Genomic DNA, 70,342 nt, shown 5'->3' with positions numbered 1-70,342 from the left:
AGCCATGAGAGTGTATCCAGTTCACTGTGTTAATGAACTACATCCATCACGTGTTCTAGTTTTAACTTCTTAGTATAAAACAATTCCTGGGGAATAATGCAGTGAATGGATTTAAGTTCTGCATCCTTGCAAAAACATTTTGACCTTGCATTAAAGTTTTACAGCAAGTCCAGTATTATCACAGACCATCACAGGGGCACCATTGTGATCACACTTACTAATTTTGACTAGTCAACATCAAATTTTTTGAGACTTTTCTAAACATGCAAAAATAAGTCATCTTCAGATGCTGAGTAAGTCATAAAGTACCATGTCCAAAAGTTCTTCAGTGATGTCAAAATTCTCAACACTGCAGATAAATATAATTAACTGGCTCATATTATTTATGTATGTGCTGTCATCAACTGCAACAGAAAATGTCACAAATGATTTATTTCACTTTTTCTCACAACTTATCCTGTAAGTTCTCAGCCATATCTTTTACTCCCTGAGCAACAGTGTCTCCATGTAGAGCGTACCTTTGCAAACGCTTGTTTCTGTTCAGGTCACATGATTTCAGCTGCACTGGATAGACAATCTTTTATAAACTCACCATCTGTGAAAGGTTTTGATGCCTGGGCAATTTTTTCACTTATGTAAGTGTACTTCATAGCAGCATCACTTATTTTATTTGTATTTGATGATAAAATGCTGTAGAAAGTTTAGCCTTTTTTTTGAGTTCATGAAGTTTTTCATCATGCATCTTTTCTGCATACCAGTCAAAATTCTTACCATGGTTTGTTTCATAATGGGTGTCTTAAGTTGTATTCTTTTGACACAAGGTTTGGTTGCATATTAAACACACAGGGCTATTCTTTACTTCCAAAAAAAAATAGGCTCCTTCCCACTTTTCTTGAAAGATGCAATGCCCTGGATCTGTCTTTCATTTTCCCACTTTTGATAGAGATACAAAAAGAGAGTTCATTTTTCTTTTCTCTGAGAGAAGCAGCAGCACAAACCTGCTGATAAATGGTAACTGACGCCGTTTTGAGGAGTAACAGGGAGGAGGAGGGACTATAGTAAACTGGAGAGCGTTCCAAAGGGAGCAGCCCTTAGTCAGGCAGGGCAGACTGTTGGTATTTGATAACACAGGTTATTGTCACCAATCTTCCCAATTTTTGAAGCCAGATATTGCATTTTATCTGGAGAAGGCAATGGCACCCCACTCCAGTACTCTTGCCTGGAAAATCCCATGAACGGAGGAGCCTGGTAGGCTGCAGTCCATGGGGTCGCTAAGAGTTGGACACAACCGAGCGACTTCACTTTCACTTTTCACTTTCATGCATTGGAGAAGGAAATAGCAACCCACTCCAGTGTTCTTGCCTGGAGAATCCCAGGGACGGGGGAGCCTGGTGGGCTGCCGTCTATGGGGTCGCACAGGGTCAGACACAACTGAAGGGACTTAGCAGCAGCAGTGCATTTTAATCACAAAATGAGCTGGCTCATTTAGCTATTGTAAATTAAAACAAAAAATGTTAGACGCTGTGCAGGGCGAACAAAATAAACCTAAGGGTCACAAACACCCTCTGGGCACCAGTCTGGGGCCTCTGTAGCTCCACTCACCTCCTAGCATGCGGCCCACCACTTCCAGGGTAGTCAGGGCTTCCAACCCACACTGGCCCAGGGCAGCTTCATCCTGAGGGGAAATCTGCCAGAAGCACACCCTTAGCCTCAGGAGTGAGGCCCTCCAGGGAGCTACATGGGACGAGGAAAGAAAGGCAGAGCCAAGAGTATTCTCTTGGGAAGCCACAGGATTGGCAAAAGGCGGATGGCTCAGTGATACTCTGTTATCTTTGCCTAGATCTGGACAACAGTTTCCAGGCCCGGTCACTTTAAGAGTGTGCAGCTCCCGGCCACAGACAAGCAGCTGCATCTTGGCGACTGGAGGACAGAGAATAATGAGGTCAGGAGCTGGGCGAGGTAGGGGGAGGAGTATGGGAATCCAGGACAGTTCGTGGCTCTTAAGGGTGTTTGTGGACCAGACAGCATCCTAGAGAGTCACAGAAGGGGCACGTGCCGGGCAAGCCAGGCCTCCTGGGACCCAGGGTAAGGCACTGCTTTCCCGTTCCTCGGAGCCCTGAAGACTTCAGTCTCTCAGGTTTCATGTTTCAGTTCTACCTAGATCTTACCTGGGACACTGTCTCGCAAGGCCGCTGTAAGTGTGGAAACGGAATCCAACGGCTGCAAAGCCGGAGCACGAACACACCCGCCCCTAGGGGCGCATTGCATCACTGCCTCACGCCTTCCACTGAGGCCACACCCCCATCCTCTTCACCACGCCCCCTGCGGCCCACGCAGGCGCAGGCATCGTCCTGGGCGCCCCACAGCTTTTGGAGGGCGTGCCCAAGATGGCGTCCTCAGTTCTCGGTCCGGCCTTGAGGAGCTGGAAAAGTGGCACCCTGCCGGGCTGTGGAACGTCGCAGATGATGGGATCTTAACCACTGGACCACCAGGGAAGTCCCCAAGTTAATGTATTTATAAAATATTCGGAACAGTCTTTGGCACAGAATAAATAGCCTCTTGAATTAGACCTGTAATTCAAACGTTTGTCTCAGAATTCTTCAAATGCATCTCCTTACTCGAGTCCCACAGGTCAGAGGAGCAGACACATCAGAGCCCAACCCTTTTTCCAACCTAGTTTGTAGCCCACTAGTCTCCCAGACTCCCGGCAAATTGAACCCAGTGCTTTTCTACCGCCAGGCCCCTGCCGCCTTACTTCCTACTTGGAATGCTCTCCTTTCACCTGTTGAGTTTCTTCCCATCCTTGGAGGCCAGTGGCTGAGAGAAAGGTGGTTGTTTCTTTGCTTCAGACAGACCCAAGGCCTGCCTAATCATGCTGTCGTGGTGTGATCTGTGGTTGAGGGCCAGTTTGTGGCGCTCCTGCTGCCCCCAGCAGCCTCCCACAGCAGCTCTAGATGAGAGGGAGAGGCATTCGGCCAGTGGGTGGGTCAGACTTCTTGGTCTCTGCCTTTTCAGGGATAGGGGATTAGGAACCTAGAAGGCTAGACTGCTCTCTGGAGGAGACCCCTGGAGAGGCCTGCCTGACCTTACCCCTGGCCCACAGCAGGACGTGGAGGGCTTCCCCTCAGCCCCGCTCGGTTTGATGCCCATCACCCACATCAGTGAGGTAATGGGGACCATGTTGGCCAAGGGCGGCTCCCTCCTGGCCCCTAGGGAAGGGCTTCTGAAGTTTGGCCAGGCAGCCAGCATGTCCCCTATATTACAGACAAGCTCAAAGGGCCTCTGAGCTGGGGAGGGATGCTGGAATTGTGACTGAGGGAGCACAGTGACGATCCTCGGAACCAGGCTCTGCCCTGAAAGGGGTGGGGGTGGGAACCCACCGAGGGATCAGCAGGGGAAGACAGGCTCTGAGTACCTTCAGGGAGGGGTATTTATAGAGACCCACCAGGAGTAGCCAGGCAGTGTGTGGGAAAGGTGCTGGTGTCCACTTCCTTCCCACTTCACTAGTGGGGCCACTGGCTCTTCTGCTTGGTGGGAGCATGTATCCTAACCCAGCTCCCACAGGAGGCAACTTAAACTCTGGAAGTGGGTGTGGTACTTAAGACGGGGTGGGCTTTCCTCCTAGGCCAACTACCCCTACAGTCTCCTGAAGGAATGGCTGAGCCCCTGCCCTGTGCCCCGCCAGGTGGTGCTGGGCCTTGCAGAGCTGGCCCAGAGATGGGCCTGAAGGACAGTGCCCTTGTAGGGCTCTAGGGTGGTAGACCAGCTGTGGTGCCCCCACCAGTCTCTTCCACTTCAGAGCCCTCTCTTCACCCAGACGTGGCAGCTTTGGGTTCTCACAGACCTGAGTTCAAATCCCACCAGTTTCCCTGGTGCCTCAGTGGTAAATGTGCCACTGCGGGAGATGCTGGAGACATGGGTTCGGGAAGATCCCCTGGGTCAGGAAGATCCCCTGGAGAAGAGCATGGCAACCCACTCCAGTATTCTTGCCTGGAGAATTCCCTGGACAAAGGAGCTTGGCGGCCTACAGTCCATAGGGTCACAGAGGGTCGGACGTGACTGACCGTGCATACACACATGCAGATTAAGCAATGTTAGCCCTGAATTTCTCAACAACTCTGCAAAGCAGGTATCACTGACTGCATTTTGGAAATGGGGAAACTGACTCTCACAGGCTAGGTTGGACTCGCAGACGTAGTAGGTTCTTTTTGCCATGTGCTGGCTGCCCTCTGGCGTTAACTCTGGTGCCTCTGTGCCTTTGGTCATGCGTGCGCAGAAGCCTGTCAGCCCCCACCAGGCTGATAGTGTCCAAGCACAGCAGGTCCCACAGCTGCCTTTTGCCCTTGCGCCTGCCAAGCTTCAGATAGATGGGCACCTTGGTGGACATGGCGATCTCACCACCCAGGCCTGGACAGTCTGCTCATTGAGACCATGGCCTCCTCTGTCTCCTCTCACCACCCTCAAGAAACACCATCTCCAAAGAGGGATTCTGTCACCAGAACTTGCCAAGGGGATGAGGCACTGCAGGTGATGGCAAAGCAGCCACTGTTCTCATTCAGGAGGCCCAAGCCAAGGCCCCTTATTAAGGAACTCTTTTAACCAAGGCTGGCTGGCCCGCACCCTTCTCTTTCTTAGTTCTGCCCCGCCCATCCCTCCCCCAACCCCACCCCAGGCTTGCAGCTTGTGTCTCCCTCAGGCTTGTCCAGGTATGGGAGCCCGGCTTCCTGGGAGAAACTGTCTCATCATGTGACTGGAGTTTGGGCTGAGAAGACCTACAGGGGCCTGGTGTTCAAACTGGGCTTCGAGAGCCCGGTGTCTCAGGCCAACTTGGCATACCTCCCCTCCTGCTTCCAGCTGTTCTCTATGGGATGCGTGTTGTTAAAGGGAGAGATTATTGCAGTGATGGGCAGGGGCTCCCTCAGGAATTGCAGGGTTTGACTGGAGCCCAGGCAGCCCTGTTCCAAGGTACAGACTGTCAGCATCAGGTCTAGCAAAATGGGTTGTGATCCTCTTGACCTCTTGGAAGGTGGGAATGAGGGAAGCTGGCCAGTGTTAGGGGAGGGGCAGAGGGAAACTCTGAGGCTGAGAGGAGGCACCCAATGTCAGCTTGTGTGGGGGCTTGCCTAGGATCACAGCTGCCCCTGTTGGGTCCTGAGCTGGGGTCTCCTAGGGTCCTGCCTCCAGTCTCAGATGCCGGGAGAGTGCAGGCTCAGGGCCACTCAGGCTCCTCTTGCGTTTTCGGCACTGAGGCCTACTTGTTGGCCTCTCTTCCTGCTCCCCAGGGCCACTCCACGACCTGCCCACTTCGGCCAGGCCTACCTTGTCCACCCAGCCCTTCCTGGCCCTCAGAGGCAGAGAGGAGGGCAGTGGTGAGTTGATCCCGGGAGCCCTGGGTGGATAAGGCCAGGTGGGGAGCACACCCTGGCTGTCCTCTCCTTCCCGTGTCCGCCCACCACATGTGGCCCGGGGGAGGGGGCTGCAACCTGTAGAGCTCTTGAGCTCCAGCCACCTTCCGTGTTTGGTCATCTCAGCCAGGCCCCTTCAGAGGGTGAGGGGCCGAGTGGGGCTGGAGGGCTCCTGGGAGAGGCCCTGGGTGCCCCACCCCAACACCTCTCTCCTTGGGGACCACGATGCCTGATGAGGCAGGAAGGGCCTGGAGTGGGGAGCCGGAAGGAAGCAGGGACGCTGCAGGGACTCGAACCCCAGCCCAGCAGTGCCAGGCGTGCCACCACCAGCGCCTTTTGCTTTTTCCTGCTCATTTTCTCACAGACTCAAAGGTGAAAAGCAAAACCTGGATGCGGCCATGAGCCGCATCCAGGAAAAGAAACACCTGCGGCGGCTCCGTGACCCCCTGACCCCCCAGGCTCACTCCTCCCCGGGCACCCGTTTCACAGGCAGAGCCAGGGGACACGTGTCCCCTTGGCTTCACAGAGATGTGTCTCCTGTTGTGCTGCGCTGCACAGCATCCGGGAGCACATGACATCCAACGGGCAGACCCACCCATGAGTCACAGTCCTGATGTTTCTAGGACAGGGCCAGTGGTGACAGGATGTGTATGGGTACAGAAACCTCCGAGACCCTGAGACACTTGAGAAGTCACCTCTGCATAGTAAGGCTGGGATGAGTGAGGAGAAAGAATTTTACTTTTGTTTTCTAGCTTTTCCATGGCTTGATTTTTTAACTCTATGCAGATTACTTTTATAATATAAGACAAAAATCTTTCATCTTTCTAAATCTTTCATCACAATAGGAAATCTAAGAGCCAGGGGAAACTTTGAGCACTCTGGCCTAGCACCAATGCCAACGGTCCTGCAGGTCTGCTGTGCCCCAGCTGCCTGGGGTCAGAGACATGCCCACCTGCCTTGCCTGCTGTCCTCCGTCTCAGCCATCGTCAGCTGTGGAATCCCTCCTGGGAACTGCCTTGACTGGAAGACGAAGTCGGAAGCACAGGGTCCCCACCAGTCTCTCCTCTCACCGACTCAGCAGGGCCTGCGTTCCAGGGCCCAGAGGTACAAAGGGCTCACTGTGGACCCTGGGCAGTACCTCCCCCAGCTCTCCCTCTCAGCCCCTTGCCCGCAGCACCCACTGCTCCCAGGCCAGGCTCTGCCTCCCCGGGGCCCACGACCGGTCCAGTGGGTGCACCCCTCCCAGGTCCGTAATCTTCAGCTAGAAGTTCTGCCCCGGCCTCTCACAGGGAGAGGGCTCCTGGCTCCCTGCTGTCAGCCCTGAGGAACTCAGAAGCCCCTTCCTTTGCAAAGTCCAGATGAAAGGCTGAGAGGCTCAGAGAGGACCTAGACCTGCTCAGGGCCACAAACATCAGGCTGAGAGGTGTGAGCAGAGCTGACCCCGTTCACACACACACACCCCACACCCCAAGGCCTGGGGCCCACCAGGTGAGCTCAGAGCCAAGCCTGTGGCCCAAGCCTCCATCCCCTCACCCACATTCCTCGTGTCCCTGTGCCTCTCTCTAGCCCATCTCCCCTCACAGCCTTCCTTCAACTCACCCCCCCCAAACATGCAACAAAAGGCAGCACTTACTTATTGAAGCAGGAGAGAGAGACGTGCATGGCCATCTAAGTCCCAACCTGATGATGAAGCAACAAAGCTCTGACCTTAAAAGGCCCCAGAAATGGGGGTAGTAACACACTCTGCAAGATGAGCAAAGAGTTAATTTGACACGTTAGTGAAAAGGCCCTCACTGTTGGTACTTCGGGAAACCCAGAGGGTGATCTACACAGGGAAACATGCCACCGGCTAAAGGCGTGAACACTGAAGTGGCGTCAAGAAACCACCACACACATAGTGTGAGCAGATGTAAGCGCGTCACTGGCCACTGAGCCATCTGGGGGGCACAGGGCAGTGAGCAAGGAGGACTAGGCGACTGCTGCTTCCCTTTGGGGTTCCAGGGGGGAATGCAAGGCCATGAGGGATTTGCCCAAAGGCGTTTGTGACAGTCATCTGTCATCACAAAATGCTGGACCCCAGCTGCTGTAGCCCACAAGGCAGCAGTGATAGTCTCCCACCTGGAATGCCCAGGGGCCTCAATCAGAACAGGTGCATGGTTTCAGAGGGTAACTGTGCCCACAACATAACCTGAAGTGGAAAGAGCAAAATAGCTACCAATTTAACAATGTAAAATGAACACACATACATAGGCAGAAAGACGTAAAAATAGTTTCAAATTTCAGTTGAAAATGACTTTCCACGGGTACTTCAGTCAAATGCCAATGAGACATGGCTAGGCCGGGGGTGGGGTGGGGTGAAGGTCTGCCCTGTCTACATCAGACAAAGCGAATTCCAAGCAGGCAGCAGTCAAACAGGCGGATCTTGGTCCAGTGCTGCTGCAGCAGAACACAGAGAACAGAGCTGCTGAGCCATCTTGGGGGAAGTGGGGAGAACCAGAAGAGGTGCTGAGAATGCAACCACACTCCTCACATGCAAAACGACACAGTGGATCTGAACCAGATCAAAAAACACACAAAGGGACTAATCCAGAACCTGGAACGTATCAGAGAATACCTTGAGTGCTGTGGAACATTTATAAAAATAATACTTTAAGCAATGAACAAGGGGAACCATAGATTCAAAAAAGCAGTAGTGTTTAGAACTACTTCTCATCAGTTCTTCAAGTAACCATTCAGTAAACCACAGCCTGATTACCATAGTTTAAAAAAAAATGTGTACCATGAAGGCAGGGCCAGTCGTCATGTTTACCTGTGTTCCTGGGGACCAGCTCAGGGTCTGGACATGGAGATGAGCGTTAGAAGTCAAAAGTTGAAGGAGGCGACAGCAGTTCACTGCTTCTCTTTGCTGAATTCCCTCTCCATGGGTCTGCCAGGCCCCAGCCACCAACTGGCATGGGTACATCCTCCTGGGTGGCATCAGTAGCCTCTCTCAGACAGGTCCCACACCTCAGTAGTGGAGGCCCCTGTCCATGGTCACAGGTATGACAGAACCGCGGGGCTGGAGCAGGACCTCAGGCCACAGCCACCCTGTGCCATTCTCCACCTCTTTCCGTTGTTAAAAGTGTGCGAGTCTGAACATGAGTGAATGAGGTATGGAAGACTCTAGAAAGAGAGTAACAGAACAAAGTCCAAGGAAAGCCGGAGAGAAGAATGAAATAAAAGCAGAAGCTTATGAATTACAAAATGAAAGCAGTAGAACTACCTATTTTATCTAAAGCTACTTCTTTGAAAAGGTCAGTAAAACAGAGTTCTTAAAAGACTATTCAAGAAAAAGAAAAAACAGCAATAAGAACATAGTGAACGACTTCCCTGGTGGTCCAGTGGTTCGGAGTCCACCTGCAGGGGACACAGGTGTGATCCCTGGTCCAGGAAGATTCCACATGCCACAGGACAACTAAGCCTGTGCTCCACAACTACGGAGCTCACCTGCCCTACAGCTGGTGCTCCACAGCAGGAGAAACCACTGGCAGTGAGAATTCTGCGCGGGGCAACTAGAGACAGCCGTGCTCAACAACAAAGACTCAGCACAGTCAACAATAAATTGGTTTAAAACAACAAAGAGAAGAAAACTACTCCTAAGGATATTAAAATGTAAATAAAATGAAATGTAAAAGGATATTGTACACTAATACAGATGAACAACATAATTTTCTTAGAAAATAAATCTTAAAAGTGTATGATCAGATAGAAATATTGACTAGTCCAGGACTCAGTTTTCAAAGAACCACTCAACCTCCAAAAAGTAGCAGCAGAACACCCCACGCTGTGCGATCTGGGAACTTTCCATCGTTACATGTTTCTGTCATAACGGATGGGAAGGGTGGCGCTGCCACTCACCTCCCAGTGCACCCCTCACTTCAGCTTCACACTGTTGGGACAGTGATGCATGTTTTTACCCCCATTCTCAGGAAACTGGCTTTAAGAATTTAAGGAATTTGGCCAAAGGCATGTGCCCATAAGTAGCAAAGCAGGGAACAGGGACCAGCTGTCAGAGCTGAGCTCAAACCAATAGCCTGCAGTTATGTCTGCCCTTCCTGAGATCCCCACACCTGCCTGCCTGGCAAGGCCCCAAGTCAAAGTTGACCCTATGGTTCATTTCTGTCGACAAAATAGAGCTCCAGGCCTGGAAAAGTTTGTTTCAGAAGTCATAGGTGGGCTTACTGTCCCATTAATTCTTAAATCCTTATCTATCACTGATTTAAAAAATAAAATAGAAGCTTCCTCATTATCTACTGCTACTGCTAAGTCACTTCAGTCGTGTCCGACTGTGTGTGATCCCATAGACGGCAGCCCACCAGGCTCCCCCGTCCCTGGGATTCTGCAGGCAAGAACACTGGAGTGGGTTGCCATTTCCTTCTCCAATGCATGAAAGTGAGAAGTGAAAGTGAAGTCACTCAGTCGTGTCTGACTCTCAGCGACCCCATGCACTGCAGCCTACCAGGCTCCTCCATCCATGGGATGTTCCAGGCAAGAGGACTGAAGTGGGGTGCCATTGCCTTCTCATTATCTACTAACAAACGATCCCAGTGCATCTAGCAGTGAGCCCGCTGACATCACTATGGAGGGATAGCGCTCCTCATTCACTTACTTCTCATTTAAGGTTCACACTTTTTTCCCCAAACACTTGTGGTTTCACAGAAGACACTTTCCCAAACCTTAATTCACACATCTTTTTGCCACATCTGAATACAGCAGTCCTATTCCCCCCCCAATCAACTAACTTTTAAAATATTTATTAAGTTATTTCAAAAGACAGTATCAAGAAAGTAGAGTTGCAACCCATAGAATGGGAGAAAACATGAGGAAATCATATCAGATAAGGGTATAGTGTCCAGAATATATAAAGAACTCACAGCTCAATGATGAGAAGACAAATACCCAATTAAAAAGATGGCAAAGGATCAGTATAGACACTTCCTTAAAGAAGATACACATGACTAACGAACACGTTAAAAATGTGCTTGACATTATCAGTCATCACAGAAAGGCAAATCAAAATTATGAGATGCCACCATCATTTTCACTCAGATGGCTACAACCAAAAAGGTAAGAACAAGTGTTGGCAAGAATGTGAGAAAACTGGAACCCTCATAATTACTGATGGGAACATAAAACAGCATAGCTCCACTGAGAAACACTTTGGTTAAAGTTAAACATAGAGTTGTTGTATGAACCAGCAGTTCCACGCCTAGGTATATACCAGAGAACTTAAAAACTTGTGTTTTCACAAGAACTTGTACACAAATGTTCACAGAAGCATTACTTCTAATTGCAAAAATAGTGGGACAATTTAAATATCCAACTGATGAATGGATAAACAAATATGGTATATCCATACCATGAAATATTACTCAGTCACAAAAAGAAATACTGCCTGCCACAACATGGATGAACCTTGAAAACACCATGCTAAATAAGACAGACACAAAAGGACAAACATATGATTCCACTTATACAAGGTATCAAGAAAAGGCAAATTCACAGAGCCAGAGAGTATAAAGGAACCAGGGATGGGGAGGGGCAGGGATGGAAGATGGGAAACTGCAGGGGTAGAGAGCTTCTGTTTGAGATAATGAAAAGTTCTGGAAATGGATAATGGAAATGGAACATTAGTGTATGTGAACTAATGTGAACACACAAAACATTCACAACATACTGAACATACTAAAACCCACTTAATCATACACTTTGAAAGCATGAATTTTATGGTACTGTGAATATTTCAGTTAAAAAAGGAAAAATAAATCTAGCTAAAAAGAAACTTTGTATTACCACAAGTGGAAAACAAGGAATTTCAAAGCACATGTTAAAAAAAAATACATAAATATTGAAATTTGAAATGTATATCAGCAGATCACCCCAACTCATCCTGAGGACCACCAGCAGAACAATCACTCCCTTGGGCAACCTGGTGTGGGCTGCCTGCGCGGCCCCCTCCATTTGCTAATGGGTGGCTCAGAAGGGAACAGGATCACAATGTAATTACAGCCAATGCAAACAAGACAGGAGAGAAGCATGAAAAAGGAATAAATCATACGGATGATATGATTAAAGATGACATTAGTTACTTGGAAACCACTTTGAACAGTGCTCACTCCATGGCAGGCCAGCACCAAGCTCAAAGCTTACATTGCTCCATTAGTCCTCATCCCACTTCACAGATAATACGATTACCCTCCTCTCCCTGTACAGATGGGAAAACCGAGGCAGAGAGATGGTCACACAGAAATGAGGCAGGCCCAGCATGAAAGTAGGGTCACCTGACTCGAAAGTCCACACTTTGAGCCAAGATGCTATACTGCGTCTCAACTGGCTCTAGTAATGAAATTCAATGTGTTTATAAAATACATAAAACCAGTCTTACCATATGCTACCATAGTCAGAAATTTTAATAGAAAAATGTATCCAACCACAATACAGAATGCTTCTAGGAACATACTTCATAAACGTGCTTAATTTGAATGAAGTCTAAAATTCCCAAGAGCTGTGAAAATCATCCTATCCTGAATTAACAGAGAGGCTAGTTCCTAAACGGGAAGTTTCAGTATCATGTATATAAATGCAATTCAACTCCAATAAAATCCAAATACTTGAAAAAAGAATGGCGGGGGCCTGTATTACTTATATTAAAGCAGATATTATAAAGCTAAATACTTAAAACATTGGGTTGGCACAAGGAAAGACATCAGTGGAGCAGACTGAAGAGTTCATGAACAGATTCAGAGTATTTAGCCCATAATTAACAAATCAGTAGAGACAGCAATTATTTAGTGAAGGTGTGGGAAAATTTGTTAGCCATTTCAAAAGATCTAAATTAGATTCTTACCTCATACTGTACACCAAAACTTCTAGATGGAGTAAAACGTTAAATGTCAAAAATGAAACCACACAAGAACCAGAAAAAGGACTTCCCTGGCAGGTCAGTGGTTACAACCCTGCGTTTCCAAGGTCTGGATTTGAACTAAGATCCCACAGGCTGCACAGCGACACCGAAGTACATAACCCTAATGATAAAATCAGATTTGGTTACAAAATTTAAAACCAACAGCAAGATCCAAGATGTAAACTTAAAAAGCAAATTACAAACTTGAAAAACATTTTGTAGTTATCTACAGTATGTGTCCTCAACGTAAAAAAGGATTCTCAGGAAGTGATGAAAATAAAAGTGAAGCACAAAGCAGATGCAGAGATCAACACACACACACAGATAGTGTATATTCAGCCCTAGAGTCAAAATGTGCAAATTAACACACCAAGACACTGCTTAAACTGCCGATCAGTTTGGCTTAAACTGCCAAGGGCAGGGCCTGGCTGAAGTGTGCTGGCCTTTCAAGAAGGCACTCAGAAAGGTGAGACCAAAGCCTTCACACTGGCCATGCCCACTGAGCCAGTAATGTCACCAGTAAGAAATTCCCTGAAGGAAACAATCAGATTTCTGCACAATGACATCTTCCAAGACAAAGAAAAGCATCCTGGTGTATTTCAACAGTAAATGAGAAAAAATCATAATCAGAAAACACAATTGTGTTTGGTTGAAAAACAAACCCATACACATTACCTCTGAAGAGACGCAGGCCACCGCTGATGCACAGGTCAAACAGTAAAATAACTGAAGGGAAGGCCTGGCTGTCTCACCTCCAGTCACCTTCAGTTCACCCCTAGTATAGACACCGCGAGTCTGGTACAGGAGGGGTGGGCCAACCCTGAGGAAGGGCTGGGCTGGGGAGGATGGTCAGTGAGGGGACAAACAGGCCACTGAAGCAGACCCCAAATCAACTGCCGTGTGCCAGACAGGACAATGTGGATGTGGATGGTGGCCTTAAGACACTAAAGCAATGGTAAATTCTAGTTTGCACCACTCTGATAAGGCAGGAAAGCATGCAAGACATTTTTTAAACAGTCTGTCAGGCATGGACAGGAGAAAAAGGCAGTTCAGGGTCAGGCGCTGCTTTCCAGGACAGGATTCTCCTTAGACATTCTGGGTACACAGATCATCCTAGCTGACAGGAGTCAGCCACACAGGGACAGAGGTTCAGAATGCAAACCCTCCAGCTGAACTCCCTTCCTAGGAGGTCACCTCCTAGAATATGCCCAATTCATTCTTCACGCTGGGTCTGCAGAAAGCTATTGGCATTGTTGGCAATATGTTTTGGAGCATTTCATCTGTAAAGTCCACTGAACAGGACATTGTCAGTTCAATAGTGACAAGTAACCATTAGGCTCAGTAGGAAAACATGAAGTGCTGTGATGGGGGCGGTCCTGAGGGTGGGTGCTGGGGGCTCTCTGGAAGCAGGTCAGGACGCCCAGACACACAGTAAGAAAATGGCTAAAATAGTCATACAAATGTGCAAGAGTAACCATTACAGAGTCATGAAAATATTAGTTACTGACAGATTAAGATGAGTCTAATGGGCCACAACTTTCCACATCCTATGGACCCAAATCAAAATGACGGGAGTAAACGGGAGGACACGCCTTATCCTTGCACAGGGAGGCAACAGCATGAAGACATCATACGGAAGGAAAAGTAGACATGCACGAACCCCAGGAAAATCTGGGAGTGAGAGGAGGCAGGCCTATCCTTACCACATAGTGGGGCATAGAGCCACAGTGTGGAGAACTGGAGCTGCAACAGGCACAGACAAATGGTGAACAGGCACATAAACCAGTAAGGTGCAGGGATGATAGGCAGATTGCCAGTTACTCATTATGACAAGATTAAGTCCAGATGGAGCTAAGATTCAAATAGAAATAAAACCGTAAAAGAACTGGGTAAAACACAAGGTTTACCAAAAAAAAATCTTGAGCTGGATTAGTCTTTCTGAAAGAAAGACAAGAAAGAAAGTGAAGTCACTCAGTTGTGTCCAAGTCTTTGCGACCCCATGGACTGTAGCCTACCAGGATCCTCCATCCATGGGATTTTTCAGGCAAGAGTACTGGAGTGGGCTGCCATTTCCTCTCATAAAATCCAGTAGTCATAAAAGAAAACACTCATAAAAAAGCTTAAACATATTTAAAACTCTTGAACACCAAAAAATCTAGAAGCATAAAATTTAAAGGTAAATGACAAACAGTATTTGCAGCACAAACGACAAAGGGTTATTAACTAATATGTTAAGAGCTCTTCTTTACCAGCTGAGCCACAAGGGGAGCCCTAAGAGCTCTTAAAAATCCCTAAGTGCACACGCCAACAGAAATGCAAATCAAAACTGCAATGACATATCTGTTTTTACTTTTCACATAGACAAATAAGTTCAAGAACAGTGTCGGTAAAGATGTAGGGAATGGTCAACCAGAACAGCCTTCCTGGAGTGTAAGCTGATGGCTCCCTCATTTTGGAAAGGAACGAACTACGGGCCAGAATTTCCCTCAAAAGAAACGTACGGCACAGATGTAGCTGCCGTGTACGTTGAAACACACAGAAACGGATACTTAGTATAGATTTACATACAGTAAAAGTTGCTGGAAACAACCTTAGTTGCTCCTCAAAAGGGGAATAGATAATTCAAACATGGACCTGCACAGATACTACACCAAGGCAGACAAGAATACAGGTACACGGTGAGCTCAATGCACCGTTATCTGAACCACCCAGTGTAACATAGGGCCTCAAAGCAAAATATATACACGAGCTCTCCAGAAAGCTCCAGCAACTAACTGGCCACAATAGCAGTCTCTACGGGAAGGGAGGCCAGGGGTTAGAGGGAAAAACATCATGGTCACTTATGGGTTTGGATTTTAACATGTGCAGGTTTTACTCTGAACATTTTTTACACCTTTACGTTGAATTAGAGGAGTCTTTGCCCTTAGGGTCAGCTCAGGGCAGAGGTAGGGCCTGGATCTGACACCAAGACGACGGGTCACACAGCTGTCACATTGACAGAAGAGTAAGGGGGACACTGCAGCCATCACCCCAGAAGCTGCGGGGAGAGAACAAGGCTGGGGGAACTGACCCTACGAGGAGAGAGACAGAGGGATTCACACCTGTGTTCCTGCCACTGGGTGGCCTCTCAGAGGAGAGCGAGCACATACTAAACCAGAAAGCAGCCAAGGCAGTGCTGAGAAGACAGGGGGCAGATTGTGCCTCACCTGCACACACCTCTTTCCCCTGAGGACAGAAATGCTGCAGACAGCCGCCAGTCAGGTTTCAACAGACCAAACACGTAAGGTAATTTTGCAAATGTCACAACTGCTTTTCTAGAAGAGTTTGTTTTTCAACCTGCTTAGGGGAAGAACACTGGAAAAGATTGAGGTTTGTTAGGCCTGTCCTTGTTTTGTGCTAAAAAGTCAGACACCATCTTCAGTTAAAATCTGGTTATGAACAAGCAGTTTCAACTGAATTTCACAGCACATTAGGAGAAGACCAGCATTATTCTACTTGGGCAGCAGAAACTCTCAACCCACCTCATAAGACTGTGAGCCCCAGACCTGGACAGCACCAGGGCAGGAGAGCTGGCTACAGGGCGTGTGGAGCAGGTGTGCCTGGAGCTCACGCTTCCTGCAGGCATCATGAGCTGAGGGCTGGCATAGCACATGCGCAAGGAGGTATCTACAAGATGCTCACTGCAGCACTATCTGTATGGCCAGAAAACCGTGGCAATCACCTTAGAAACTCAACAACAGGAAAACGGTTAAAATGACTATGCCAACACGCACAAGAGTAAATAAACATTATAGAATCATGAAAATAATAAAGATGTTTGCATGTTTGCAACTGAGCAGATAATAACAGGATAAAACTGTTGTATGTCCATGGAGGGGAAATGTCTGAAGGACAATAAATGAAGTTTCTATTAATAACTATTCTTGGGAGAAGAACTACAGAGAAACATCTATGTTCTATGTTTTTCTACATACTGTTTAAAATTTAAATGCAAAACTAGTGACTTATAGAGGGATTAATATAAATTCTGCCACAAACGTACATTCCACAGTCCCATCTATTACCACAGTACACAGTATAGTAACATTAGCCATGAACTTACCTAAATCTTCCAAGTTTTGGTCCCTTCGAGAGTTGCTGCAATGCAAAGACAAGTGCAGAACAAAGCCACAGGGGGACATGGATGGAGAGTGTTTGGCTGGGTATTCTCAGTAGCCTTATGACATGAATAATTTAAAAAATTGTACCTCAAGAAGATTACAAATGATTATATGCCTTGGATTCTGGCACCTCCATCAGCTTCAGGTCCACAAATGTAAACCCACAGATGGCAAGAGTCCATTGTACCCATTAAAGTCTCAGTGGGTCACTGTGAATCCATGACAGATCAGAGACAGTAACTGGCAGGAATCTTAGAGCTTGCTTTCCAGACTGTCAGAGAGGATATGCACATATACACTCATACCCTGGCAAGCAAATTTGTACACCCACTCTGGAGAACCGGGCAGAACTGAGTATACAATGTCTGACATTTTGGTACCTACTCCGAGAAACATTCATGTGTATGCACACAGGGTGTGTATGACAACGATCACACAGCATCCAAAGGGACTGGAAATAGTGTAAATATCCACCAGCAGCAGCAGGTCTAAATAACTCATGGAACATCTAAGTAAAGGACTAGTACCCAGCCGCTTAATACAAGGCTGGCAGTTCAACACGTACTCACGGGAATCTCCCTACTGCCAAATGAAAAAAGCAAGTCAGTAATGATATATGGTATAAAACAGTATTTTCCCACTTACACAGATTTTTTAATATTAAATGTGGATTAAAATGTATAGAAAAAGGTCTAGCAGGAAACAGCACTCAAGGTGGGGTTGGTTGGGGTCCGGGAGTGGTGTGACAACCTAGTCAGTCAAGCTTTAATTCTGTATAAGAGAGCATCCACCTACCACTTATCCAATTACACTGACCAGAATAAAAAACAATGGGAAAAATGGAATCATTAACTATGTCCATATAGTCACATTAGAGACTCCAAAATTACACACAAGGTAAAGGATGAATCTTAATACCATTAAATGAGAAAAACTGCAGAAGCTTATACTTTTTCTATAAAGTTAAAAACTACTAAAATGAAAATTATAGTTCATTTAGGTAAGTTTTTTTCTTTTTCCAAAGTTATATGAGAAAAGAAGAAGTAAAAGAGAAACTTAGCATTCAGGATCATAACTACTTTGGCTTAGAGGGAGGCAGGAAGGGAAACGAGTAGAACCCCATAGGTGGCCAAAGTCACTGTCTAAATGTCCTAGTTATATACTAGAAGATTCAAAACTGTTTGCCACAGCATTAAAACATCACGGAACCAAATATAAGACAGCCATGTTTTACGTCTCGAACCAAAGATTAACCCAGTTCTGTGTGCTCAAGTTCCAACAAAGAGAAGGAATATTCTTGCCTTAAGGAGTAGCATATCTTCCACTTACTAGATTTTATAATGAACACTTAGTCATTAAAATCCAAAGCATTTGATTAGAAACAGCAAAAACTAAAGACTAAAAATGTGAGAAGTAGATTCAGGCAGATAATTACAAGCAGCTAATACGGACAGACCTGCAACAAAAGCACGATGACAGTATTTACTTGGAGTCTGATAATTCAACTTTGTCAGTGTAATCAGTTTAGATACACCAAGTAGGCTGGATACATAACTCCTTAAATGGAGAAGAGCATTTACTGTAAGGTGAGAGTACACACGTTTAGCTACTAAAGAAAAAGTAATCAGAAGTAAACGTATTAGTTGTTACTATTAGTCTTGTTACATCAATCTTTAAAATGTCTTTGTATAATACTTTCTAAGCACAACAGTAAAAGGAAAAAATGAGAGTAAGTTTGATAATCACTGGCAAAAGCTTCCCTTCCCAACTATATAAGGAATTCATGATCTTTATAAAATATAGAAATTTTATATGGTAAATGGTCAAAGAAAAAATACAAATGGTAAATCAAGTGGTAAAACAGACTAAACAGTAGTTACAGAAATACAGGCTGACCACGTAAGTACTTTTTAAATAAAGTAACAATAAATACTTTATAACATTCAACGTGGCAACGGTTTCTTGGACATGACACCAAAAGCTGAGGAAACAAAAGTAAAAACAGATAAATTGAATTACATCAAAATTAGAAACTTCTGTGCATCAAAAGACACAATCAACAGTGAAAAGGCAACCTATGGAAGGGAAAAACATATTTGTAAACCATGTATCTGATAAGGGGTTAATATCCAGAATATATAAATAACTCCCATAAATCAACAACAAAAAACAAATAAACCATTTTTTTAACTGGGCAAAGGTGAAAAATTTCTCCAAAGATACAGAATTGGGCAGACAGCATATGAAAAGATACAACACCACTATTAGGGAAGTGTAAATCAAAATCACAATGAAATATCACTTCACACCCATTAAGATGGCTACACTAAAAAAATAAGTGTTGGTGAGGCTATGAAACTTTGTAAATTGTCCATAGGAGTATAAAATGGTGCAGCTGCTACAGAAGATAGTATGAAAGTTCTCCCCAGATTTAACATAATGATATCCTATGAGGCAACAATACCCCTTCTGGGTATATATCCAAAAGAATTGAAAGCAGTGTCTCAAAAAGGCATTTGTACACCCATGTTCATAACAGAATTATTCACAACTTAAAAGTAGAAGCAACCCAGTGTTCAAGGATGAGATGTTCAATAGATATGTCCAATTGATAAACAAGTTGTGATGTATACATACAATGCAATATTCTTCTAAAAAGGAAAAAAATCTTGACACATGGTACAATATGGATGAACCTAGGGGACATGATGCTACATAAAATAAGCCAATCACAAAACACTAATATTATATGATTCCACTTAATACGAGGTACCCAGAGTTCTCAAACTCATAGAAACAGAGAAGCAGAATGGTGGCTGCCCAGGGTTAGGGAGAAGAGGATGAGTTTAATGGGTAGAGTGTTCCAATTTTGCCAAATGAGAAAATTCTGGAGATTATCCAAACGCTACTGAACTGTACAGTAGAATGGTTAAGATGGTGATGCATGTTATGCATATTTTACCACTCGTTTCTTTAGAAAGTAGCAATAAATAAAACAGAAAAACCTGATGCTAGCAGTTATGAAAGGAAATAGATATTCTCACAAAAGGAAGTGTAAGGTATCTAGAAAGTATCTGAGAGTCTGCTCAGTGACCAGGCTGTGCCACCCTAGAGAACAGATATGGATATATATATATATTTCTACCAATACATATTTACATATTTTCACAAAACTTGAGATGCTCATACTACCACAAATGAAAACAGTTAAAACACTGTTTACAACTTAAGAAACCGGCTCAACAACGTCTTACAGCATATGCACAATAGGATAAAGTAATGCAACTGTTCATTCATGGTATTTTCTTGAGGTCATGAACCCCCTTCAGCAAGCTTATGGTTTCCGCGGAAAAACAGTTTCAGAGCACTTACAGGCTTCTACAAGAGTCCTCCACAGGATTTCTGTGGGAGAATTAATATCCCTGAGAAAAAGCACTTCCAACACATTTGTGGACTCTGCTGATACACGGAAATCTGCATGGAAACAAACTTAAGGTGGAAAACCAGAACAGCCCAGAACATGTACACAGATTACACTACAAGAAAGGCCCAGAGAAGGTGAGTAACTAGTGGGAACCAGAAGGAAGAGGCTGGACCTAGGCTGGCCACGAAGGAGGCGAAGGAATCACCATCACCACTCAATGAGGAGCAGCCACGTGCCAAATACAGACATCCATTCATTCTCCCACCTCACACAGGAGGAAAACCAGCCCCGAGAGGCTCAGAAACTGCTCCCAGTCAGGAGTAGATCTGCACATCTGTCTGCACCAGAACCGCCCCCAGTTGGGCTCAGTTAACACAACGGCCACCTGCCCGCAAGTCTTCAGTGAACCGTCCAGTTGTGACAAGTCTCCCAGCTGAAAGCACTCTCTGCCACTCCATCATCCAGCCACAGGGAAGGAGCAAGCCCAGGGGCTCTGAGGGGGCACCAGGCCTCCCCTTATACACACACACACAACCGCCAGCCTCATCTGCTAATAAATTCCAGTTGGAGTGAATGTTTACACGTAAAAAAATGAAATCATACCATTGTCACAAAATAACAGAGAGTAACATGCTTTGGGATTGGGAGAGATCTACACTAACACAAGTACAGAAACCACAGGAAGAATGACGGACTCAGAAAAACTGTGAGTTTTGTATGACTGAAAAACAAATGAAAAGGCAATCTACAAACTGGAAAAATATTTGCATCAAACAGAATGAAGCATTAGTAATACATAAGTGCTTTTACAAAATAGAAAAACGAGCCATTTCGAAGTACAAAGTCACACATGGATGCACACACAACACTGCAGATGTCGAAACACACAGATGTTCAGTGCACTAGCAGGGCTCACACACACAAAAAGCTGCCTGGACCCAAAAGGGGAGCAAAGGTTTTTAGTGTGAAACTACCTCATTTGAGAAAAAGTAGGGACAACAAGGTTTACCTTAAGATTGAGGACACTATTTACAAACCCCTCCCAGGAGGGCAATTTAGCAACATGAACTTAGACGTAAGAAGTCTGACAAAGGCAATTCATGTGTTGAAATAAATTCATGTATCCCCAAGAAATACTATCAGATATGATAAAGTCTGAGCTAGAAGGAGGGTTATCACAGCATTACTTACTAAGAAAAAGTGGAAAATAACTTACATGTTGTCTAAATGAAGATATTTTAAATTAAGTCACACAATGAACATTATGTCACCACAAAGATGCCTAAGTGAAAAGAGCTGCACAACAGCATCTACAGTGTAATTCCAATTTTGTGTAAAAAGGTATTTATCCTATGCATAGGAAAAACAACAAACCTCTAGGAGCAAAGAGGCCAGTAACAATTATCAATAAGATTACTGAGGAGTTTGTTTTTATCAATTTTCTTATTTGTAAACTTTACAATAAACCCATTTTACAACATGAGAACTAGCAGTTATTTAAAATAAAAGAAAGGGATGTTGGTGCAATGCTGAGGGGCCCTGGAAAGTAGAGCCTTCAGCAGAAGGCGTCCTACTTGGGAGACCAGAGGGTGGGAGTGGCTGCCTTCACCCAGAGGAAGGTCAAGGCCACCCTCCCTAAACACAGTTTTTTTATTTTTGGTTATTTTGCTGTCTTTCTCCTGTCATTTCCAGACTGCATCTGTATATTTTTCCATGTTAAACATTTTTTAATTTTTATTTTTACTTTATTTTCTTTACAATACTGTATTGGTTTTGCCATACATTGACATGAATCCACCATGGGTGTACATGAGTTCCCAATCCTGAACCCCCCTCCCACCTCCCATAAACATTTAAAACTTACCACAAATATCCAAAGCCTGTCTTGCCATTTCATGTAATATCAGCACTGCACAATAGCAAGTACTGCCCAAGGCCAGAGGTTAACATTTCCTTCAGAAACTTAAGTACACAAAGAGGTTAGCCCTGGCCACGGCCACAACCAGTAAGACAAACCAAGGGCAGCCAACAGAGTGAAGTGGGGGTGAGGAACCCCTTCTGTTAACACAGACCATTTACAAAGTTCTCAGAGTGTCCAGTCTGGGCCCACAAAGGAGCCTCAACCAACCCTTCCTCTTTGGCTATTTCTTTTTGAAAGAACTTCCAAATTCACCTCTTGCTATTTTTATACCCCATTACATTTAGCTGCACCAGATCTCCATTTTCCACCTAAATGCTACAAGCCCACTCCCTGAATTTCATTGTACCATCCACTGCCTCTGAGAGTTCAGATGGAAGGCTGAATTCAGATCTATGTATGAGGACGCAAACCGATCAGCAGTGATCACCATCAACGATACCTTTGACCTATCCCACCTGACCTGTGAAAAGAGGGTAAAGAACAGGCAGGGCCCTGGGACAAGGCAGAAGCCAGGAGGGTGTGGGTACAGCCTCCAGCTGCCTGCTCTGCTCCTGTACCATCAGGCCCACTTCACAGTCCCTTTTCAACGACATTTACACCCCTGTGGAGAAACCCTGCATCAGCCCACCAGTCGCTAGGTAACAGTACCCAGAGACACTCACAGCAGCTACCCTTGAGTTTGGTAATCACTGTATAAAAACAAAAGGAAAAATAAGTTCCGAAAAAAGGCAAGGCAAGCAGAAAAGAACTGAGCAAAAACAAGAAGGGCAAGGTAGGAAAGGAAGCCTAGATTGTTCTGGGGAAATCAAGAACAGGGTGCCGAGCAGGGGAAAGATCCTTGAACCTGCACAGCTGTGAGCCTCAGGACAGGTGGGCACCTAATTCCAGTTTCTGCAGGAGCCACACCCAGCTGCTCTCCCAGCCCCTCACTGTGGTCACAGAACAGCCTGTCCCTGTCCCCTTCCCACTCCCTTGGACATAAAAGCTTTCTCAGCAGAGGCGGGTGGTGGTTTCTATTTCAAGTTCATCTCCTGTAAAGCAAAACCTTAGGGTCCCAATGAACACAGACCAGCAGCACAAAAACGAGCTCCCAGCATCACTGCTGGGCTCTCCCCGCCCAGGACACAGGGGCAGCTTAGACACAACACAGCACTTATGCAATTAGTAAAATGAGAAGTATGTGCTTAAACCCAAATCCTAGACACATTCCAGCCTCCCAAAGACCACAAGTATGTCAAACGTATATTACATGTTCTTTCCATTTGTTAGGCTGCTTACAGTCATCAAGAGAGATCCCCTTTTTGACAAACCATTTGGAAATATAATTGGGTAAAATTCCAAGAAGTTAGGAAATAGTCTCCCCACCCTGACAATGACCTTCGTTGGCTTGTGGTTTGTCATCACATTTTGCACAACCATCACACACTCCCAGTCAGCAGAGTCCATCCCCAACTGCCACTGGGGACACAGGCCATTCAGGACCTACCAGTTCTGTTGAGGTTACCACACCGAGCTCAACGACCTCAGTCTGGAGTTACATTAGTCAATCTAAGCCTAAATCTACAGTATGAAGGTACATTTCGCTTCATGATATACAGACAAAATCAGAGTTGAAAAAATATAGCAATACAAGCAATTCTAATGAGTTTAGAACGCAAACCTTTATTCGTGCTGTAAAGGGGAAGAAAAGTGTTAGTAGTTACATACGTGACGCAACAAGGACTGGTTCTTACCATACAGAGCAACATAAAAGATTCCTTTCCACCTGTTTTTACAGTTTCAATTTCACAACAGCTTACCGGAACATATTTCCCCATACACGCATGACTAATGCTCTTTAAATTCCAATGACAGTAACAGTATCACATGCCCAAGTTACAGGTTAAGAACGGAACTATCAACATACTTGTAAACATTAAAAAGAACCCAGAAAAATTCCATGTCGTAAGTATTGAGGGTTTAAAATTCTCAAAACGAAATTCAATGGGAAAAATGGACAGGATAAAGTCACTGGTATTACTTTATCACAAAGGACTGATACTTCCCTAAATTTTTACAAACACCATAATCCAGGAAATAACTCCCCACCCCCAGTTTTACTCTTTATTTCCCTACCTGATTTTGGTTAAGTTTCCCCTCTAGTACTCCTTCACTTAACACAAACATTCAAACTGAAGATGGTGTGAACTATTAACTGGAACCTTAGCAAGGGTACACAGATTGTTTGCTACCAAGTATTACAGTAATTAGTGATCATGATTTAAGTTCTCCTTGTTACATGAGGATGAAAAGAAAAAGCTTTGGCTATTACTAATTACTCATCACAAAGAAAAGATGTTTCTAGAGCCAAGAAGTAACATACAAAATTCCTTTAGAAATCATTGTGTTTTCACTTTGCTCAAACTTTCATCTGCAAAATACCAAGTGAACAAAAATGTTACAAACTCAGAAGAGGGCATCTAAGTGCGTACCAAAATCTCAAAATACTTTAAAAGCCCACAATTTGGGTATTTTCTGAAACTAGTCCCTGAACATTGCACACCTTCAGATAAACCACTTAAGAAATTTGCAATGGAGTGAAAGATGTTAATCTGCTGATGCAAGTCCCTGACACCCATCTTTCAAGAGACTGAGACCCAGGTTTCAGTTACCTTTTCAGCCTTCCCCTTCTTATAGCAAAGCAAAACAATTTTGCTTTTGGCCTTCCCCACCCTTAGCAGTTTGAAGCACTGTAGAAACTTCAAGTAACAATTTAACTATCATTAACAATGTACTATTGACTAGCATTCTCTTTGCCTTTGAGCTCTATCCCCTCGAGTTCTGCCTACTGGTCTTTTCTCCAGACAATTCCCTTCCACCCACTTTCCCTACCCCTCCCACCCTCCGCCAGCCACACCTAATCACAGCCTTCTCTTCAGCTCACCCTCCCCAGCGCGCCAGGCTGTTTCCCACCCCTCAACCCCTCACCTCAGGGCCCTCCCCTTTGAACACGAAGATTCCTCTGAAATCTAATCAACTAAGATAAGTTAAGAATATAGAGCAAGATGAACAGATTACTATCGGTACCCTGACTATTCCCTTCTGGTAACAAGTGACCAAACTAAACCTGCCATTTTTATCACAATCTGGATATGACCATCTCGCGCCCTCCCACCTAGCACAGCACAATGACACCCCACCCCCACCCCCACCCCGCCAGTTGGCTTGATTTAAGTCAGCTGGCTTCATTTAGGTATTTGCCTAATGCATTTCAATCTGGAACGCTTTCCCACACACATTATATATCACACTAAGAACTCCTCCGACAAACGCACAGGCAGGCAGGTGGGTAGGTGAGGGTCACTGGGATCCATGTGCAAGCTCCATCTACAAGGCATCATCTGAGTTGTGGCATCAGCGTTAAAATGTTCTACAGCTTAAGAGTCTTCTGGAAACAAGGTTCGTGGCACACTAGTATGACAGGAGACTCAATTTAGAAGATGGCAGCATCTGAAACCTCCAACCCAGGAAACGTGCCTGCTGACATTCACGTGCCCAGAGATCGTTGCTCCCGGATCAAACACTCAAAGCAACACATCTGCTGATGGCCCCGGATCCATCTGCTTTGGCCTTTTAAAGACTGCCCCTCATAAGCTCATGAAAACCTTAAAGGATGGCCTCCTGAATACAGGGCTTCCTGAGCAAGGCCTGGAAACATGCCACTGGAGAACTTCCTCCTCCTAAGCCTCTGGAAATTCACTCTGCAGACAGCAATTTAGACGGGCTCTTTCCTCCAGGGTCTCCCCTCCTGCACCGCTACGACTCACACTGGCCAGGGGCTCCATTTCTCCTGGTGCCATCAGATCGCCATGATGAACACTACAGTAACAAACCACCGTCCATGAGGCATTTTCGTAGCTTTTAGATGGTACCGTCGCTGCGGGCCCACCCAAGGGTGCACATTCAATCCCCACCCTCTCCACTGGCAAGCAACACCACCCCGCCCACCCAGAGTCTCAGCAGGGGCTGCCTCTCCTCTTCACGGTTACCAAGATACCGACTCCAACGGCAACAACTTTCCCGGCTTACCAGAGTACCAGAAGCAATGTTTTAAGTGAATGGGTAACCTCGAGAGAGTGAAGGGGAGGAGGGGGGGGCAGAATGAGCTCACAGAACAGGTTAGCGCGGAACCTAGAGGAAAAGTCCAAAGGGGAGCACTGCCACCTGGAAAATAAAGTGAGGGTCAATTTTGTTCGCCTATAGCCCCCGCCTGCCAGACATACCAGTAACCGCTTGGACCGGCACCTTACCTCCTCACTCACTCCCTAGGACCACCCTCACACCCAGGCCTGGGTTTCACCAGGCTGGGCCTGGCTGGACCCTGTCCCGGGCCGAGCCAGACTTACATACCGCCCTGGGCCAAAGCTGTCAGCCCCGCGAAGCTAAGTGCAGCTTCCACCACACGAGGCCTCATCCCCAGGCGGGCTCACAACCCTTTGTCTGGAAAAAAAGGGACTGCTGGTATTGACAAGTTCAAGTCCTCCCCTCCCTGCCCACCTGCCACCCTGCACCCCACTGCCTGCCTTCCAGCTCCTTTTCAAAGCATCGACTGACCAACTCCGCCTCCAGCAAGGGAGGCAAGACCCTCCACCTTCACCTCTCCGTCTCTGCTTTCCTCCTCCTACACAAACCCGGGCACTGGGGGCCCGCTCAGCCTACGCAGGAGCGGCGCCCACCCAAAATTCAAGTTCCCCTTCTCCAGCAGACAGCTGCGACCGCCAGGCCTGGGGTGTCATCTTCCCCTTGGGTTACTGCGGGCCCATTCAACACAGCTCTCCCCAGCACAACTTCCCCAAGATCTAGTCCCCCCGTTAACCTTCCTTCTCTTGGCACCCCAAGTTCCCCAGCCTCATCTAACGCTGCCATATTTCTCATCTATCTCCTAAGACCCTAAACTGGCCAACTCCGCCCTCCACAACTAAGCCCAAGCCCCTGGCCCTCCCTGTCGCTAACTCCTGCTGGACAGGCCACAACTTTTGCTTTTATAGCCCTGGGCCGCATCACTGGGGCACTGCTTAACGGGACGATTCCTCCACTGCCACTGGAAAAAAAGTCCCTCCCCAACCCTGGCCAAGGAGACGACTCCGGGCGGCTCCCAGTCTCCGGGGTGTCTAGGTCTCGAACTCCCCAGTTATCCCCACTCCTCTAAGCAAGAGCTTCCTGAGATCGACGACAGATCTCAAGGTCACCTTGCGGGGAGGCGGATTCCAACGGGGACGAGGGTGGGGAGAGAAATCCCCTTCTCAGCCTGTGATGGAGCCGAGGGTTTAGAGGCTTCCCGTTCCTTGAGGGAAGGTGTGGGTGGGGAGTGGATGAGGCGGGTTGGGGCTGCTCTCTGGAAGCGAAGGGAACTGCTGGGGGTCGCCTCAGGTCACCCCCGCCCAGCAGAAGCCCAAAAGAAGCGCCGGCAGAGCGTCTGGAAAATTCCGGGCGGCGGCCGCGGAGGGATCTCTGCAGAGGGCGCATCACTCCCTGGCGGCGGGGGTGGGGGTGGAGCGGCGGCGCGTGACTCCTCGGGCGTCGGCTGGGCCTCGTGAGCGCCGGTGATGTCAGCGCTGAGGCCTGCGGGTGGGAGCGGGGCGGGGGAGGGGCAGCCCGCGGCCCGCCGGGCTGGAGCCAGGGTTCCGCGTGTGGGTGTCGTGGATCTTGAGCACGTCTGCCCCGGGGCCGCTCTTAGAGAACCGCACCCACAGCTGTGCTCAGTGTCTTTGACTAAGAAACATGGCTGTGATTTTTAAAAAGTTGATTAAAAAGTTAAGCCCCCATGTTGCTGCTTGGTAGCTTGAGGGGCGTGTGTCATCGCTTCGTTATTCTGTTACCAGGGGCCTGGAGGCTTCAAGTATTTCATCAGAAAAGTTGTGCCTGTTGGGTTAGAGTACTTTATGATTATTCATTCTCTGTTAACTGGGAAAAGGTAGTTGTGAGGTAAGGAAAAGCAAGATCTTGTTTGTGCAGAAAACAAAACGTGCAATTGGATGGCAACAAGACTAAAAGTATATAGATACTTAACCCTTTTTCCTTTGGGGTTGGGAGGTGAGGAAAAACATTTGGGGTGCGAAGGGACCTAGTTTTCCCCAGCTACTTTACAACCTGTGATGGGCCTCGGAGTCTGCCTGGTGATTGGGGGGGGCCACGTCCCGGTGACTGCCTATGGGGAGCAGGCCCTCAATGTGGCTCTCCCAAAGTGGAAGCAAAAGCAGCCCCGTGAGCGCCTGTCCCCTCCACCGAGGCCTGGCAGCGCTTGCGGGACTGGTGAGAATTTGGAAAGGGTCGCTGGCATCTCCCTTGCCTGTGTAGGGGTCAGAGTAAGGAGGAGTCGCAGCTCCAGACCCCCACGGGGCGTCCTGTCAGCCCTGCCACATGGGATGGAAGGACAGTGGTCAGGAGTAAGAAGAGCTGAGAAGGGCCTCTTGGACCAACTCCAGCCAGGAAGTCTTCTCCCAGGATAACCACCCACACCCTAAACAAACCCACCTGTGACAACAGGCTCCCTTGGCAACAAGGGGGAAACTGGGGAAGGAGGGTTTTTTCCCTCAGCCTCTGCAAGATGGCATCAGCAGCTGCTAGGCGGGGGCTGGGGCCAGCTGCTGCACCCTTCCTGGTTCTCGGAAAACTGCTGTTGCTCATGTGACCGTCGACCCAGAAGGCTGAGTATGTGGCAAGCCCAGGCTTGTTCACAGGGCAGCTCAGCTGCTCTCTCCAGCCAGGGAAAGATTATGGAAGCTCACTTTTCCCCAAGGTCTGGCTCATCTGTCTTGTCCTGACATTTCCATAGGTGGGTTGGGGAGACTGGACCTGAAAGAACAGTGTGGAAAAAGGGAATTGCATGTCAGAATGTTCTAGAAAGGCTGAGAGGTGTGTGTAATACCAAGCAAGTAACTTCTCTGCTGAGTCACAGTACCAGGCTGTGGGCTTAGCTCTATATTTATCTACAAGGTGCCTGAGAGGATGTAGTCACTGGTGTGTGTCTGCTTGATGTCTCAGCTTGCTGCTTGCTTTGTGTTAGTCTCTCGGTTGTGTCCGACTCTTTGTGACCCCATGGACTGTAGCCCGCCAGGCTTCTCTGTCCATGGAATTCTCCAGCCGAGAATACTGGAATGGGTTGCCACACCCTCGTCCAGGTGCTGCTCTCTACGTGGTCTAATAACCTTTCTCATTCACACGTATTCCCAAATTCCAGAACCACACTGTCTTAGCTTTTCTTTTTCAGGAGAGCAGGAGTACGTGGAAGTAGCCACACAGAAAGCATTAGGATCCTACAGATCTGAGGACTCCCAGCACAAAAGGAACGGCTGACCTCCTCTGTGCCCTTATGTCTGGAGGAGCCCAGCTCCATTTCAAGGACAAAATGACACAGTTGCAATGGGTCCTGGTTTGTTTCTCCTGGCCATGGACTTTTCCACAGCTAGTTTTCTTTGGAAATGGGATGTGTGATGTGTTTGAGCTCAGATGAGGGTAGAAAAACCACACAGGGACCGCTCTGTGCTGCCTTAAGGGGCCAAGGCAGTGCTCACGGTCCGGTGGACAAATGTGGGACTTGGGTTCTGCCTCTTTCTCTGCAAATAAGGCTAAAAATACTTCCATCCTGACAGAGGAGGAGGGCAAGACAGCCAGTGTGTCAGCAGATTTCTGTAGATCAAAACAAGCTGTTCCAGGAAACAGCCGGTAAACAAGATGACCTTGGATCTCTGGGTGGGGCTGGGTAGTGATGGGTCCGCCACACCCGGGTGGGTGGCTGAAGCCTGCTGCTTCTGGCCAGCCAGCCAACTTAGGAGCTCATGGTTGGAGGGGAAAGGAAGTTAGGAAGGACCCCTTGAGCAACCGGTGTCGCCCAGGATTTCAGGGTCAAAGTCCAGGCTCCAAGTCTTTTCACAGCCAGGGTTGCCTTCCTGACTTATTCTGCAGCCAGCTCAGCTGGATTGTTAACAAACATACACACCAGCCGGAGGAAGGACCCAGCAGACAGAAGATGAGGAGTGCGGGACATCCCTGGTGGTCCAGTGGTTAGAACTCCTCACTTCCACTGCAGGGGGAACGAGTGCCATCTCTGGTTAGGGAACCAAGATCCCGTAAGGGGTGAAGTGTGGCCCAAAATGGAGAAGAAGAGGGGTGAGAAAGGGGTGGTACTTCAGGTTCAAGATGGGGACAGGATGATAGTATTGCTGCAGCCACTCGAGAATGTGCCAGAACCCTGCCCCCCACTCCCCCCCCCCCCCCCCCCGCAGGTCCAGTTCCAGAGCCATGGCCTCCTGGGTCACCTTGGGCTCACCACTCACAGGAGACCTGTGGCCAGGAGCCCTGAGATCCCTGGTCCCAGGGCCTGAGTGAGGAACTGCACAGTCACCGCGTGCTGGCCCAGAGCCCTTCCTGCCCTGGCCAGCCTCCCTGCAGCCCAGCAGGAACCACAACCGGGAACTCCTGCCCAGCCCGCCCTGGCCTCTCCTGCCCTGGCAGGAAATGGGCCTCAGCCTGGGCTTCAGCCTGCTCCCCACACCCCCTTGCAGCATGACCCTGGCAGGCCCTCACACGCTCACAGCGTGCCTTCCTGTTCTCACTTCATAATTCTGATGAATACTGTCCTGTCTAAAAGCACTTCACCCAGTGGTCACCTGGCCCAGTCCACACTCAGCTCCTCCTGGCTTCTGCCGGGGTCACCTTCTCATTGAGTCCCCCCCACCCTACCCCTTCCCTTGTGGCTCAGATGGTAAAGAATCTGCCTGCAATGCAGAAGACCTGAATTCTATCCCTGGGTGGGGAAGATCCCCTGGAGAAGAGAATGGTAACCCGCTCTAGTATTCTTGCCTGGAGAATCCCACGGACAGAGGTACAGTCTATGAGGTAGCAAAGAGCTGGACAGGACTGAGCCACTAACAGCTTCATCCTACCCTACTCCACCCCCACTGGGGCTCGAGCTCCTCAAGGGAGGGGTTTCTATCCGTTTTGTCCTCCACTGGGCCCGGCAGTCTCTGAAAGTGGCCCTGGCATGGAACAGACCTCCAGGCATGTGTTGACCAAACAATTTACGTTGGTTTTGTTTTGTTATTTGGTCACTCAGCATGCAGGATCTTACTTCCCTGACCAGGGATTGAACCTGTGTCCCCTGCAGTGAAAGCACACAGTCTTAACCACTGGACTGACAGGGAAGTCCCTAACAATTATGTTTTGTAAAGGTCACTTTGCGAAAGGACGTTATGGTTGGATGGCATCACCGACTCAACGAACATGAATTTGAGCAAACTCCAAGAGATCGTGAAGGACAGCAAAGCCTGGCAGGCCGCAGACCATAAGGTTGCAAGGAGTCGAACACAACTTAGCAACTGAACAACAAAAAGTTTGCTGTCCACTGTGAGGCTCTCAGTAAATATTTGTGATGTTTCTGGACAGATGGAAGGAAGGAAATGAGTTCCCAGGTCAGCAGCAGGCCCACAAGCTCGATTACAGGTCCAGCTCTGGCGGCCTGTCCAGCCCTGGACTCCCAGGTCTTGAGAAGAGGAGAAGGGAGAGGGGTTGCCCCCTGTGGCCCCCCGCCCAGCAGTTCACATGAAGGGTGACCCTGGTCACTGCTGAGCAGCTCCAGCCGGGCCTTCCAGGTGGTGCTAGTGGTAAAGAACACGCCTGCTAATGCAGGAGACATAAGAGAGGCAGGTTCGATCCCTGGATCTGGAAGATCCCGTGGAGGCAATGGACAGGACTGAGGTGACTCAGCAGCCAAGCTCTTTTCTATGGCTCACCTGGTGGCTCAGCTGGTAAAGAATCTGCCTGCAATGTGGGAGACCTGGTTCAGTCCCTGGGTTGGGAAGATCCCCTGCAGAAGGGAACAGCAACCCACTCCAGTATTCTGGCCTGGAGAATTCCATGGACAGAGGAGCCTGGCAGACTATAGTCCATGGGGTCACTAAGAGTTGGACACGACTGAGCGACTCTCACTTTCACTTTTTGGGCTGCTAAGGGAACCAGGCGGAGAAGGCGATGGCACCCCACTCCAGTACTCTTGCCTAGAAAATCCCATGGACGGAGGAGCCTGGTGGGCTGCAGTCCATGGGGTCGCGAAGAGTCAGACATGACTGAGCGACTTCCCTTTCATTTTTCACTTTCATGCATTGGAGAAGGAAATGGCAACCCACTCCAGTGTTCTTGCCTGGAGAATCCCAGGGACGGGGGAGCCTGGTGGGCTGCCATCTATGGGGCTGCACAGAGTTGGACACGACTGAAGTGACTTAGCAGCAGCAAGGGAACGAGGGGGGCCTCTCTGGTAGGAGGCATTCCAGGGAGAGTGTGCCAGGGGTGGATACTCCCAGACCCTGGTGTATAAGACAGAGGAGGAGATGGGCCAGCCCACCTGCAGTTCACACTCCTTTACAGGTTCACAGTCCTTGTGCCCTGAAGCCCTGCCTCCAAGTGCTGACCAGATTCAGTTGTCCCCTCCACCCCACCCTGAGCGGTTGTGTCCTCAACCCCAGCCCCCAGCAGAGGGAAGGCCTGTGGAATGAGCGACTTGGTCCCACAAGCCTTGCCCCCCTTGACCATTGTTGCCCCACTAGTGGCTTCCAGATCTCCTTGCCAGCCCCGCTCTTGCAGACTCTCAACTACAAGTTGGTACTTGCCAAAAGCCTTGCCAAGGACTGAACAACAAGGGCACTTGCCATCTGCCTCTGTGGAGGCTGAACCCTGTGCTGCTGCAGCTGGTGACCTTCAACCCCTGGAGGGAGTTTCGGGTGGAGTGAGGCACTCTGTACCCTGGTAGGGCAGGTCTTTAGATAATTGGATATTTTCAGGAACTGATTTCAAGGTCCCAGTCCTGCATCTCCTCATATCTAGAAAAGCACTAAATCCCTTCATGATGACATAAATCCTTTCATGATGACATCAGATGCTTGTGACTAGCAGAAACCCTCTTGTAAAGTAAGTGCTTGATTGCATGGAACTACCCCTTCATGGAATCTTACATATTGACCTTCAGCCACTGCCTCTCTTTTGGAGAAGGAAATGGCAACCCACTCCAGTATTCTTGCCTGGAGAATCCCATGGACAGAGGAGCCTGGAGGGTTATAGTCCATGGGGTTGCAAAGAGTCGGACATGACTGAGCGACTAACACACACACGCACGCACGCACGTACCACGCACGCACACACCACGCACGCACACGCTGCCTCTTTGGAGCAGTCTCTCACAGCTGTCTGAGGTGCTGCCTCCCAGGCTGCAGTCCTCATTTTGCCCCAAATAAAACTGAACTCGCAGGTCCCAAGTTGTGCATCATTTTTAGTTGACGAGACTGTCAGTCCCAGCTTTTGTAGCCTCCTTCCACCCTTTGGCCTGTGTCCACCGTGCCAGACTCACGCCAAGCCCCACCCACCAGGCGTCCACCTGTGGGTGAGGGGCTGGCGCGGTGCTGACACCCACCACCTCCCATGTCTGGGTCTGCACAGCCCCCTCCCCCTCTCCCAGGTCCACCTGCAGCCCCCACTGCCAGAGCTCGCTTAGGCTGCGTCCCTGCAGATGGGACCATCTTCGGGCCTGAGCCTGTCTCACCCCCTCAGTGACCCCGCTGGAGCACTGGTTGTTCAGACTCTCTTTGACCCTCTGAAGGAGGACGTTTCTGTTCCGACTGCCTTTGGCGCCTGAGTGGCATCGGAGAGAGAGGGAGAGACAGAGAAAGGCATGTGTGGTGCGGGAGCTGCCTCTGGGCAGAGCTGCTGCTGCTGCTGCTAAGTCGCTTCAGTTGTCTCCGACTCTGCGACGCCATAGACAGCAGCCCATCAGGCTCCCCGTCCCTGGGATTCTCCAGGCAAGAATACTGGAGTGGGTTGCCATTTCCTTTTCCAATGCATGAAAGTGAAAAGTGAAAGTGAAGTTACTCAGTCGTGCCCGACTCTTAGAGACCCCATGGACTGCAGCCTACCAGGCTCCTCTGTCCATGGGATTTTCCAGGCAAGCGTACTGGAGTGGGTTGCCAGAGGAACCCCTCCAAATGGTCCATCTGCCCCTGGAGGATGCTGACCTTGATGCAGGGAGCGAAGCCTGTGCTTACTGACCCAGAGAATCAGCTATCACCACTTCCTCCTCCTCCCCAAATGCCAAGGTCAAAGGCGCAGGGGACACAGAGGTCCTGGGAAGAGCTGGAGCTATTATTATTCTCCCGCTTGCAAATTATACCTAAGACAAGTAGCTCAAAATAGCTGAGGGCAGAGTCCGGGTGGAGGAAGGGAGGTGCTGAGAGATGGGCCGGACTGCCCAGAATCAGCGTGGGGGGAGGGCTGGGGCCTGGGACAGTCCCCAGGCATGGGAGCAGGGCGGACGGGAGCAGGGTGGACGTGAGCAACCCCCGGGTGTGCCCACCCCACTTCCTGGATTCCACGGTTTTAAATATTTTGACTCTGTTTTCATTACACACACACACACACACACACACACACACACACACACACAATCCCAAAGCAGAATCTGTTTTCATCACACACACACACAATCCCAAAGCAGACTGTTTTCATCACACACACACACACACACACACACACTCCCAAAGCAGAATCTGTTCTTGGGATGTAGATCCTGATCTTTGAAAAATGTGGTCCCTCACCAACCTAGACAGTATATTAAGAAGCAAGTCTGTCTAGACAAGGCTATGGTTTTTTCCAGTAGTCATGTATGGATGTGAGAGTGGGACCATACAGAAGGCTGAGTGCCGAAGAAGTGATGCTTTTGAACTGTGGTGTTGGGGAAGACTCTTGAGAGTCCGTTGGACTGTAAGGAGATACAACCAGTCCATCCTTAAGAAGGTCAGTCCTGAGTGTTCATTGGAAGGACTGATGTTGAAGCTGAAACTCCAATACTTTGGCCACCTGATCCTAAGAGCTGACTCATCTGAAAAGACCCTGATGCTGGGAAAGATTGAAGGTGGGAGTTGGGGACGACAGAGGATGAGATGGTTGGATGGCATCACTGACTCGATGGACGTGAGTCTGAGTGAACTCCAGGAGTTGGTGATGGACAGGGAGGCCTGGTGTGCTGCAGTCCATGGAGTCACAGAGTGGGACACGACTGAGCGACTGAACTGAACACCAACTGGGGACCGCAAGGAGAAACCCTGTATCTGGTGCTCTTGAAGGCCCAGAACCCCTGATCGTGGACCAGAAGAAGGTGGCAGCGGTCAGGAGCCGGGGGCCCCCCTGAGAAGCAGCAGGCCGGGTTCCGGGCTGCATAGGATCCGGGCAGGAAGTGTGGGCTTCCGCCTCTGCCGCTGAGCTGGAGAGGAAAGGGCGGGCTCAACTGCCCCCTGCTGGCCACAGCCGGACCTGCAACCTACAGGCAGCCGCTCCAGCTCCCCTGGCGACCGCATAAGGAGGCCTGGTCGGAGCCCGCTGAGAGACGGCAAATCCATTGCCGCGTGCAGCACAAAGCCGTGGGTGGGTGAGGCGCTGTGGCAGGAAAGATGGCGCGGTAGGCAGAATAAGGACCCCCAGGATGTCTGCATCCTAACCCCGGAGCCTGTGAATGTTAGGTTACATGGCGAAGGGAAATTCAAATTGCTAATCAGTAGACTTTAATAGATGGACTTCCCTGGTGGCTCAGACGGTAAAGCGTCTGCCTACAATGCGGGAGACTAGGGTTCGATCCCTGGGTCGGGAAGATTCTCTGGAGAAGGAAATGGCAACCCACTTCAGTACTCTTGCCTAGAAATCTCATGGATGGAGGAGCCTGGTGCAGGCTACTGTCCATGGGGTCGCAAAGAGTCGGACACGACTGAGCGACTTCACTTTCACTTTCAGACTTTAATAGGGAAATTATCCTAGATTATCCGCCTTAAGTTCAGTCGCTCAGTCGTGTCCGGCTCTTTGGCGACCCTATGGACCACAGCACGCCAGGCTTCCCTGTCCATCACCAACTCCTGGCGCTTGCTCAGACTCATGTCCATCCAGTTGGTGATGCCATCCAACCATCTCATCCTCTGTTGTCCTCTTCTCCCGCCTTCAATCTTTCCCAGCATCAGGGTCTTTTCCAATGAATCAGTTCTTCCCATCAGGTGGTCAAAGTGTTCTAGTTTCAGCTTCAGCATCAGTCCTTCCAATGAATATTCAGGACTGATTATCAGCCTTGGCCCAGTGTAATCGTGAGGAAGAGGAAGGGAGAAGAGCCAGAAACATGGAGAGAAAAGGAAGAGAGCAGTGCTGTGAAGACCCCACTGGCCTTCACTGGCTTTAGGGATGGAGGAAGGGGCCACTGAGCCCAGGAAATAGATTTATTCTCCCTAAAGGAGTACATCAAGGCTGTATATTGTCACCCTGCTTATTTAACTTATATGCAGAGTGCATCATGAGAAACGCTGGACTGGAAGAAACACAAGCTGGAATCAAGATTGCCGGGAGAAATATCAATAACCTCAGATGTGCAGATGACACCACCCTTAGGGCAGAAAGTGAAGAGGAGCTAAAAAGCCTCTTGATGAAAGTGAAAGTGGAGAGTGAAAAAGTTGGTTTAAAGCTCAACGTTCAGAAAACGAAGATCATGGCATCCGGTCCCATCACTTCATGGGAAATAGATGGGGAAACAGTGGAAACAGTGTCAGCCTTTATTTTTTGGGGCTCCAAAATCACTGCAGATGGTGACTGCAGCCATAAAACTAAAAGACGCTTACTCCTTGGAAGAAAAGTTATGACCAACCTAGATAGCATATTGAAAAGCAGAGACATTACTTTGCCGACTAAGGTCCATCTAGTCAAGGCTATGGTTTTTCCTGTGGTCATGTGTGGATGTGAGAGTTGGACTGTGAAGAAGGCTGAGCGCTGAAGAATTGATGCTTTTGAACTGTGGTGTTGGAGAAGACTCTTGAGAGTCCCTTGGACTGCAAGGAGATCCAACCAGTCCATTCTGAAGGAGATCAACCCTGGGATTTCTTTGGAAGAACTGATGCTAAAGCTGAAACTCCAATACTTTAGCCACCTCATGCGAAGAGTTGACTCATTGGAAAAGACTCTGATGCTAGGAGGGATTGCGGGCAGGAGAAGGGGACGACAGAGGATGAGATGGCTGGATGGCATCACTGACTCGATGGACGTGAATCTGAGTGAACTCCGGGAGTCAGTGATGGACAGAGAGGCCTGGCGTGCTGTGATTCACGGGGTCGCAAAGAGTCGGACATGACTGAGCGACTGAACTGAACTGGAGCTTCCAGGAAAGCAATGTGGCCCTGCTGACATGGATCTCAGCTTGGTGAGAGTTCAGTTCAGACTGACCTCGAGAACTGTGAGATCATGAACGTGGGTTGTTTTATCTGTATTTATTTGGCCATGCCACATGGCTTGTGGTTTCTTCATTCCTCCACCAGGGATTGAACCCGGGGCCTCAGCAGTGATAGCAGTGAGTCCTAACCACTGGACCACCAGGCAATTCCTTATGGGTTGTTTTATTTACTTTTCATCAAGTATTTTAATTGGTTTTTTACTTTAAAAAATATTGATTTGGCTGTGCCAGGAGTCAGTTGCAGCACATGGGATCTTTGATCTTCCTTGCCGCACTTGAGGTCTTAGTTCCCCAACTAGGGATTGAACCTGTGCCCCCTGAATTGGGAGCATGGAGTCTTAACCACTGGATTGCCAGGTAAGTCCTTCTTCATGCATATTTAATAGAAAGCAAATATGCAGCCTATAATCAACTCCCAGACTGTAATTAACACACTCTCATTATTTCATAACATAAACCACCCCACAATTTGCTGGAAATGGATTTTATTAATAATAAGTCACATGATGAGATGCTTGGATGGCATCACCGGCTCAATGGACATGAGTTTGAGCAAACTCCGGGAGATAGTGAAGGACCGGGAAGCCTGGAGTGCTGCAGTACACAACTTCGCAACAGAACAATAATAAAGTTTGCTGGAAATTGATTTTAATAAGTCACATTATACAAAAGGATAGGAATATTCAAAGGGCACTTAGTGAAACACTGCTTTTTCCCACAAGGGCAGACAGAAAAAGTTAAGGCACAATGGATGCTCAGAAAACAGGAAGAAGCTGAAGAGTCAAAACAAGTAATCTGTGTACACACACCCCCATCATGTCCCTCAGGCCCCTCAATCTATCAGATAAGAATTCACCTGGCATCAAAACAGTGTGTGGGAGCAGATAACCGGAGGGCTAGGAGCCGGAGGGGCTGGGAGCCAGTGAGGTCTCCAGGAGAGATGAGATGTCCTCTAGCTGGGACATTCGGAAAGGCTGGAGACACCTATTCATTATGACAGATAACAAAGGCCCTACTGCTGGAGGGCCAGCCCCCCTGGAAACATCTGGAGTGTTCAAGAGCCAACAAAGGGAGGAGGAGGTGAGTGGGCTCTGACATCCGGAGACAAGAGGTTCACATTCCCTTCCCCACATTCTCCACCAGGAAGGGAAGACAAAGCAAACCCTGTGTCGGGCTGGACCTGCCTCCTTCCTGTGGAAAGTCCCTGGAAGCGCCCCAGTGGTGGTGGTGGGGGGGTGACCCCTGAGAAAGAGCCCAAGGCTGAGAGGCCAGCTCTTCTGGGAGGAGGCAGGAGGCTGTGGGAAGAGCCCCACTCAGGCCATATCCACCTCCTTACAAGGTCCCCGAGAAAGAAGAGACCCCTCCCGGCCAGGGACTTCCCGTGCATGGGCCTAGGGCTGGATGAAACCTCAGCACCATCCTGGAAGGAGCGCCAGCAGCTCCAAGATGGTGGGGGCACCCTCGTGAGAAGCCTGAGTTTGCAGGCTTCGTGGAACCAAAGCAGATCAAAAAAAGATCAAAACTGAAACTGGAAGCCCCAAGGGGCTTTGGGAGCTCCTCCGGGTGTGGAGTGTGGGCCCGCGGGCTGGTGGGTCCACAAGGCAGCCACCTCCCAGCAGTGACATCACCGAAGATCAGCAAGCACGCTTTCCTGCTGGTCAGGGTCTCCTGCTCACGAGGGAGACCACAGTGAGGGGCACAGGGTCCCTCCAGTTCCACCGAGCTGGAGAGGGCTCTGTGGGGGCCTCACTGTCTGTGGAGGCCCCCGACCCTCTCCTTGCAGGGCCACGTCCCAGCCTGGCCACTTGAGCTGGAATGTGGGGATGTGGTCACCAACGTCCAGGGAAAAAACCAAAGACACACACACTCCTCTGGAGTGTCCTGAGCCGCGCTTCAGGCAGCACGATGCCCCCATGCTCTCCCACCTGCACAGCGGCCCTCAGCCTTGCTCCAGGCTGTCGGCGGCCTGGACCACGGTGTAGCTCCCCTGGCCCAGGGACAGCTGCCGGCTGAAGAAGGATGTGGTGCGTTTCGGTTTCACCCGCTTGATTGTCTCGCCTGTTTGGGGAACAAGAGGGACGCACTGAGGAGGGGGCCCCCCCCAGGGGAGGGCCCGGCTCCAGGGGAGCCCCTTCTGGAGCCTTCAGGCTGAGCTCCCCTCTTCACTCCCACCAGCTTCATGAGCCTCAGCCCCTCCCCCAACCCTCCCATAGTGAGAGCATGGGGCAGGGCGGGGGGCGGCCAGTCTCCTAAATCAGGTCACCAGTGTTTCCATTTGGGTGGGCCTGCTGTGGTGTCTAAACCTGTTCAAAAAGAGACTGGAGAGGGGTACAAATGTCCAGCTAAAAAAGAACTCACAGGGATGTCCTAGATAGCACAAGGAATATGGTCAGTAACACTATAATAACTCTGTATGGTGACAGATGATAACCAGACTTAGGAGGATCACTTCATAACATTTAAAAATATTGAATCACTATGTCAAAATCACTATATATATGAATATATAATATATCAACTGTAATTCAATTCTGGAGTAGGAAAGGGCAGCCCACTCCAGTATTCTTGCCTGGAAAATTCCATGGTCAGAGGAGCCCGGCAGGGTATAGTCCATGGGGTCACAAAGAGTCAGACATGACTGAGCACACACATAATTCAGTTACAAAAAAGAAGAAGAAAGAACAGACCAAAGTCACAAAATACCTATAGTACATACTACTGCCTGAAAATGATCCTCGATGAGACAGACAGACTTTTTCTGGGGGAGGGGGGAGAGGGTGGTGCTTGTGGAATTTTAGTTCCCCAACCTGGGATCGAACTGGGCAGTTGAAGCCTGGAATCCTAACCAGTGGACTGCCAGGAAAGTCCCTAAAAAGACTTCTTAAAAGTTAAGAATTTCCAGCCAGGTGATCAAGGTCAACATCTAAAGTCACGAATCATGCTGATAACGAATATGATGTGGTAAAAACGGCTCATCACCTCTGTGATCTTCCTCCCCCAAACCCTCACTCTTGTCTAATAATGAGAAAACAAGAGAGATTCCAGTAGAGGGGCATCCTACACCACGCCTGACCAGTCCGCCTCAAGACTTCAAGGTCCTCAAAACCAGGAAGGTCTGAGAAACTTGTCACAGCCAAGAGGAGCCTAAGGAGACACAGCAGCCACCTGAAGTGTGGGGTTCTGGATGGGACCTTGCATCTGAAAGAGGATGTTAGGGAAGGTGAAAACTAAGGACTTGAGTTAATTTACTGCATCGTGTCAGTTCATTAATTCTAACAAACATACCGTATTAACATAATACGTTAATTTTAAAAAGCAAGCGACAGAAGAAAAACAGGCAACAGAAATAAATGGTAACGCATGAAGAAACTGCACGGAAAAACGGCCCCGCTTCACCAGCATCCAAACACCAACTCTGACGAGCTCACTGCCCTCAGGGTGATAACACCTGCTGTGAGGATGGAGAGGCAGGTGCCTCCTTCTCTCCTGGAGTGGGTACAGTGGGTGCATACTTTGACCTGGAAACCCCATTTCCAGTAATTTATCCTGAGGAAACAGTTACGGATTCCAGGTAAGGATTTGGCTACCAGGTAAGGTTTGCTGTTTATAGTAGCTGGTGATCTACAAATACAGTTGGCCCTTAGATAACAGGCGGGTTGAGAGGCCAACCCTCTGTGCAGTCGAGAATCCGAGTATGACTTCCAGCTGGCCCTTCATAGACCCACGGTTCCGTCTCACCCACCAGTTCAATCAACTGCAGATCATGTGTATGTGTCTGTTAGCCGCTCAGTCATGTCTGGACTCTTTGTGACCCTATGGACGGTAGCCTGCCAGGTTCCTCTGTCCACGGGATTCTCCAGGCAAGAATACTGAAGTGGGTTGTCATTCTCTTCTATAGGGGATCTTCCCGACCCAGGGATCAAAACTGTGTCTCCTGCATTGCAGGCGGATTCCTTGCCACTGAGCCACCAGGCAAAGCGTGCGTTTGGGCACCCATGTCATCTTTACCAGCTGCACTGATCCCACAGGGTGTGCATCCATCCTTCCTACACCCACAGCTTTAGTAACAGACACTAGTCGTTTCTAGCTTTTCATGTCTGGATATGCTTGTGGACACAGCAGTGAGGGGCTCTTACTGCTGGGGGCCCAGAGAGAAGCCTCTGACTCTCCATCAAACGACGGGATGCTCGCACCCAGCCCTCGGCCCCCGCCAGGTCCTGCCGGCTGGAAGCTAACTCATTGCATCTGGAACTGCTCCCACTTCCAGAACTCCCCGTGGTGTGCGTGTGCACACGTGTAGGTGTGTGTGCACAGCACGAGGCGGTCACTCACCCTCCTCCACGTAGTCGATGGTGGAGAGATGCTGGATGCGGCTGCACACCACGCTGCCCTGCCTCCGCAGCTGGGGGCGCTGGTGAGGGGGTGGTGAGGAGCCAGAGGCCGAGGCGGGGCCGGCCTCCCGGGAGGCAGCCGGCTCGGCAGCCTGGCTCAGCTCGATGCAGTACTCGATGAGGCTGCTCATCAGCTCAGCCTGGGGAGGAGAGGGGGCCGGCGTGAGGCCTGGGGGGCTCTCTATTACCTGCTGCAGAGCGAGAGGATCCAGACCCACATGCCCTACCTGCCGGTGGGGGAGGCCAATGAAGAAACAAATACCTTTTATACAAAAGAAGGGGAGTCTGCTCTGTGGGCCAGGGGAGCCACCCTATTTGGGCTGACTTCAGCGGTCAGATTGTTGTTGTTTAATTGTGTAGTTGTGTCTGACTCTTGCGACCCCATGGACTGTAGCCCTCTAGGCTCCTCTGTCCATGGGATTTCTCAGGTAAGAATACTGGAGTGGATTGCCATTTCCTCCTCCAGGGGATCTTCCCAAAAGAAAGAAAGGAGAGTGAAAAAGCTGGCTTGAAACTCATCATTAAAAAAATAAATTCATGGCATCCGGTCCCATCACTTCATGGCAAACAGACGGGGAAAAAGTGGAAACAGTGACAGATTTTATTTTCTTGGGCTCTAAAATCACTACGGATGGTGATAGCAACCACGAAATTAAGATGCTTGCTCCTTGGAAGGAAAGCTATGACAAACCTAGACAGTGTATTAAAAACCAGAGACATCACTTTGCTGACGAAAGTCTGTACAGTCAAAGCAATGGCTTTTTCAGTAGTCATGTATGGATGTGAGAGTCGGGTCATAAAGAAGGACCATAAAGAATTGATGCTTTCAAACTGTGGTGTTGGAAAAGACTCTTGAGAGTCCCTTGGACTGCAAGGAGATCAAACCAGTCCATCCTAAAGGAAATCAGTCCTGAATATTCATTGGAAGGACTGATGCTGAAGCTGAAGCTCCAATACTTTAGCCATGTGATATGAAGAACTGACTCATTGGAAAAGACCCTGATGTTGGGGAAGATTGAAGGCCAATGAGAAGGGGGTGGTAGAGGATTGGGGTGGTAGGATAGCATCACCGACTCAGTGGACATGAATCTCAGCAAACTCCAGGAGATACTGAAGGACAGGGGAGCCTGGCTTGCTAAATAGTGAGGTCAGCTGGGTGGGGTAGGTAGTTCCCCTGAACACATTCCTCAAGCCTTCTCAACAGACTTGAAACATTACACACGTTGACATAAAAGGTAACGTGACCAGATGCTAGCGGGCAGGGTCTGGGCACCTTAGGGCGGGGACAGCCAGGGCTGGCAGAGCCACAGACAGAAAGTTGCCAGCAGGTGGCGTTGCCTAGGCAGGGCGTGTTCAGGGAGCTGGACACAGCAAGGACTGGGGTAGACACAGGCTGGCCTTAGACCCCAAGATGAGAATCCACTGGAGAGCAGGGTCAAAGGCCAAGGGGGCAGTCGGTGACTGCCCGCCCGATGGGGTGACCCGAGGCTGCTCCAGGGCAACACACGCTGCCCTGAGGAGGGCAAGCAGGGCAGGAAATTGCACGGGAGGTCCAGGCCCCACACATCCTCCGCTCCTCCCTGAGGGAGCTGCACGGAGCTGAGCACAGCAGGGTGCCCTCTGAGATCCTCCAACACCGCCTGATGCTCCTGAGGTTAGGGGAGGCTGCCATTACAGCTCAGCAGCCTCCAACAAAATGAAATATTCATCCAGGATAAGACTCAGCAAGCTAGAAATGGAAGAGGACTTCCTTAACCTGATGAAAGGCCTCTATGAAGAACGCACAGCCAACACCACACTGACTTAGAGCAAGGCTGAAGGCTTTCCCCTCAGGCCCAGGATGCCTGCTCACCCGGACTCACCAGGTGAGACCAGTGCTGCAGGCAAGACCAGGGAGAGGCGCGCAGCCTGCCAAGTTAGAGGACAACTGCCCCCTTCACAGACAACGCTGAACGGTCCAGAGACAATCCCAAAGGAGCCTCAGAACACCTGCTTTCAAGAGTGAGTTTCACAGGGTGATAGGATATGAGGAAAACAAAATCAACTGTGTTTCTGTACGCCACAGCCAACAACTGGAAAGTGAAATTTAAAAACGGTGTGCCATCTCTGGGAGCACCAAACAAATAGGGAGGGGGATAAATCTAATAAAAGATAGATATGATATGTATGCTGAAAACCACAGAATGTTAGTGAAAAGAATCAAAGACAAATAAATGGAGATGTAAAATAAATGGACCGGGGGCTTCCCTGGTGGGTGAGTGGTAAAGAATACACCTGCCAATGCAGGAGACGTGGGTTCAATCCCTGATCCCGGAAGATCTCACATGCCAAGGAGCAACTAAGCTGGTGTGCCACAACTACTGAAGCCCGCGCGCCTTAGAGCCTGTGCTCCACAGCGAGAGAAGCTGCCGCAATGAGAAGCTCTATACCAAAACTCTGAAGCAGCCACCGCTCGCCACGACTAGAGAAAGCCCCTGCAGCAACGAAGACCCAGCACGAAGTGAAAGTCGTGTGTCCGACTCTTTGCGACCCCGTCGACTGTAGCCTGCCAGCCTCCTCTGTCCATGGGATTCTCCAGGCAAGAATACTGCAGTGGGTTGCCATTGCCTTCGCCAGGGATCTTCCTGACCCAGGGATCAAACCTGGGTCTCCTGCATTGCAGGCAAATTCTTTACTGTCTGAGCCACCAGAAAAGCCAAAAGTAAATAAATAAAATAAATAAAATTATTTTTTAATGTCATTTAAAATAAATGGACTGGAAGATTTAAAAATATCTCTTCAAAAGACATTGTTAAGAAAATAATAAGTTGTAGACAAAGTTATGGGCTTCCCTGGTGGCTCAGAGGTTAAAGCGTCTGCCTGGAATGCGGGAGACCCTGGTTCGATTCCTGGGTCGGGAAGATCCCCTGGAGAAGGAAATGGCAACCCACTCCAGTACTCTTGCCAGGAGAATCCCATGGAGGGAGGAGCCTGGTAGGCTACAGTCCATGGGGTCGCAAAGAGTCGGACACGACTGAGCGACTTCACTCACTCAGACAGTTATAGACTTTGTCAAGTTATTAGACAAAACACTTGTAAAACATTTATCTGATAAGGGACTGGTATGCAGAACATATAATGAACTCCTATAGCTCACTAAGAAAACAAATAAGCCAGTTTAGGAACTTCCCTGGTGACACAAGGGATCGGAATCCGCCTGCCAATGCAGGGGACACAGGTTCGATCCCTGGTCCAGAAAGATTCCACATGCTGCAGAGCAACTAGGCCCGTGCGCTGCAACGACGGAGCCTGCGTGCCACAACCAACGCAGCCCTTAGCGCCTGGAGCCCTTGTTGCTCTGCAACGAGAGGCCATCGCGATAAGAAGCCAGGGCACCGCAATGAAGAATAGCCCCCGCCTGCTGCCACTAGAGAAAGCCTGCACAAAACGCAATAAATACCCAGCACGGTCAAAACTAAAACACACAAATCAAACTATTTTACAAATTTCCCGGTTCTAACCAAGTGGAGAAATGATCTGTACAGACATTCCATCAAAGACCTACAGATAACAAATAAACACAGAGAAGGATATCAATGTCATAAGTCATAATGAAAATGCAAATGACAGCCACACTGACCTGTCACTACCACACAGTCATTATAATGGCAAACACACACACACTGACACCACCAAGTGCTGAGCGAGGATGCGGAGCACCTGGGACTCTCGGACGCGGCTGGAGGGACTGCGGGATGGCACAGTCCCTTTGGAAGACAGTTAGGTAGCTTCCAGTAAGGCTGTTATAATACAATCCTGTAACCCCCAGTCCTAGGTATTTACACAAGAGAACCGAAGGCAAACGCCCACCCAACAGCCTGTACACAAATGTCTAGAGCAGCTTTATTCACAAAAGTCCCAAACTGGAAATATCTTTTCAGTGGGTAAAGAGCTAACCTGTAGTTATATCCACCCAATGGAACGCTACAGCAGTCGAAAGGAAAAAACCAGGACTTCGTGAAATGTGGACCATCTCAGGGGCGTGAATCTTAGTGAAAGTGACCAGGCTCAAAAGGCTGCAGAGAGTGTGTCCACTGCACGGTTGGATCGCTATTTGTTTCTCATCTACCAATTGACAGGCGTTCGTGTGGTGTTCAGTTCTTTGGTTATGACACACAAAGCTGTATGAACATCTTAGTGTAAATCTCTGTGCGGACATATGTCTCTTTCTCCTGGGTAAATACAGTAAGTGTGTTTATATGACATTCTGAAGAAAGCAAAACTCTAGGTACAGCTAAGAGGAGGTATCAGATAGCAAGTGAAAAAATGAGTCTGAAATCATGAGAGATATATATGAAACAATTAAAAAAAAGAGAGAAAACTCCAAAAAAAAATTAGCAGACTTCAACAAAGAGGACATCCAGATGGTGGATATATATGTAAAAGGTGCTCAACCTCATTTGTGTGTGTGTGTGGAGGGGGGAATGCCACCTAAAATCACATGGAGATTTGGGGGTGATGGAAATAACGCCAATAAAAAATGGGCAAAAGATGTGAAGAGACGTTTCACTTCTAGGAGGATACGTGGACAGCAAATAAGCAGCTCTGTAGCTTGCCTGTGGTGGCAGTGGTCATGTGAACATGTTAAAACTCACCTCTCAAAACGGGTGCATTTTATTGTAAATTATATCTTGATAAAGTTGACTAGCAAGTAAAGAAAAGAAGCATGAGAAGATACCCCTCCTCAACCACCAGAGTGGCTGAAGGGACCAGTCGGCTCCTGGGCCTGAAGCTGGGCGTGCGCACAGAGGACGCAGGCAGCACCTTCTGCCCCAGTCAGAACTGGACACCCAAGGCCTGTCAGCAATGGGACGGAAAAGTCAAGGGGGGCAAATTCATACGCGGGACCGCCCAGTGCAAGTGGGAGACCACGGCACTGGCACCTACAGTGGGGACAAGGATGGAGCTCCCAGATACACGGCTGAGCGTGAGACTGGGCAGAACAGAACGCTCCGTGGGGACCCTCTGCCGTAAAGTTCGAAGCCAGGCATAAAGATTCTGGGGTGGCACAAGTCAGGATGCGGGGGTCCCTCGGCAGGGGGCACGGCTGGGAGGCGGATCGAGGCGGGGTCTTTCTCAATCTGAAAGGTGTTACATGGGTTTCTTTTTTAAATATATAATTTATTTGTCTTTGGCTGCACTGGGTCTTCGCTGCTGCTTGGACTTTTCCCTAGCTGCGGTGAATGGAAGCTACTCTCCAGGCGCGGGCTTCTCATCGCGGCGGCTTCTCTTGTTGCGGAGTGTGGGCGCAGCAGCTGTGGCACACGGCCTTTTAGTTGCTCCTCGGCCTGTGGAATCTTCCTGGACCAGGGACTGAACCTGTGTCCCCTGCACTGGCAGGCAGATTCCTACCCATTGTACCACCCGGGAAGTCTGTTATATGCGTTTCTTTTAGGAAATGTGTTGAGCTATATACGCTTAGGAGTTGGGCACTTTTCTGTATTTATATTGTAATTCAGTAAAATGGAGACTTCCCTGGTGGTCCAGTGGTTAAGAATCTGTCTTGCAATGCAGGGGACACAGGTTCGATCCCTGGTCAGGAACTAAGATTTCACGTGCTGCGGAGCAACTAAGCCCGTGCACTGCAACTACTGAGGCCGTGTGCTCCAGAGTCCACACGCTACAACTAGAGAATTCGTGTGCTGCGACGAAAGATCCCGCATAACGCGACAAAGATCACGCGTGCCACAACTAAGACCCAGTGTAGCCGAATAAGCATATTTTTTTAAAAGAAAAGGACATCTGAGATTTAAAAAACAAAAAACTGTGCTAAAGAAATAAAATAGGACATTTAGATTAAAAAAAAAAAGAGACCTGGGTAATTCTCTGGTGTTCCAGTGGTTGGGACTTTGTGCTTTCACCACTCAGGGCCCAAGTCTGATCCCTGGTCAGGGAACTAGAATTCCACAGGCTCCAGCGTGACCAAAAAAAAAAGTCTAGGCCAGTGATAAGGGAGGGGCAGAGGGAGCAGAGTGGCTGGGAGGGTTTAGAGGCTCAAGGCGGTGGCAGGAAGGGCCGTGTGCTTTCACCAATGGGGAGTCCCTGGAGCACATCTCTGTGCTTGGGGAGAGGAGCGCCGAGGCATGCAGTCCTGGAAGGGCCCTCAGCCGTGACCAAGGTGGGAGAAGGGGCAGGGGTGGAGATTGGGGTGGGAAGACAGGGTGCTGAGCGCACAAGAGTGAAACAAAGGCACACTGGGCACACAGCGCTGGGCAGCCCCCCACCAACCACTGCCCCAGCTGCCCCACCACCTGGCCAGGCCTTCCCAACCCTCAAGGGTGGCTCCCAGTCGGCAGGAGTCAGCTCCGGGGTGTCCAGGCTCTCAGCAGCCCTCTCACCTCTTTGCTAGCCAGGCTGAGACCTCCGATAGCCTGGGGGCCCCTAAGTCCACCCTCTCCGTGCCCACCCCCACTGGGATGCGGGCAGCACCCACCCCTACCTGCTTGGAGTAGATCTTGAGGAGTTTGTTGACCGGTGTGCCCTCGTTGTCCCCGTCGAACTCCAGCCACAGCACAGACTCCTCCTCCTCGGGGGAGGTATGGTCCCAGGATAGTTCCTGGAAGCGCAGGCCCAGCAGGACGTGCTGGCCAGCGGGAGACAGAGCTTGGACTCCTCTGGGCTGAGGCCCGCTGCCCTGCCCCATCCCCGAGGGCGTCACCAGGAGGGGACACCTGGCCAGGCTATATTTACCTCCAAGGCTGAGCTGAAACTCATGTATGAGTTTCTCTTGGGAGAGGAATCCCTGCTTCCATCAGACCCTCAAGGAGGGCTGTGGTCCAGGAACTGAGACCCCCTAAGCCACAGTCCTTCTCACTAGTAGGACAAGCCCCTAAGAGCCGGGATGGGGGACAGGGGAGACCCTCCTTCTCCAGAGATCAGCTGGGTGGCATCTCGGCAGGAGGTGCAGCTGGGCCCGGCATGTCGGGGAGCAGGTGCCCAGGGAGGGCTGGGGTCCCTCTCTGGGGACCACCAGAAGTCTCCCCCAAACTTGTCTGCTGGCATGGGAGGGACTCCCGCCCAGGTGCATAGAAGCCCCTGGGGCAGGCTGCCGACACCACTTCTACACAGGCTGAGACAACCAGCGGAGACATCCGGCGCCAAAAGCAGGAGGCAGAGCCAGACTCCAACAGCCAGGAGGGCTCCCAGTCGTGAGGTTTTTCCAGAAAACCACCAGTGTCCAGCCAGGCCCTGCCAGATGCTCTCCACCAGCTGCAGGCTGGGCAGGAAAGCTGACCCACAGCAGGCTCAACAAAGCCCCCAGAATGCCAGTGGAAGCCCCAGAGACATCTGAGAGAGGGAGGCCAGAAAGGCTGCCCACCCTGCCCGAGGCCAACCACAGGCCCAAGGGAACCAGAAAGGCCTGGGTAAGGACCCCATTGCCCTCCTCTCCACTGAGGCTCCCGCTCCAGGGCCCCCCTGGAGGAGCAGGACATACCTTCTCCCTGCAGTCGATGACATGCACGCCATCCAGGCTGATGGCCACAGACACTGGCTTGCGCCCGCCCCGGTGCAAAAAGCCCTGGGCTGGCTTGTCAATCTCGCCGTGGAAGAAGGCACACCTGGGGAGGGAAACGGGGGTTATTCTGTCCCCTCCAGAACCAAGAACAAGGCCAGGGTCAGGGTTCACCCACCAGTGGGTATACTGGCCAGGCCGTGTCCCAGGCACCTGAGATGCTTACGCTGTTTGGGTGACTAAAGGTTAAGTGGAAACTCATCCCAGGGAGGGAGAAACAGAGGAGGTGGGTGAGAGGGAGGCTTTGTGGAGGTGGTGGCCTCTGAGCTGATCAGGCAGGACAGGAAGGCTGGAATAGACAGAGGACAGGAGGGGAACTGGGTGGCACAGAGTGAGCTGGGCACCATGGACAGAAGGCAGAGCATGAACACAGGCGTGAGACAGAGTGAGTGACGTTCCAGGAATGGCCAGGAGCCTGAGAGCTCAGAAATGGGAGCTGAGGCTGCTGGAGGCTGGGAGAGCCTAGAGGCTGAGGCTGCCCACCATCCCCCCATGGGCTGCTCAGGCAGGGAGGCCACTTCAGGATTTGATGCTGACAAAGGGAAGGGGGCCAGGGGCCTTAGGACACCCAGGCACTGAGCTGCCACCCTCTCCCTCCTGCCCCGTCGTGGCCTGTCACACTCCGGCTGCCCTGGGCCCTCACCCCTGGCTAAGCCAGTGAAAGCAAAAGTGTAGTCGCTCAGTTGTGTTAAGCTCTTTGAGACCTTATGGACTGTAGCCTGCCTAACTCCTCTGTCCATGGGATTCTCCAGGCAAGAACACTGGAGTGGGTTGCCATGCCCTCCTCTGAGGGATCTTCCCAACCCAGGGATCAAAGCTGGGTTTCTGGCAAAGCCAGAGCCATAGCTAAACCCTGCAGCCCCAGGAGGGGACTGGAGACAAGCCCGCTCCGCCTTCAGTTCTGAGCTCGGCGGAGGGCTCCCCCTCCGGGCAGACTCCTGACTCCATGAGGAAACTGAAGAGACAGGAAGAGCAGCCACTGGCCCGCCCTCACCTCAACTCCTCACTCGATCGGGTCCTCTCTGTCCGCACATACGCCTCTCGCCCACCATGGCAGCGGAAGACCTCCTCCCGCACCCACATTGGTTCCACCCCTGGGCTCCATCTCACAGGCAGGCTCCCGAGAGAGCTGGTTCCACGGACTGTCACCGATTCTTTTTCTCTCACTCCTCCACCCGCTGCCGCCTTTCATGATGCGGGAGCCAAGGTCAACGATCAGCCACACGGGCCATGTTGAACTCGACCTTGCCGCAGCAGCACCTGACACGTGGTCATTCTTCCTCCTCAACCCTTCCCTTCGCCGTGCTGGCTGGCGTCCCCTGCCTGGTCCACACTCACCTCTGCGGCCATTCCTTGGGGCTCCTGGCTGATGACTCATCCACTACCTGACTCTCTTCCCCGAAACCCAAGGGCTTGCCCGGAAGCGCCACTTGAGGGTCTGGCAAGCATCTCAAAATCAACACATCCAAAGACAAGCCCCTGATCTGCTTTGACCTGCACCCCTCCCCACCCTGCCCGTCCTGTCTCAGCTGGTGACTCCACCTCCCAGCTGCTCGGGCAGAAATCTGGAGTCCCCTCGGCCTGCTCCCCTTCGCCTCCTCTCCTGCACACCTGGCGAGTTCCTTCAGCTCCGCCTGCAACACCTCTGGAACCCGACCACCTCTGGAATCCTCCCGCCTGTGGCACCACCACCGGCCTGAGCCTCGGCACTCTCTGGAGTGTGGCCACTGTCCTCACAGCTCATCCTGCCCACCCACGGTCTGTTCTCTGCTTCTATTGTTTGCTGTCTCTCTTGCCCCTAGAACAGCCTCTTCACGGGCAGGAACGGTGGTCACCAAGGGGTCTCTAGCACCTCAAGGGTGCTGGTGCCCAGTAGGTACCCAAGAGCTAAGGGCTAGAAGTGCCTGTGTGAACGAGAGCTGGCAGGTCCACGGGCCACGTGACTGTAGCAGGAGGGAGGAGAGGACCTGCCCGGTGTCCGAGCTCATGACAGGGGAGCGGGAGGACAAGTGTCCAGCCCGGGACCCATGGAGCCTGAGGTGCTGGCATCTAGACGCACCTCGAGTGAGGACAGAGCTCAGTGGGATTGGAGATGGGTTCACGGGCCAGGGAGGGACACAGCACCCGGGGCTGTGGCCGCACTTGGGAGCTGCTCACCCGTAGAAGGGCAGCTCGTGGCACTTGAGGAGGTAGGCGCGGTAGTGGGGGCTCAGGGAAGCCTCGCGCTCGCCATCGCTGCCGGCCACCTCCTGCACCCGGCGGTAGGCGTTCAGCAGACCCTGCTCGCCCGTCCCGGCCTTGGCGCCACGGCCCCGGAGAGCAGCGAAGAGCCCGTGGCTCCGCTTGCAGAGGTGGGCAGGGAGGAAGGAGTCCAGCTTCTCCCTGTGGAGGAAGGGAGATGCAGCTGGGCTGAGGATGGCTCTGTGTCTGCAGGCTGGGAAGATACCGCGGTCCTGGGGTGCGGGGAACACGGGGCGCGCCTGGACACAAGCCCCCAGAGAGCCCACTGCCCCCATCCCTGCAGCGCGCCTGGTTGGCGAGAGGCCAGAAGGCAAAGCCAGGAGATAAGATGAGAGCTGAAACCAGGCCCACCCCAGAAGCAGACCGTGACCAGAGGGTCTCGGGGCCAAGTCTGTGTCACTGAGTCAGGAAGCTTTGGATTCCTAAGCCAGCAATTTTACAATCAAAAGATAGTGCAAATGACCTAGCGCTGTCAATGTTTTGTTCTGCTAAACAGAGATGTTAAAAAAATCACCACCAGCACAGGCTCATGAAGGAAAGGGCATTTTCAATCACACAGACTCAAGAATCCTGGTGTGACAGCGCCGTGTCTCCCCCTCAGGCAGCCCTCTGACTGTGGCTGGGCGCCGCCCCTTCCAGTGGACCGCAGCTGGGGCTCGGGGCATGAGAGCCGGTTCAAGCCCGTTTCAATGACAGGGATCCCTGCTCATACAGATGGGTGCTGACACGTGCTTGGCACATGGCAGGGGCCGAACCAACAGTTGCAGTTGTCATTTTCATTGAAGAGGGGAGGAGGCTTCTGGAGGAGCAAGACTCCAGGCCACGGGGAAGGGTGGCCAGCCCTGCGGCCCTGACACAGGAAGGAGTGTGATGCGGGGAGAGGCCTGGCCGTAGAGCAGCAGGAGGAGGGGCGTCCAGGGGGCTGCCCCCCGACTTCTCTGCTTCCAGCCACAGCTCCCCCTTGTCGTTTGGAAATCTGGCCTCCTACCCTCAGTCCATGGGGTCTGTGCAGGCTCCTGGAGGGTCCAAGGGAGGATCTGGACCTCAGCCAATCAGTGTCCCAGCCACTCTGTCTCCTTTGGGTGGACCTGGGCCCAGCCGTCATCATCAGATGAGTCTCAGGGCTCTGGTCACGTGAGGGATGAGGTCTCTTCTTGCCAACGTGCAACTACTGTGGCCACCTGGCCATTGTGTGGCAGGAGCTTGCCTGAGTGCAAGCTGGTCCGGAGGACAAAGGGCTGGGCAAGGAGAGCGAGGACCGGTCTGGTGGGTGGGAGGGCCCCAATCAGAGCCCCTGAACCTCAGTCACCCTCCATTGTCTCAGTTGCTCAGTGGTGTTCGACCGTTTGTGACCCTGTGGATTGTAACCCGCCAGGCTCCTCTGTCCATGGATTCTCCAGGCAAGAATACTGGAGTGGGTTGCCATTTCCTTCTCCAGGGCATCTTCCTGACTCAGGGATTGAACACGGGTCTCCTTCATCTCCTGCATTGCAGGTGGATTCTTTACCCATCGAGCTACCTGAGAAACCCTCAGTCACCCTGGACTCATCTATTTCCTGACAAAGTCTTTCAAGTCCAAACAGTCTGAGCTGGGTCTGCTGTCACCTGCAATAGGACCAGACATGCCATCACAAGAGCCGGGGTTTCTATGGCTGCCAGCCTCAAGCCAGCTCAGCTGCGAGCATTCAGGCTCCGCTGAGCTTGGGTGGCCCTGCTAGGCCCCAGGTGTTAGTCACCGGGCACAGGGCCCGGTCTCTGCACATCCTTCCCCCCGCAACACAGCTATACACCGAAGGGCTGGTGTGGGGGGGAACCCTGAGTCTACAACAGGCTGTATTTCAAGTACATCCTCATTGCAATTATCACTAAACCTTAGGATTCATCCACGGAGGTCAGAGGCAGGCCTGGTCTACTTCCCGGGAAGACTCAATTGTCACAACCCCAGGCCCTGCAAATCAAAGAGCACAGTTTCTTGAGAGACACCTAGGAAGCATGGAGCCAGCACGCTGGAGTGTCAGGAAATGGGGCCTCTTCCCTGAAGTTCAGGACTAAATCAGACAATCAGTGGCAACTGGGACTCAGTGTGGTCAGTCCCCGGCGATGACTTCCAAGAGAACAAGCCCAACTCCCTCTGACCTCAGACGGGGGCTGGGCTCCACCCTTGTGCACAAGAAGGGGTCCTCTCACGGGTGTCACTTCACCTGTCTCCCACTGCCCAGGCCCCTCAGCCCAGAGCAGATGAGGAAGAGGAGGTCGAGAGAGGTGGGGTGACTCACTCAAGGTCACATAGCATCAGGGCCTCCTGACTCCAGGACCTGGCAAGAGCACCTGCAACCAGGATTCCAAGACCAGGGGCTCCCCTCCATGGGCCCTCACCTCAGGGCGCAGGCGGTGGGCTGGCCAGGCTGGTAGGGCCCGAGCTGCACACGGCACACCAGGGCGCCCAGGGCCTCGCAGTCCTCCACGTCGCAAGGGTACCGGGCGGCCAGCACGTTGCCCTTGGCCTCCTCGTAGAGCAGCCGCAGGACCTCCTTGTCATGGATCTGCGAGCCGGTGCGGCAGAGAGGAATGGCTCAGTCCAGAGTGACACCCGTGTCCAGGGGCCAAGGGACCGCTGGACACCCTGGGGAGGTGGTACTGCCTGGGGCTCCCTGCCTCACCTGGAGCTCCCGCCGTTTGGGGAAAAACACGTTTCTCCGGAACTGTAGGGAAGGCTCATCTGGGGAGAGAGGAGGGGGTTGCTGGCCGCCCCGCACAGCCACCCTGCCTTCCCCGCTGACTGACCCAGTCTCCTTAGTTCCCGAGTCTTCTCCACCACCGCTCAGGAAACCCCAGAGCCGTCCAGAGATGGGGGTGTGTGGCTTATCTCGAGGTGCTCACTGTTCCCCCCAGCCCACCCTATCCTGGGCTCCCCTCCCCTGAGGGAGATGCCGGCCCTGCCCTCAGCGAGCACAGCTCCATCTGCCAGGGGAGGCTTGGCTAGGCCAGGAGGTCACGCCCCAGACCCAGGTAGGCCCCCGAGCCAGGGACACACAGGCAGCAGCACTGACCCATGGCCACGTCGTCATCCGGGGCGTCGGTGAATCGCAGCAGCAGCTCCTGCCACTGGCGGCCCAGCTTGTAGGGCTGGTGCTTGGGCTTCAGCTGCACCTCTGCGGGAGGAGAGGGAAAGCGGCCGTGAAGCCGTGAGCAGCGCAACTGCCCACACTCACAACAGCGACGACACACTCAGGGCCAACGTTCACCGAACCATTTCAAGTGCTTTACAGCAACTGCCCTGAAATAACCCTACTCTCACTTCATCCACGGGAAAAATGAGGCTCAGAGAGGTTAAGGTGTTTGTCCAAACAGCAAGTGAGAGGGGGTCAGGCTCCAGGCAGCCAGTCCGACTATTCCCTACAGTGCCCAGTGTGGGCTGTAGCCGAGAGGCTGAGGCAGCTGGAAGGTGCTGGGGGTGGCCGTCCTGCTGCCCCTGGCACTACCTGGAAAGCAAAGCCCAAAGCTGGTGATAGGGTCAAAGGCCCAGGGAGCTGTTCTCCCTGTTCCCAGCCCTGCCTGGGCCTCTCCCTTGCCAGCTCCCACCCAAGCATGTCCCCTGGGGGCTCTGGGCTCCAGATGGCCTTACCCCAAGCCCTGGCAGCTCAGAGGACTCCCGTTATCAGTACGGAACTGTGGTCCCACACTTCCAGATGGGGCCTTCCTGCCTAGAGGGCTGTCCCCTCAGCAAGACGGACTGTCCCTGGAGAACTGTTCCATGCAGAGTGACAATGGCACCCAGAAGGTCAAACCCTCCCAAACATCCAGCTTGAAGGGTGGCTCCAGCAGGCGGCACCCCTCCCTGCCTCACGGCCCTGGGGTGTGGGTCACTGCCACACCCACTCTGGGGGCGGACTGGGGCCAAGAGTCCTGAGGGCCCACGTCAAAGCTGAAATGGCCTTTCAGCCTTCCTGAACCCAGCCTGGGAACAGAGTGGGCGCTGACCCCATGCTGGGGCCTCTTGGCTGGGGTGGTGCCCAGCATAACCCACTGGCCACACAGGCAGCCCATTCATGTTCTTGTGAGGGGGCAGATGGAATGCGACGAGGAGGGAGTGGGGGAGGAAGTCAGCTGGCTGACTGCAGAGACAGGAGCTGAAGGCCGGGCAGGGGCCACATGAAACCACCCCCCCCACCAGTTTTCCAGAGACACAAGCAGAGGGGCCTGCAGTCCTGTCCAGTAGCCAGAGGGTGAAGGTGGGATGGCTGAGCTGGGTGGGGAGCGGCCGAGACAGACTGGTCAGCAGGAAGAGGGTGGGCGAGAGCAACAGCTGGGCAGGAAGCTCCCACCGGTGGGTGGGGGTGGGGAGACAGGCATTCCCCTTCCCACCAAGCCAGCATATCTTCCCTCCAGGGCAGAGGCACAAACTCCTAGGGGACCAGGGACCAGGCACACCCTTCTGACCCTGCTTCTCTACAAGGGAGAGTATCTAATCCCAAAACAAGCCTGGCCCCGGCACCAGTTGGAGCATCCTCTCCCTGGCCCCTTTCCCAACCAAGTCAGCAGGCTAGTGGCCCTGTTCGGAGGCTCCAGGGGGCTCTCTGCAAGCCCGCCACACATCCCCCAGGCCTAAGGGCTGGAGAGCCCCCACTGCCCTCACTCTTGCTACACCCCCGCCTCGGGATCTCAGCCTGAAAAGGCAGGACAAAGTGATCAGAAACCGGGCAGGGCTGGAGGGTCCCTGCAGAGAAGCTGGGTTCCCACTCATCATCCCCGCCCTCAGGAAAAGTCTCACCCTTGGGGTGGCTGCGTCCTGGGCCAGGTCCCACCTTCCTCCCAGCCTCCAAAGAGCAGGGTACAGTCCAAAGAGGCTGGCTGGGGGCCCACCCAGGCCTCTGTTCCGATCTCTGTCCCACCACTCAATGCCCCCGCTGCTCCAAACCTCAATTTCCTCATCAGTATGACCAGGCTGGGCCATGAGGATAAGGTGAAATTCTACTTGCAAAATGCCAGCTCAGGTTGTGGCACGGACCACGCGCTCTGTGAACGTGCACGGCTCCCTCCCTGTCCCCCATCCTGCTCCTCCTGATGCTCAGGCTCCAGCAGCCCTGAGGTAAGGGGCATGCACGGCCTCTCCTCTGCCACCAGCACCAACAAAGGAGACGGGGGCAGAGGAGCCAGGCATCATTCCAGGGCTCTGGGTCCTGGAAGCCATGGGTGGCTCCAGGACACATGAGTCCCACCTTTCCCTGATGTATAGTGGCCAGAGGTTCTAGAAGCTGCCCACTCCTCCCCTGCCAGTGCCCTTCCAGCCCCCCAACCTGGGCTTCTCAGTGTCAAGCCTTACCCAGCAGAGGGGAGACGAGCCAGAGTGCGAAGGCGTCCAGGGCGATGTCTGGAAGCTGTAGGACCTCGCGGATGGCCCGATGCAGCTCGTGGGCACTGAGTGAGGGCAGGTTCTCCACGGCCAGGGGCACCATCGAATCATCCGCCAGGTACACCAGCACGTCGGCTGCTGCAATGTGGGCCGGGCAAGGTCAGCTGGGCCAGCTGGCACAGGCATGCCATCTAAGCATCTTCCATTCCCCTGCTGGGGTTGGACCCTGTAACCCTTGGGGTGACCAAGGCTACACTCCGGAGGCAAAGCCCCAGCATCCCCAAAGGACCCTGTGAAGAGTGCTTGTTAGCTCCATGCTGTCAACGCAGAGGCCCTGGGTTCGATCCCTGGTCAGGGAGCTAGATCCCATGTACCTCAACTAAGAGTTCACATGCCACAACTAAAGATCCTGCACATGGCAACTAAGCCACGGTGCAGCCGAAATAAATGCATAATTTTTTTTTTAAGTCTGTTAGGACTTACTGGAGACCCTCAAACCACCCAGAAAGCCAGCAACTCTGGCTCAGGAATCAGCCTTGTCCCACCCTAAGCCCCCAAAGTTTCAAACTGGGGCTGGCCGCTTCACCCCCAACACACTTCCCCTGCAGCCTCAAGGACTCTGCTGTGCTTCTCCCCTGAAAGAGAACATTCCACAGGTGGGACTGAGGCAGAGAGAGACTGAACCCATCCTGAAGTTACAACAGTTAGTAAATCGAGCAAGGAGGGAGAGAGCTGGTGACACGCTATTACCTTAAACAAGCCACTATCTCTCTCTGGCCCAAGCTAACGTGGGGACAGAGGATTCCCAAGGCCACCCCGCAGTATAGCAAGTTTCAGGGTTCAGTCTGCTTAGGATTCTTCAAGCCTCAGGACTCAACACGATGGCCTTTCAAAAGGACTTAAGTCTTAAACAGGCCAGCTGAGGTACAACCCTGAAAGTTGAGTGTTCCCTGGTGACAGCATTTGGATGCCTGTTTGGAGTCTGGAGCCCAAAGGAGACCCTTGGAAGGGCAGCTAGATTCAAATCTCTATCACTGGAACCACAGGCACCGTGAAGAAGCCCTGAGGGCTCCAATCCTGACTGGCCTCTGGCTGGCTGACTGACTTCAGCCAGTCAGTGTGTCACATGACTCGGGTGCCAAGTAGGGCTAATTCCTATCCCCCACTACCCCACCCAGAGCTTCTGTGAATCAAATGAGGTGAAGCCTGTGAAACACAAAGGTATAGTTTATTACTAACACAAATGAAGGTGCTTTTTGGATCCCCAGTCTGTTCGGTTCTAACAGTCACTTTCTTGAGAGATCATAAAATAATGTCCAGTTCAGTCAGTTCAGCTCAGTCGCTTAGTCGTATCCAACTCTTTACGACACCATGGACTGCAGCACGCCCGGAGGCTGAAATTCAGAGGGACGTCTGGGGCAGTGAAGGCTCCAGTGTCCTGTACTTAACTTCTCTACGGCCCAATTTCCTTCCTATAAAATGTAAATAATGATTCCTGTTTTCAAAGGACTATTTACCAAACAGAGAAAGTGAATATGTCACTTTTCATTCATGAGATTCCATGTGAATTTCACAGCTACCTAAGGTTTTACAAGTGGGGAAGATTTACAAGTGAGTACCCAACTTTGCAAGTAGCCTAGTGACAGAGCCCAGGTCCTCGGACTGACTTGTCACTTTTCCACATCCCAACTGACCTTATTTGTTAACTAATAAATAAAATTCTCTTCAATGACAGAGATGATGAGCCAGGGCCACTTCCTCGGGGCTGGAACCCTAGGAAGGTACGGTGGGGTGGGGACTAGGGTCAGGGACCCACCTCGGGCTCCCACGGAGGACACACTGCTTCGATGGGACCGATCAGCTGGGCCGGGCTGCCCGGTACTGCCTTCTGGCCCGTCCATCTGCAGAAGAAAAGAGAAAAAGTTGTTCCTGGAGGGTCCAAGGATGGGGGTGCTGGGAAGCCCTTCAAGCTGTCACTGAGGAAGGAAGGGGTTCAGAGCTGATCTACGAAGGTGAACACCAGGGCTGAAGGCACAGGTGTTCAGACTAGCGGGGTGAGGGGTTGGGGCGGGGGGGGGTTCCTCAGTCAACTTTAGATGGAGGCTGGTGGAAGGAATCGGGGCCGTAGTGGTCAGGAGAAGGGTCAAGCTCGGCTCGCCGAGATGCCCAGGCAGGACACAGCACACCCCTGTCCGGGGCGGAGGCCCTTGCAGGGCGTCGCCGCTCTCTCACCTCACAGGAACGCAGCGCCCGCTGCCTCAGTCCAGGTTCCTGCCCTGACCCGGGCCCCCAGGTGCCGCTGCGTCCTCGCTGCCCGCCGAGACACAGGATCCCGCCCGCGCTCCGGTTCCCGGGGCTGCGACGCGGAAGGCCGGGCGGAGGAAGCGCGGCCCGCACGGCCCCGCCCCTTCGGCCCGCGCGAGCCAATCGGAGCCCGGGCCCGCCGCGCACGCGCCCTGCCTCCCGCCCGCGCGCGCACGCCCCTCGCAGGCTCGCGCTTATCCTGGCCCCCAGCCTAAGGCTCCTAGTGGCCGACTGAAGAAACTGACTCGCCACCTACCAGAGTGACGGAGGGGCCCGTGATCCCCACACACAGGCCCCGTCTGTTGGCGTGTAACAGAACGTGGCGAAGGTTCAAGGAAATAGGAAATGGGGGTGCGAGCTCTGGCGCTCACACGCGAGTGACTTTGGGCTAGTCCCCTCACTTGTGAAAGGGGAGATGCTTCTTGGGGACGTGTCCCGGAGCCGTACTGTGCTGGCCGCAGGGTAAAGGTGATGCAGGCAGCCTGCTGTACCGCAGTGCCTCGAGGCCGGGAGAGGGGATGAGCTCCCCACGGTGGTCAGGAACTGGGGTGCCTGTCTTGACTATTCCAGATAAGTCCTTTCCCCTCGGGTCCTCAGTTACGCTCTCTGTCAGACGAAGACATTGGACTCGATGACCTCCAAAGATCCTCAGATTACGTATCAGGAATCCAGGCTGGGCACTCTTGTTATCCCAGGGAGCAGTCACATGAGCCTTCACTATCTTAGACACACATCCTGGGACACCTTGCAGCATTCCCAGGCTGGGTAAAGGGGTTGGGGCCCAGAGGAGGCAGGTGTGAAAGCACCTACCCCCAGGGTCATGTCACCAACGTGTCCTGGCAAGGCCAGCATGTGTGTACCTGGGGTGTAGATCTCAGAAAAAACAGGTCCATGGATTGCCTTCCCGAGACGGAGAAGCCAGAGATTGTTCCAAATGACAGCAAGGGGCTGGGTGATCAGGAGGTGGGGTGAGGGGTGGAGGGTAGAGGGCTCACCTGCCCTGATTCCAGCGTGTTGGAAGGCGGCTCCAGCCTAACAGTCCAAGTCTCAATATTTGAAACAGCTCTCTGCCTACCCTCCAAGACACAGGTTGCCCCACGATTGGCCCATTACATCTTGTCTTCCTTCCCAACATGACCTAAGGATTCAGGCAAGCTCAGCTGTGAGCAGTGGGAAGCGGCACCCGGCTCCAGGTTCCCGACTCTGGGATGGGACACGATGGCTCAGTGTCTTCCCTAAACTGGCTGGGGTAGAGTGCAAACACAGTTGAGTGTGTTGAGTGCTTACTGGAGTGTGGAGCTTGGGCGGGAGCAGGGCGTGGAGACCTGGATGAGACATGGCTCCTGCCCTCAGGAAGGTTATGTTATGGTTTCACTGGGGCGGAGGAAAAGAGGAGAGAACACCAGGAAAGATGCATGTTTTTTTGTTTTTGCATTAAATTTTTTAAAAAATTGAAGCATAGTTGATTTACAATGTTGTGTTTATTTATTTACTTAAAAAATGTTGGCTGCACCCTGTGGCATGCTGGATATAGTTCCCTAACTAGGGATCGAATCCATACCCTCTGCATTGGAAGGCAGAATCTTTACCACTGAACTGCCAGGGAAGTCCCAAGTTGTGCCACCTGGGAACCCTTTAAAGCCCCATAAGGTGACCGAGTTGCCTTAAGAGCTATAAAATGTCAAAAGCAGGAAGAATAGGGTCTTCAATTCCTGAGCACCTACTGTGTGCTAGGCCCTTTCATGTGTGTTTCCTCATGTCAACATCAGGGACCCTGTGAGTGATTATAAGAATAATGGTAGCTGCTATTTGTGGAGCATAGAAAACGTGCCAGATCCTTTTCTAAGTGCTATAATCTTTCTAAGACACTAAGAGGTGAGCATCAGATTTCCATTTCGTGAGAAAACAGGATCAGAAGTTTCAGTAACAAAGCTGATGTCTGGCAGTATGTGTGGTGATGGTGAAGAGACAACCCAGGTCCAGTGAGGAGGGGAGCTGGAAGAGATTCCTAAAAGCATTCCAGGTAGTAAGAGCTGCAGGAGCATGGTTAGGACACCAGGGAAGGCCTGAGCAAACAGCACAGCGGGTGGGAAGGTGGGGTGGCACCCAGTGGGGTCAGGGATGGCATGAACACCAGGAGTAGAATTATGTGGGGGTGGGGCACGGAGAGGGGTGTTGGCAGGCAGTGAAGCCATTTTGGAGGTTGTGAGCTAGAGAATGTCAAGACCTGAGCTCTGCTTTGCCAGGCCGAGGGTTAACCTGGTGGACCTTGCTGGAGAATTGGAGAAGAGCTAGCCAGGCTTGGGGCTGCCCTTCTGTAAGGCTCTGGGGAGTGGCTGTGGGTCTCCCTTGAGCTGGGGACGTGTGGTAGGCTTAGAGGACAGAGTGGGGCCCATTCAGAAGAGACAGGCAGCCTGATGGCCTTTACAGCCAAGAGGCCTTGGATTCAGCTATCTCCTGGGCTGGTCCCTGACTTTTGCAAGCAGTAAAAGCCCACAGAGGGATCGCCCGGCATCACTCAGAAGATAACAAGTTGCAAAACTAGGATTACAACTTAGCCGTCCATGAGGGACCAGGGCTCGGGAAGGTCTTTGGGGGCAGCCCAAGGAGCCTAGGATCATTCCGGGGGAGGAGGTCGGAGGTTCTGCTCCCTAGAACCTGTCCACCCACGAGAAAGTGGTGGTGGGGGATGCGTTCTGCTTTGGCAGCTGCGGGAGAGAAGCACCATCAGGACTGATCCTCAGGCAGATGGGAAACTAAGAGCTGGAGGAGATCTGGAGGGGCAGGTAGGGGGTGTTTGGGAACTGTACATTCTTTGGGGCCCTTTGGAAATAGGGAGAGAGAACTGGAGACCCAGGCCCTTCTAATGCTCTTCCCTGACTTATCCGCTCATTCATATCTCATTCATTGCCTACTCTGTACCACGCATAGTTCTAAGGCTTTAAGATAACATGAGAGAACAAAACAGCCAGAGATACCTGCCCAGACAGACAAGTTAATTGCTTAGTGTGTCAGAAGGCGATGAGTGAAAGAGAAGGTTGGGCTAGGGAAGGGGCACCGGGAACGCTGGGCAGGTGGGGCAGACGAAAACATTCACCGAGCCAGTCAGGGCGGGCTCACCGCGTAGGCGATGTCTGAGCCCAGCGAGAGGAGGCCAACTGGAGGAGGGAGGCTGTTGGGAGAAGAGATGGAAGCCAGCGTGGCTGGAGCTGCTCTAGAGCCTAGGGAGGCTTTGGCTTTTTCCTTTTTTGCTGCAATGCAAGGCATATGGGGGGCATCTTAGTGGCCCCTGCAGTGGAAACACAGAGCCTTAACCACTGGACCATCAGGGAAGTCCCTGGAAGGCTTCGTTTTGTTTTTAAAGATTTATTTATTTGGCTGTACGGGTCTTAGTTGTGACGTAGTATCTGGTTTCCTGACCAGGGATCGAACCCAGGCCCCCTGCACTGGTAGGTGGATTCCTAGCCACTGGATCACCGGGGAAGTCCCCAAGGCTTCAGTTTTGACTCTGAGCAGGATGGGCCCATTGCAGGGTGTGGAGCAGGGGAGAGACATGGTCTACTTCAATTTCAGTTGCGTCATCAGGCTGCTGGTGGAGGACAGGCTGGAAGGGGAAGTGGAAGGGGTGGGGTGGGGGCAGGGAGGCCAGCTGCAGGCAGGTATCCAAGTGGTGGTGGTGGTGGTTTGGGGCCAGGGCAGAAGCAGCGGGGGAGCCGGCGAGGGATTGGATTCAGGGTCTGTTTTGGAGGTACTATGAATGCGTTTCTTCATGGAACGGTGGTGAGGAAGAGAGAAAGGGAGGTGTCCAGGCAATTCCAGGGGTTGGGGCTGCCTTTGGGGCCATCACAGCTTTCTCTGGGCAGTGACACCTGAGCCCGGGGTCTCCGTGCCCTTGAGAGAACACCCCTTTCTCCTCAACCTCCACCCCAAGGCCCCAACTGCCCAACATTCCTGAAAATACAAATCTGACAGAATATTTCATGTTTGTCAATGTGAAGCACGTGTTCCATTGGAGTGCCCCCACGCTCTCCTAATGCCGTATTTCTCTGGGTTTGCAGTCAAACTTGCGGTCAGCACCTTGCCTGCATCCATGGGTCTGCCCCACCCATGCCTCCACATCCCCACCACTGCTGTCTTCCGGGCTTACCTCATAGGAATACATGTGAGATTAACAGACAATCAGAAACATGATCCTGGATGATGCGGTCCTGAACAGGGACACTGGCAAAAGGAATGTTCACTTACTGAGGTGTGGGGGAGTCACTCCGGCTTATACATGAGTTAACTTGAATTTGATGCTAACTAGAACAGCCTGTTTGTGGCCTATCAAACATACACTGCAGATCTGCTTCAATTATTGGCCAGAAGTAAAGAACGTCCGTGTTAAGGGACGTCCCTGGCAGTCTAGCAGTTAAGACTCGGGGCTTCCGCTGCAGGGGGAGCGGTTTCAATCCCTGGTCAGGGAACTAAGATCCCACATGCTGGGCAGCCGGAAAAAAAAAAAAAGAATGTCCATCTTAAAAATAAAGATGAAATGCCCGTCTCCCTGGGACACCAACATAGGTGCTCCTTCAATGATAAGACACCCTTCCCAGGCACCAAGGCCATATTGGCTTACTGTGTTCGTGCTGATTTGTTTTTCTGAAACTTTGAAGGAATATATCACTGATTCGTTTGATGTTCTTTGTCCTTGTCGTTCAGTCGCTAAGTCTTGTCTGACTCTTTGCGACCTCATAAAGTGCAGCAGAGCAGTCCAGCAGAGCAGCCAGGCTTCTCTGTCACTCACTGTCTCCCGGAGTTCACTCGAACTCATGTCCACTCAGTCAGTGATGCCAGCCAACCATCTCATCCTCTGTCACCCCCTTTTCCTCTTGCCCTCAATCTTTCCCAGCATCAGGGTCTTTTCCAATGAGTCAGTTCTTTGCATCAGGTGACCAAAGTATTGGAGTTTCAGCTTCAGCATCAGTCCTTCCAATGAATATCGAGGGTTGATTTCCTCTAGGATTGACTGGTTTGATCTCCCTGCTGTCCAAAGGACTCTCAAGAGCCTTCTCCAACAGCACAGTTCAAAAGCATCAATTCTTCAGCACTCAGACTTCTTTATGGTCCAACTCTCACATCCGTACATGACTACTGGAAAAACCAAACCAAAGACTAGACGAATCTTTTTCTGATCAGACATAAAAACTGTGCTGAAAACCATGCTTCTCCGGAACTGTTCCTCAGAGTTATCTGAGGCTGTCTTCTGGGGTATAGTCCTCAGTTTTGCTCAAATAAAACTTCTCAATTCTTATTATGGATTGTCGCTGATTATTTTTGTCTACAACACCAATCCCTGGAAAGCCTCTTTGATGACCTCCCAAGCCTCCCAAATGACATGGGACAAGAGATCCTCAAAAAGCACGTGCCTGGCCGGATCGCCCTGTTGACTGGGGCAGCTGAGACTGGAACTCAGTTAGAAGATGCCAGACCCTGTGCTTCTTTCACTCCATGTACATGTCTCCCCTTGTGGGGCAGAGAGAGGTAACAGAGTAGGAAAAACCAAAGTATCAGACACTTATAGAAAACATAACCTATGAGCAATCATCTGATTTATAAAAAGAGGCAACACAATTTTTTAAGTTGAAGTATAGTTTATTTATTGGAAAAGACCCTGATGCTCAGTAAGATTGAGGGCAGGAGGAGAAAGGGGTGACACAGAATGAGATGGCTGGATGGTTTCACGGACTCAATGAACATGAGTTTGAGCAAACTCCAGGAGATAGTGAAGGGCAGGGAAGCCTGGTGTGCTGCAGTCCATGGGGTCTCAAAGAATGGGACAGGTCTTAGGGACAGAACAACAATAACATAGTTGATTTATAATGCTGTGTTAGTTGCCGGGGGTAAGGCCAAGTGGCAACACATTTTTAAACGATACAAAATAGCATTTTCAAAACAAAGCATGTGTGTTTTGGGGCTTCCCAGGTGGCCCTAGTGGTAAAGAACCTGCCTGCCAAGGCAGGAGAACTAAGAGATACCGGTTCAGTCTCTGGGTTGGGAAGATCCCCTGGAGGAGGAAACTGCAACCCACTCCAATATTCTTGTCTGGAAAACCCTATGAACAGAGAAGCCTGGTGGGCTACAGTCTGTGGGGTCACAAAGAGTTGGACACGACTAAAGTGACTTAGCATGGCACAGCTCATAACAGAGCAAGAGGGTGACCATTTGTTTAGTGAGCTGGCAGCAGGGGAAGTAGGTTTAAGGAAGCAGAGAGGAAGACCGGGATTCCAGTCCCTGGCCTGTTGGCTTGGATTGTTGTCCACAGAGAAGTGGGCATCATAGCCTGGTCACCCCAGGCAGAGAGACACACCATTCTTTGTACACCAAGTCCCCAGCTCTCCCCTGGGAAAGAGGCTCCAGGAAGAGAAGGCTAGGGAGGCTGTTTCTGACACATGCTGGGGAGTCAGTGGTAAACAACCCTCGGAGAAGGCGGCTTCCGGCCCTGGTGAGTCACTCCTCTCGGCTGGGCCTGGCTCCTGGTGGCCAGGCCCCACCTACCCCAGCTGGGGTGAGCAGCTTGCTGTGCAGGGCCGGGGGATGAGCAGGAGTTGGGCCAAGGGGGGTTGGCTCCTTAGATCCTTGTCCACTGAGGCAGCCCCAGAAGGACCGCCCCAGGGCCCGAGCCCAGCTGCCGGGCCTGGTCACACTGTGAGGCCCTTGCTGGCTGTCAGGGGGCTCAGGCCATGGTGGGCCATCCTCCCTGCCCCGTGAGATCTCACACTCTGCACATCTCTGGAGCTGGTTGGCTCACCATCCTGGTCCCCTGAGGTCTTGGCACCTGGCCCTCACCCAGGGTTAAACATTAGTAGCAGATTATCAGTCCAGGGTCCGGGGAGGGTGGAATTACACTTTCACCAGCGTCTCCTCTGCTGGAGCCACCTGTGCCCGCCCCTGCCAGACATGCCCGCGGAGGAGTTTGTGGCCGGCTGGATCTCTGGTGAGACACTTTTCTTCCCTCTGTCATATCAATGCCAATTGCAGGTCACTCTTCCTGGGGAAGTGGGGTGACCTGAGAGGAGCTGAAGCCAAAGTCCTGGTGGCCTGTGAGAGCCCAGAACCAGCTGTCCCTGGGCCTCCTGGGAGTTGCCCGAGGGGGCGAGGAGAGGACAGTGCAGTGGGTGGAGGCTACTGCCAAGCCCCAGGCTGCGCCCCCCCCAACCTGGACACCTGTCAGAGGTGAGGCCATGGTGAGCGCTCTCCCAGACTCACCTGCGCCACCAGCTTCATCTCCAGGGCTCAGAGGACAGTTCACCTTTGACATCACCCGCTGTCCTGCATTCCGCTCTGGACCTCTGTCCTACCTGGCAATGCGCTGTGAGCCCTGAGGCCAGCTGAGCTGCCGCCCCGGCCCAGCATCTGAGTGACATTCCTCTTTGGGAGAAAGAAACGTCAGAACTCGCCTTCCGGTGTTGTGACCTCCCTGAAGCTGCATGACCAGCTTTTGCTAAGTAGGGCAGGACCAGGAGGTGGCGAGATGCTGAGGGGGCTGGATCCCCCTGGTGCCAGCAGGCGTCCTCTCAGAGCCCCCGACTCTGCACTGCCAGGGCAGAGTGCTGGGAGGACGGGGCCTGGACCAAGGCCCTGCACTCGACTGCAGTTGTGAGCTGAAGGGAGGCTGGAGCCCTGGAATCCCCCAGTTAGACAAGTCAGCAGGATGCTCGGGGGTCAAGTTCAGATGGGCGATGACTCTGTGTGTCTGGGGGTTGGCTCCTCCCCGCTGCATGTGCGTCCTCCAGGCAGGGCCAGGCTCGCTCGCTCTCTCTGCTCCCCACACCTTCCCTGCCCAGTGCCTGGCACGGAGGAAGGTGCCAGGGGGCAACTCCCGCTCCCTCCTGGCACACCCTGGCTTCCTCAGCCCAGCTTGAGGGGCCTTACTCCTAGCACCTTATCATCCCCACAGGAGCTCTGGGCTTGGTCCTGGGACACCCCTTTGACACTGTGAAGGTGAGTCTAGGAGAGGCGCCCAAGAACGGAAAGATGTTGCCTGAAGCAGACATCAGGGAGAGAGCAGGGCCTGGCTCGCGGAGGCTCTCTCCGCCTCTCCCACCCTACTGGGGTCCCGCCCAAAGGGCCCGAGGGATGAGCCGGCTGGACGCCTGGCTTTCCCGCCTGCTCTGTCCTCCCTGTCCAGGTGCGGCTGCAGACCCAGACCACATACCGGGGCATCGTCGACTGTATGGTCAAGACTTACCGCCATGAGTCGGTGGGTGACCTGGGTTGGGGGGTTTGGGGGCGAGAGGCCTCCGGGCAGTCAGGGCCAGCTTCCTTCTCCTCCAGCAGGGCTCTGCCCCCCAGGAAGAGAGAAAGAAGACCCAAGTCTGGGGCCACTGGGGGTGGGCTGAGCAGTAGCTTTATGCCCCCCAAAGTGGAGCTGAGGCCATCCCCGGCCTTAGCTGGCCTCCACTTGCCTGTGGCCGGACTCAGGAGTGGTTTCCAGCCAGAGGAGGCCGTGCCAGGCCTGGAGAGGGCCAGGGGAGGCTCCCACAGCTCCCAGCCAGCTCGCACCGTGTCTCTGCAGCTCCTGGGCTTCTTCAAGGGGATGAGTTTCCCCATCGCCAGCATAGCTGTGGTCAACTCCGTCCTGTTCGGGGTCTACAGCAACGCCCTGCTGGTGCTGACGGCCACCTCCCACCAGGAGCGGCGGGCCCAGCCGCCCAGCTACACACACGTCTTCATAGCTGGCTGCACCGGGGGGTTCCTGCAGGTGAGGGGGTGCACAGGCACACACACACACACACACACACACACACACACACACACACACACACTTGCATAGTGATGATCAGTTCACTCCTTTCCCTCCAACCCGCCTCTAGTGACCCACAGCCACAGACCCCTGGCCTTCTCAAAGGGAACGTGAGGAGTGGTGGGGAAAGGCCTGCTCCTGGAACCTGGCCTGGCAGAGCAGTGGCCTTCTAGGCTGCAGGTCTGGAGGGGAGAAGGGGCAAAGGGGCGAGAGAGCTGGGGTGAGGGGGGGACAGTGCCAAGAGGACAGCCGTTGGTGCCCACCTCGGGGGGTGTCTGTTGCTGTCTCTGACCCTCACCCTTGGCCCATCCACAGATCTCGCTGGGAGAGGTCCAGAATGTTAATTATTAAGTGACTAACCATTTGATTCTGGTCTTTGTTCTCGGTGCTCGAGTACTGGGTTTTGAGGGGTGGGGTAGAGGGGAGAGGGCAGCAGGGGGAACCCCAGCTAAGGGGGGGCCTGAGCGCAGAGCTCCAAGGGCATGAACCTGGCTTCACCCTCCGCCCCCAGCTAGTACCCCAGGTCAGCCTCTATTTGACACCTGCCCTGATGCTCTGTCCACTTCAGGGCAGAGAGCAAGGACAAAGAACAGAGTCAGGGGCTCACTGAGTGAATTAATAATTCATGAGACCCAAAAGGCCCTGGCTTTGCTTCTGTCCCTAGTGCGGGGTTCATGCCTGAATATTTCCCAAACCCTGAGACCTGTATCCCGCGAAAACAAGGAAGAGAGTGAGCCCCAGGCCAGATGGCCCGATTTAGGCTCAACCAGGCCCAGCTTCTCCATTCCCCTCCTCTCTGGTTCCTCAGAAAGCAGAACAGATGGTGGAACTGGGGACTGTCCAGTCGCTGATGGGGACAGGGTCCAGGGACCAGGTGGAGCCCCGTTTACCAGCAAGCCCAAGGCTCTGATTTCCACCCTGGAGCGGAAAATGTATATTTTGCATGTAGATGGGAAGGAACACTCTAGTTAGCATAAAGCAGGGAATGACAACCTTTTGTGTACAAAAGTTGCGTTTGACTTGGCTAAGGCTTTTAAAGTGCATGACGTCCCCACAGCCCCTGTGGGCACAGGGTGGAGAGGGCAGGGACCCGAGCCCACCCCTCCCCACCACCCTGCCTTTGGCCCAGCCGTGTCTTCACCCCCAGGGACCCACCCCCCAGAGCAGCCCTCAGCTCAGTACTGCCCTTGGGCTCTGCTGGGAGGGCGACATCACAGCACTACCTCACAGGGCGGGACCCCAGCCCACGGCCCTTCCTGCGAGGGAGGAAGTAAGGTAACTGCCACCCTCGAAAGATCACCACCAGAGCCAGCCTGCAGGCTCCGCCGCCATCAGCCATCTCCAGGGCTGTGAGCTTGGCTGCCTTCCACAAAAGAAAAACAAAAAACATCCAAGTCCAGAAATGCTGTGCTAATCTTGGCTGGGACCTCAGTCCTCACCTGAACTTGCCCTAGTTGCACCCCTTACTCACACCTTGGGCCCTCCCTTCCCTCCGAGTCCCCAGCACCAATGTTACCCCAGTTCTGTCTTGTCCGCCTCAGCCATCGTATTCGAGGACCCTCAGATCCCACCCTGTCACCCACCTTCTTGGGACACTAGAGTCTAGGCCTTTGTGAGGCGAATTTCCCCACCCAGGGGCCTCTGAGAGGCGTCTGGCAGGGGGTGAGGCCGGAGGAGTCTATGAAGTCGAGTCCCCAACGCTATCGAGGTGACCTCTTTATCCGTGGGGAGGGGTCCATCCCCTGCTGTTTCGTGGGCACAGACGGAATTCTGAGCCCCAGCCATGGCAATGAAAGCACCAAGTCCTAAGCACTGGCCCGCTGGGGAACTCTTTCTTTAGCGCCATGGGTGTGTCAGCAAGTCCGGCCGAGAGGAGGGGCAGGGCTTCTTGCTGTCAGGGGTCTGATGGTAAGGGAGGGGGCTCTGGCCCCTTCCCCACTGCGCGTGAGAGAGGCTGAGAGCAGCCACGGAGCCTGAGAGGTCCTGCAGAAAAGATGCTGCCCTGTCTGCTCGCTGCCTTCCTCCCATCAAGACAACTCAGAGGGATTGTTCCTGTCCCAAGGTCCGCCCAGGCCCTTCGTGCTTCCTTCCCTACAGGCCTACTGCTTGGCTCCTTTTGATCTCATCAAAGTCCGGCTACAAAACCAGACGGAGCCCAGGGCGAAGCCAGGGAGCCCCCCACCCCAGTACCGGGGGCCCGTGCACTGTGCCGCCTCCATCTTCCAGGCCGAGGGGCCCCGGGGGCTGTTCCGGGGAGCCTGGGCCCTGACTCTGAGGGACACCCCTACTCTGGGAATCTATTTCGTCACCTATGAATGGCTGTGTCGCCAATTCACACTGGATGGCCAGACCCCCAGTAAGTGAAGTGGCGTCAGAGGGTGAGGGACAGAGAGGAGGAAGGAAAGGGGAGGACGGGGAGGGGGACTGTGGATGGGGGGCTGTTCCGTTCCTCGGCTGAATGCCTCCTCACTCCTGTCCCCCAGGCTCGGGCACAGTGCTGGTGGCAGGGGGCTTTGCCGGCATCACCTCCTGGGTCGCCGCCACCCCCTTGGATGTGATCAAGTCCCGGATGCAGATGGCGGGGCT

General features: G+C 51.8%; 2 protein-coding genes, 1 long non-coding RNA gene and 1 pseudogene across 3 annotated transcripts in view; 1 reads left to right on the top strand and 3 right to left on the bottom strand.

The window, feature by feature from the left end:
- Positions 1-1,387: 1,387 nt before the first annotated feature.
- Positions 1,388-1,912, bottom strand: LOC128069021 (ubiquitin-like protein FUBI; annotated as a pseudogene).
- A 21,583-nt stretch (positions 1,913-23,495) lies between these two features.
- On the bottom strand, positions 23,496-27,239 carry LOC128068540 (uncharacterized). Its single transcript, XR_008201501.1, has 2 exons — positions 27,082-27,239; positions 23,496-26,332 (listed from the first exon to the last, which is right to left on the bottom strand). It is a non-coding gene; the product is annotated as an uncharacterized LOC128068540 (long non-coding RNA).
- A 10,459-nt stretch (positions 27,240-37,698) lies between these two features.
- FRMD8 (FERM domain containing 8) lies at positions 37,699-59,012 on the bottom strand. Its single transcript, XM_052661931.1, has 11 exons — positions 58,900-59,012; positions 58,484-58,568; positions 56,638-56,805; positions 54,365-54,466; positions 53,975-54,033; positions 53,691-53,857; positions 51,231-51,455; positions 48,996-49,119; positions 48,000-48,143; positions 41,463-41,661; positions 37,699-39,188 (listed from the first exon to the last, which is right to left on the bottom strand). Exons 2-11 carry the CDS (start codon positions 58,566-58,568, stop codon positions 39,070-39,072), a joined length of 1,392 nt encoding a protein of 463 aa, XP_052517891.1. The 5' UTR covers positions 58,900-59,012; the 3' UTR covers positions 37,699-39,069.
- A 6,898-nt stretch (positions 59,013-65,910) lies between these two features.
- The window catches only part of SLC25A45 (solute carrier family 25 member 45), a 4,598-nt gene continuing 166 nt past the window's right edge, over positions 65,911-70,342 (top strand). Inside the window, exons 1-6 of the mRNA XM_052662435.1 lie at positions 65,911-65,947; positions 66,911-66,954; positions 67,142-67,213; positions 67,529-67,714; positions 69,854-70,112; positions 70,240-70,342. The exon at positions 70,240-70,342 is cut by the window's right edge and continues 166 nt beyond it. Of these exons, the coding sequence (XP_052518395.1) occupies positions 65,911-65,947; positions 66,911-66,954; positions 67,142-67,213; positions 67,529-67,714; positions 69,854-70,112; positions 70,240-70,342 (701 nt within the window). The remainder of the gene's footprint in view (positions 65,948-66,910; positions 66,955-67,141; positions 67,214-67,528; positions 67,715-69,853; positions 70,113-70,239) is intronic.

This window comes from Budorcas taxicolor, chromosome 25 (assembly GCF_023091745.1).
Source record: "Budorcas taxicolor isolate Tak-1 chromosome 25, Takin1.1, whole genome shotgun sequence".
Classification (NCBI taxonomy): domain Eukaryota; kingdom Metazoa; phylum Chordata; class Mammalia; order Artiodactyla; family Bovidae; genus Budorcas; species Budorcas taxicolor.
Note: the sequence above shows the minus strand (reverse complement) of the source record. Positions and strands in the feature narration are given on the sequence as shown.

Coding starts and splice junctions, on each gene's coding strand:
- FRMD8 (XM_052661931.1), bottom strand. CDS start 58,568: ATGGACGGGCCAGAAGGCAGTACCGGGCAGCCCGGCCCAGCTGATCGG. Junction 41,662..47,999: donor TCAAGATCTACTCCAAGCAG/GTAGGGGTGGGT, acceptor TCTCCTCCCCAG/GCTGAGCTGATGAGCAGCCT. Junction 39,189..41,462: donor CATCGACTACGTGGAGGAGG/GTGAGTGACCGC, acceptor TTCCCCAAACAG/GCGAGACAATCAAGCGGGTG.